Consider the following 72,089-nt stretch of genomic DNA (forward strand, 5'->3'; position numbering starts at 1 on the left):
ATTCTGTTTGTCTTTCTGTTATACACTCTGGGAAAGTCATCGTTCCCTAGAGTAGAGAAGGAAATTGGCAAGTATCTAACATGTACCATGTATGTGACTTCCTTCCATCTGAGTTCAGGAAGTCAGTCTGATAGCCATCACAACTTTTCTCCATTCATCCAACTCTAACTGGAACCATACGGATCTTATAAAGTCTTAACCTTGAGCTGCCTTCTAATACAGCCAGGGGTCCATGTTTATTTAAGCTTTTTAACTTCTGTTTTCCTTATGTATGAGATAGGAGTATTTCTCTATCAATATTTAAAAGCTAGTACCAAAAGACCTTGAGTATAGTTAAATAGTTTTCTGTATCAGCTCATCTTTTTTGGTTTGGCTCCAGTGAAGTTTAAGGAAGAAATTTGATCACAGAAGTGTTTGGGATTCTACTGACTGCACATTTCTAATCTTAGTGAAGGCATTTATTCATTTCATTAAATGTCCACCTGGTGTCTAAACCTCTTGGAAGAGTTTTATCATGTATGCTAGACAGCGTTCAACTAGAAAAGCACAACCATTAGAAGATTTATATATGTGAGTATGTTTTCATTTTAATGTTTTAAATTTTACCATTGTGGGTACTGGGTAAGCAGTAATTGCAGGGTTTGTTTGATGCTGTTATTTAAAGTCCAGAGGACAGAGAGTCAGGAAGAGAAGATAGTTATAAAGTGGAGGAGAGTAAGAACAAGCTGGAGGGCACAAGGCTGGACTGAAACTCATTAGTTCTTATTGCCTCTGATATTGGTGGTGTGGGGATCCAGAAAAAGTCAGGATCCTTCCTCTTGGAGTAAACACATATCTGGCCCAGGAGTCAGAGAAGGTGGAGAATCCAGGAAAAGTAAAGCAGATGCAGACACAGATGCTGCTTCAAGACAACAGAGTGAGTCAGCACCTCAGTGAGCCTAAGGTACAAAATGGCTGCTGCCTCCTTTCTGCTCACTAAATCTCCTGAGAATATCCCTTGTGGCTTGTCAGTTGGAAACTGCAAGAAGGGGAATTCTAGGAAATGTAGTTCAGTCTAGCCAGGTTGACACATTACAAAGCAGCCATGACATACAAGTCAATTAACTAGTTTTAAAACTTTCTTTTAAATGAATGGCCTAGTCTTGAATATTGTAAACTTCAAAATCTATATTTTCTTTCATTTTTTCTTTACGTGAAGTCTGTGCTATTTTCTTATGACAAAAGAGCTGTTAATGGAGAATTTCTTAATACCTGCCTATGTAGAGTGCAATCTTTCTCCTAACTGATTCCCTACAGAAAAGTATTGTCCATTATTTGTGTTGTAAATCAACAAAAACTATAGATTCACAAGGCTGGTAGAAATTGCAGAGGTCATCTATTCCAGACCTAGTTCAGGCATCTCTCTCTCTCTGTGAGGTACCCTCACATAGACTTATTAACCATTCTTTGCATTTTTTAACACTGGATTGGACTCAGTTTATTTATCCATTAATTGAAAAATTAAAATAATGTAGAGAAGTCAGGCCTACATGACATTTTTAAAAAACTAAAACAAATAGTACTTGGGGAATTGGTGAGAAAATAGTTGTAACTCTCCACTCAGCGGTGACAGGGGCTATTTCTACATTTGGCCAATGGTCACTTTGACTACTCTAGACCTTCATGGCTGCTCTGGCTCACCAGGCCAGGTGATCTGTGCTGAGTCCAAAACAAGCCCTAAGACCTAAAAAAGCTCTTTTTGGAGAGTCAAGTGACCATACCTTCATCTTGTGGGTAGACGTTGCCACTTCTAGTGAGACAATTTCCTCTTGCTTCTAACCTAAATCTTTTTAACTTCAACAATTCCATTTTCTTTATTCAGGTAGAATAAGGAACTGATGGTTCAGCACCTTGCTAGAAATAGGCCTTTGCATAAATAAAGACATTTTACTTCCACACAAATTTCCTTAACTTCTAGTTTCTCTAACTCTCCCCTCTTCTCTATTTTCCAGCCCTTTGATCATGGTTTCCCTCCATCTCCTAAAATCTCAGCATATTCTCATTATATTTCCTAGGCTTTAAAACTAAAAGTTGTACAGAGGCCACTGTTTCAAATGAACAGTGTCGGGATTTTCAGAGGACATCTGTGCAGACTACCTTGCTTACGTTATTCAGTGTGGACACTTTCTGAACACGGACAGGAAGTAAGCAGCCCTTTGGCTTGCTTCTCAGTTTTGCTTTCACCTGATCGCTTTGTCTTCGAACTCTCCTTGTGTAAACATAAAAGCTGTACTTTAATAACTTGAGCTACTGTTATGATCTAAACAATCTGTAAAGAGCCCATGAAGGGCAAATTGCCTTGTTCTCCCTCACAGCAAGCAAAAAGGCGACTCATCTTCTTGAAGTAGTTGTTTTGTTTGCCATACATTCTGAAGTAACACTTGTGCTGAAGAGTTACACTGGAACACTACCCATGCATAGACCATCCTACCATTGGCATTATTCAAGTTGAAAAGTAAATGCAGTCTTTATAGGGATCCTGCGATGAGCCGGTGATCACATGCTTTGATCTGCTACCTCCAGACTCGTTAGAGCTTCTCTAAAGAAATGAAATGGATACAGTCTGCCTGAAACAACAAAAATTTATTTCTCACAGGTCTGGAGACCGGGCAAGATCAAGGTACCAGCAGATTTGGTTTCTGGGGGACTCTCTGTCTTGTAGATAGCAGCTTCTTGCTGTGTCCTCACATTGCAGAAAGAAAGAGGGCTCTGGTGTCTCTTCCTCTTCTTATAAAGGCACCACCCTTATGACCTCCTTTAGCTTTTATCACCTGCTCACCTATCTCCAAATATAGTTACATGGAGGATTAGGCTTTCAATATATAAATTTTGTGGGGACACAAACACTCAGTCCATAAAATTCTTCCCCTAGCACCCATAATTCACAGCCTTCACACATAAAAGTACAATCATTCCACCTCAACAGTCCCCAAAGTCTTAACCTATTCTAGCACCAACTTTAAAGTCTAATATCCAAAGTCTTATCTTAATATAATCTAAATCGGGGTATAGGCAAGACTTGAGATATGATTCACCCTGAAGTAAAATTTTTTTCCTGCTGTAATCCTACGAAGCATTGGATAGATATTCCCATTCCAAAAAGGAGGAGTGGAAAGGAAGAAAGGGGTGACAGGTTCCAAGCAAAACCAAAACATAGCAAGGCAAATTCCATTAGACCTTAAGTCTAGAGAATAATCCCTTTTGGTTCAGTGCTCCACCTTTCAGGCCTACTGCGGTGGCGGTGTTACTGCCAAGACTCTGCACGGTGGCCCTAACCTTCAGCTCTCTTTGAGGGCCTCGCCCACTTTGTGCAGAGGCCCTGCCCTCTGAAATGGAGGAAGAAATAGCCTTCCCCCCTGTTCCTGTGGTGGAAGTGGCAACCCCAATGCTCTTTGAATTGCTTTTGGGATCTTTTTTCTTTTCTGGAAGAACAGCACCGGTCTGTAGTCAAATAGTTCTATGGTCCTGTCTTGTAGAATCTGAGAAGTCCAGCGGCCTTCCTTCGTGCTGTCCCATATCCGTCCACTTCAGTTCATACTGGTAGCGTTTCTGCTTGTGTGATCCCAGCAACTCTTCATTGAGTGATAGTGTAGTCACATTCTTGTTTTCTTTAGAATACACTTTCTCTTTTATCTATAATAGGGATAGGCTGAGAATTTTCCAAATATTTAAGATCTGGTTCCTTTTTGCTTAATGATTTCTTCTTCAAGTCACTTTTCTGCTCTTTCATTTTACTATAAGCAGTCAGGAGAAGCCAAGTTACTCCTTCAACAATTTGCTTAAAAATTTCTTCAGCTAAATATCCAATTTCATCACTCACAAGTTCTGCCTCCCACTAAACGCTATAATACAGTTCAGTGTATCCTTGCCATTTCACAATGAGGACCATCTTTTCTCTAGTTTCAAATAACATGTTCCTCATTTCCATCTAAGATTTTGCCAGAATGGCCTTTAATATCCATATTTCTATCAACATTCCATACATGATTATTTATGTATTCTCTAAAAAGATGGAAGTTCTCTCTCCAGCTTTCCCTTTTTCTTCCTAAGCCCTCAGTAGAACCATCTTTAATGTCAATATTTCAATCAGCAGTCCCTTCACATCAGTCTCCACTTCTAGAATGTACCCACAGCACTCTTCCAAACCTCTACCCATTACCTAGTCACAAAACCACTTCTGCATTTGGTAAAGCAGCAGCCCATATCTTGCGACCCAAATCTGTATTAGTCAGGGTTCTCCAGAGAAACAGAACGAATTGGATGTTTATTTATTTACTTAATTATAGTTATTTACTTAATTTACTTATTTTACTTATTTACTTACTTATTTAACTTACTTATTTACTTACTTACTTACTTATTATGAGAAATTGGCTCATACAGTTATAGAGGCTGACAAGCCCAGATCTGCAGTCAGCAAGATGGAGACCTAGAGAGCAAATGGTATAGTTTCAGTCCAAATGCTGGCAGGCTCAAGAGCCAGGAAAAGCCAGTGTTTCAGTTCAAGTCCAAAAGCAGGAAAGGACAGATGTCCCAGCTCAAGTCTGTCAGGCAGGAGGACTTTCCCCTTACTTGTGGGAGGGTTAGCCTTTTTGTTCTATTCAAGTCTTCAACTGACTGGATGAGACCCACCCACATTGAGAAGAGCATTCTGCTTTACTTAATCTACTAAGTCCAGTGTTAACAATATCCAGAAACACCCTACAGACACACAGAGAATAATGAATGACCAGATGTCTGGGAACCCCAAGGCCCAGTCAAGTTGACACATAAAATTAACTATCACAGGTACCTTCCATTTTATTTCCTTAACTTGTCCAGATTTGTTGAGAGGATAGATGCTTTATTATTTGTTTCATTGATTCCTCCAGAGGTGTATGTTTTCCTAGACTCTGCACATAGTTCTGCCCACTCAGAGTGAGCCTTTATTTTTTTTACTTACTGCTTTAGCAGAAGAAGGGACAATTCCTTTATCTTTTCCTTTGAGAGAAATAAGATGTTTGGAAAAATACTGGTTAGTGGACTACCTGTTCTGCTCAGCAGATTTTTCCAACACTCTGGGCTTACAAATTAGCAACTTCTGCTCTCAGATATTGATGCTGGCATTCTTGAGACCCAGACCTAGATGAAAACCTACAGTGCAAAATATCTTTGTTTAAAAGGTCATTTAACAATTGCAACTGCAGACACGTGCTGATGGGAAGGGAATAAGAGCTGAACTTGCTGTTCAACCGAATTGTCTGAGGGTACTGCCTCAGCCCTGACCTTGTCCAGAGGAGGGAAGGTTTCCAAAGGCTTTTAATCTGAGACTCTGACTCTGGGGAGGTGAGCAACACTTGTGTCATTAAAGAGAATGATTTGGTGGTAGCCTTAGTCAAAGAGTCAGCAGATAACTGTGATTCTTGGCCTCTGCCTGCCTCTGCTGGATTGATGCAGAAACCAACAAACAAAAAATGTTGATTAAACTAGCTTCTTCCTAGAAAAGCTGTGCAGGTAGCCCAATCTTCTTCACGCTATTTAGATGTGAACAGAAGAGAACTACAGTAGAGAGCACTGGTCTCTAATGACTGTGAGATTGTCATGGCAACACACTGTTTGGGTCTTCAGGCAACATGCCTCGGTCTAAGCTACTTCATTGATGTATACTTTGGAGCCCATTCTGCAGGACAAGCACTAAGCTATTATTTGCTATTTTAGAGGAGTCTGTAACAAATGACAGGATCATTGAATTTTTCCCAAAACTTTACTGATGGAGGGAAAAGGAACACAGATTCGTAACAAACACATCAGAGAGTTCTGTAAGAATAAATACATCATAGGTAAAGGGAACTCAGTAAATGTACCAAATATCCAAAGCCTTCAAGAGTTGACTCAAAAACCAATCATGCGAATTGAGTCACACAGTCACTATTTCTGTTTTGCCTGGTGACTGGAAACGAGTTTGATTCCTCGAGAGCAGAAAAATGCTTTGGGTAGGGATAAATGGGCACTTAAATGGAAGATGAGTTTTCAGCCATAGAAAAGATCAGTAGTCTTGCTAGTCTATGTAATAAATAGGTGTCATGGAAGAGTTGGAGAGAAATGTCAAAAATTGAAAAGGACATTAAACAAGGTAATGAAAACACCAAATTAATGAGGAATCCAATGAGAGTTAACTGGCCCAATGAATGGGAACAAAACCGTAGATGAGTTCATTGTGGGGAAGGGCAAAGTAGTACAACTGTAGATGTGAACTGATGGGCATAGGGAAAAGGCTTGAGGACGTTGTGAAGGGAGTTCTGAAAACATGATGTTTAAAACTCTTTTAGCAACATGCAGGGGATAAATAAATGAATAAATACCCTAAATAACTTACAAGTTGAGGTGCTGTTTTTTGAGGCCCAAGAAAATATTGAATATCATCAAAGATGTCAAAGCCCACGTACATCCATCAATAGTTATTATGTTCACAAAGGTTCAATATAATAGAATATGAAGTCTATGTTAATATTCTATATAGCAAGCTAAGTAACCACACCAAACTGCCCACTGAAAACATCTAAAAATGTTTGAAAGCTTATTTAAATATATTTCTAAAAGTACTGAGGAGCTAGCAAGATAGTAATCGAGAGCAGAAATCCAAAGAGGTAAAAAGAATACTAAAGCCACTTTTGTCCTGAGGACATTTGCCAATCTCTGAAATCTCTGACTTTTATGATTCCATAGTGAGTGGGGGTCAGAGATCCAAACCCAAGACCAGACAGGATGGGAAGTCTAGGGGGAGTCCCTCCCAACACAAAGGGCTATGGTCTCAGGTCAGGATGAACCAGAACAGATAAGGCCCATTACGGCCACCATCAGTAGTTATATCCATAAGCCTGCTCTTGATTGGCTGCACAAAATCACATGACATGAGTGGTCCGTAAACCTCAAGCCAAGAATCTAAAATTTTAGGGAAGAGACAATATAACAGTTAAAAGTTATCGTCTATCGAGATGCTACAGCCAGATTGTTTGCGTTTAAATGCTGACTCATCACTTGACCTCGGGCAAGTCATTTAAGCCATCTTTGCCATTTTCTCAACAGTGCATTGGGATGATAATAATTCCTCATAGGGCTGACATAAGAATTAAATAAATTCAAGCACTTAGGGCAGTATCTGGCATATAGTAAGCTGTAAAGAAGTGTAAATGAGTTTTAAAATTGAAGAATAAATCAATAAAAGATGGGAGAGAGGGTTTGTGATTGGGAGGCAGGGATTTGACCACAGTGAGGTTATATGGAAGAACTTTGTTTAACAAAATTTGGTAAATTATGTATCTTACGTAAATCATATATTACATTACATTATGGTAAATTATATATCTTATATGTATTATGCATTTTTCTGTATGTGGTTGTATCTTATTTTTTAAACCCTGTAGAAGTAGTTCTTAAACTTTTTGTTCTAAATTTCCCTTTATATTCTTTAAAATTATTCAGCATTGCAAATAGTTTTTGCTTCTGGGTTGTATCTATAAACATTTACAGTTTTAAAAATGAAAACTGAGAATGTTCAAACATTTATTAGTTCATTTAAAAATAACGGTAAGCCTGGGGGGTCTGGGGGGCTCGGTGGGTTAATCGTCAACTCTTGATTTCAGCTCAGGTCATGATCTCAGGGTCATTAGATTGAGCCCCACATCGGGCTCCCTCTGGGCATGGAACATGCTTCAGATTCTCTCTTTCTCCCTCTCCCTCTGCCCTGTGTGCACTTTCTTTCTAGAAAAAAACAAAAACAAAAACAATAAGCTTGTTATATGTTAACATAAATAACAGTCTGATAAAAATTTGTCACATTAAAAGAAAATGGATGCCTGGTTGGCTCAGTCAGTAGAGCAATCAACTATTGATCTCAGGGTCATGAGTTCAAGTTGGAAGTAAAGATTACTTTAAAAATATATATTAAAAAAGAATTTGTCACATATTGCAAAGCAAAAATTATGAGAGAAGTGACACTTTAAAGTATTTTTAGTAAACTGTTTTAATATCTGACTTAATAAAAACCTGCTAGATTCTCGTAACTTTAGCGTTCAATGTGTTTTGGTTGAAGTATAAGGGAAAAAAAATCCAGCCTTATACAAGTATGCCTTTGGAAAGAGGAAGAATATTTCAATGATCTTTTCAGATACTTAGAAATATTTTTTTCTTTGATACAATACCAAAAGTTGACAAGGGGCACTTTCCTAAAAGTTCGTTGTGATGTAAAATCAGAAATGACAACAATGAAATTTCATACTCCATGACATTAATATCTATGAATCTAACTTTCACTTTAATGGATCTTCTATCTGTGGAAGTTCTACTGGTTCACTGAGTTAAGCAGATCTTCCACGTGTTGACAAATTTTTACCATCAATATTAAAAAATCACATTCATAAATCACTACTAATCTCATCAGTAAATTTTTAATATTAGAAAACTTTCACACTGAAAGTGGCAGATACAAGTTTTCCAAAATTCTAATTCTTACTTGAAAGCTTTAATTTCACAATTAGCAACCAAGAGTGATAATTATTTCCTTTGAACTGACAGCCTGATTTCATTAATTTTCAAGAAAATGTCTGCCAAATACCCAAATCTGAATAACTATAGCCTGTCAGTTGTTCTTTCAAGAAAAAAGTGGCATTCCATGAAAAAAGCAGCTAGTTCAGCTTGCAACTGAAACAGTCTGCTTGTCATACTTTGGTATCCAGCAGAAGTACTTCACGTATACTTGCCAGTGTTTCATGTGAAATATTAAAAAGACCTATGCTCAACAATCAGAATTTAATGAGTGGTATTTTTTACTACTTCATCTAAAGCATTCCTAAGTGAAACCAGCTTTCCCTTTTTTCTTTTCTTACTGCAAATGAGTGGTTTGCAGGGTAAGGAAGACAGCTTTGACCTTTCACCCAAGAGTCTATGGTTCCAGTCAGAGATGAGACACAGCCGACAAATGCTCAGGCCAGTTGGGAGAGTCACATCTCCATCTGGCTGTGGGACATGCGAACACCAGGAGATACCAAGTCCGGTCACAGCACTGTGAAACCCCATGAGCCAGTGTTGTGCATCTTTCTGGTTGGACACATATGCCAACATTCATCCTGAAAGATACATTTTGTACTTATTTCAAAAAAAGAAAATATTTGGTCCAATTTACATTTAGAAAGTATACTTCCACTATGATATTGTAAGCATTGATTCTGATAGTCCTTCTTACATATCTGAACTGTTCTTGAATCAAAAGATCTATTAATTTATATGTTCCAGTCTTCCAAATACCTCACAACTGGATCACTAAAAATATGCTAAAAAGACAAAGTTAACACACACACACACACACACACACACACACACACACACACATTTAAGACTTTTTCTATCGGGGTACTTAATTTCACAAAATTTAAAATCATCTACAAACTGAGGTTGAACCCCTTCCTCCACCACACACACGTGCACACATGCACACACTTCTCAGATGTGATTTTGTGAAAATAAAAGTTTCACCCTCAAAAATATTAGAAACATGAAAACATGTGTGAGACTGAACAGGAAACCTGGAGTGCCTACTCAGAGTTGGCACCGATGGGAATATAAGAAACTGCGTGGACTACACCCAGAGGAGGGGTTGGTTTATTTGGTAAAATCATGGTCATTCATAAGATTTGAATAGAGTACATTTTATATGCACTTACTGTGGGAAGAAAAATGTTTAGGGGGGCGCCTGGGTGGCACAGTGGTTAAAGTGTCTGCCTTCGGCTCAGGGCGTGATCCCGGCATTACGGGATCGAGCCCCACGTCAGGCTCCTCCACTATGAGCCTGCTTCTTCCTCTCCCACTCCCCCTGCTTGTGTTCCCTCTCTCGCTGGCTGTCTCTATCTCTGTCAAATAAATAAAAATTAAAAAAACCTTAAAAAAAAAAAAGAAAAATGTTTAGGAAAATTATTTTTAATCAGTCACAATTTTGCACATTGTAAATAATAATAATAAATCAAATCTTAAATAAAAGTACGAACTTTGGGATCTGTATTAATTTTCTACCGCTGTGTAACAAGTTATCACAAAATTAGAGGTTTAAAACAGCACCCATTTATTAGTTCACAGCTCTGTATGTCCCAAGTCCCGGCACAGTGTGACGGTGATCCATGCAAATCTGTATTAGCTGGCTGCGGCCGCCATCACAAAATACCACAGACTGACTTCTATTGTACATCCATGAAGGACCTGGATAAACTCCTTTGGAACATTAAAAAATACATCCAACATGTATGGAAAAACAAGAGAAAGCAAGAATAAAACATGTACTAGAGATAAAAATGAGAATGTTATATGGACAGATGTTCAGATAAGGGCATAAGTGAGACAGACAGGAGGTTTCTCATTTACTCATTAATATAACATGGGATTGTTATTCCAACAAAAATAAATTATAGTTATTGTTTGGTTTCTGAAAAAAACAAAACAAAACAAAACAAAACAAAATACCACAGACTGGGTGTCTCCTTCCATGTGCATTCAGGTTGTTGGCCAAATTCAGTTTCTTTCAGTTGTAGGATTGATGACCCCATTGCCTTCCTCAGTGTCGGCGGGAAGCCACTCTCAGCTTTTAGAGGACACCTACATTCCTTACTCAGTGGCAGCAATGGAGAAATCTCTGGCATCCAATCCCTCCCATGCTTCAAATCTCTTTCACCAGGGAGAGCCCGACCCCTTCAGGTGCTCCTTTGCCCTGGGACCTCTACTGCTGCTGCTGCTTCTTTTTAAAGATTTATTTATCTATTTTGAGAGACAGCAAGTAGGAGGAGGAGCAGAGGAGATGGAGAGAGAGAAAGAGAGAGAATCTCCAGCAGACTTCCCTCTGAGTGCAGAGCCCCCATGTGGGGCTCCGTCTCAGGACCCTGAGATCATGACCCCAGCTGAAACCAAGAATCGGACGCTCAACGAACTGAGCCACCCAGACACCCATTGGGGCATCTGTTTCTTGTGTGGGGCCTTCGTGGCTGACAGGAAGTGGTTCTTAGTCTTTGCTTATTTACTAGAAAGGCAGGAACTGTAGCTCTCAGTTCTTCTCAGGTGAAGAACACATGGTTTAGGTCTCATTCACAGTTTCCCCACGGAACAGGACTCATCTCTCTGTCGAGGCCATGGGTGGACATTTTTAAATTCATGTGGTGCAAAGAATGACTGAATTCTTGCTTAGTGAGAGGGTTTGAATAAAGTCCTGTGTTGTTTTAAAAAAATACATGCAGTGTATCTGTAACAAAGTTAATACTTCCCCTGGCAACTGATGCTTGGAACATTAATGTTTAATCACTTTACACCCAATAGAGTGTGGGCTGCATTTGCTTTTCTTAAAGCTAACTTACAATAGAATTTAACGTAACGTATAGGGGAAGCCAGCATAAGGATGACTAGGGTCTAGCATCTTTTCTTTTAGGTTTTATGGAGTTTTGGAGTCGATGGTTCTCAGTCTCCTTCATCCCACGATTCATCCCTAAGCTTTAAACCTGTTAGCTCCTTTCTCAGGCAAAAACAAATCCCAAGTGTCCATTCTGTATGCCTACGTGTGAAGCAAAGGAATTTGTCTGAATAGTGACACCTTGACATAGACCCAGCCATTCTGAGGAAGGGGAGAGGGAGCTGGAAGCAGGATGGGAATAATGAGCACTGGAGGGCGTCAGCTTTCACACACAGACGCACACACACAGGCAGGCCCACACACAGCATTGTGACAGCATCCTTCTGAGAAGCCTCTTTTTATTTTTTGTTTTGCCAATCTCTCAAACTGCCTGCCTAGAATTTAACAGAATACATGCATTTTTCTCCAATCTAAGATCAGAGCCAATACCTAACGGACAGAAGGAAGCACCCAGAATCCGAGATGCTGGAGTTTGGGACTGGAAGGAGTCAGCATCTGAGCCGTGGTGAGGGGAGGCATATCCCAGAGGTTTGGTAGAACAGAAGTGAAAAGGAGTGTTTCAGCTCCTTAGCTGGACTGCAGGTCTCTTAAATGAAAAGACTATTTTCTTTACATTTTTATCCTCAAAACCTAAAAATGTTACTTCAAGATGAACTCAGCCAGGGCTGTGTGATGATGTAAGTTTTGTGGTAGATGTCTTAGTGATAATGATGTTGACAGACATGGCAATGATTACAGTAAAGAAGCCAAAGTTGGTGAAAGAAAAAAAGAAGATTCTGCCCTATATGAAGGTCTACTGAGATATGATCCTGAGTCAAGAAAGCCTTTTGGGTAAAATATTTTGTTTTGTGTATAAAAGATGAAAGGGACAGGAATTATAAGTATTCCTCTATAAATGGGTCACAGGGCAAGCAACATTCAGTTAAAACAGGGAGTTTAATGAATGCCTGGTACGTGTCAAAAAATTCTCAAGCACCACCACATTTAATGCACCAAATTCCCTAGGACCTAAGTATTTTATGCCAACTTTTCACTTGAAACCAATTCCAGGATGTTGGACTTTCCAGAGGTCGTTCTATACAAGGAGGGGCTAGAGTTGGCAGCATGGCCTTTTATCCTGGGAGACCTCATGCCCCTGTTCCACTGTTGCTGAACCACCCCCTAATGGAACACAACTGTTGGGTCATTCTGATGGAGGGTAAGTCCAAGCAGTATTTATTTAAGACAGAAACCTAAATTCCTTCCAAACGACAATATCACCTTCAGCCAGTTGTTTGCACAAACATCTTTGCTGCCGTCCAGAAATCTGGGCACATACTTTCTCGGTGCTTTCCTGCCCTTAGCTAATGCTGTCCTTCCTTGGCAAGGAAAGGCAGGGCAGCCTGCAGCAAAGACTGGTCAGACACATCTCTTGGTTTCTCTGTTCACAAGCCCCAGAGAAGTCACTCGATCATGAGCTGGAAGGACCTCTAGCCTCTGGGAAATGTTGTTCTTTAACCAAACCAGAAAGATTGTTGTCTCCCTTTTTCTTCACACTCAGATAAGGAGACGCCACTGATCCCCTCAGAGATTCATCCTGGTCAACCAGGAAGTTTTCTCCCAAATAGCACCAGCAGTAAAAATAGAAAGAATATTTATTAACCTTAACATAGGGGTTCCAGATGGCAATCTGGCCTTTCATCTTGACTAAGGGGAAATGGCAGGGACAAAATTCAGGAGATGGAAACTGGAAAAGTACAGCCTGTGGATGCTTCAGCTTAGCATCCTGATGGCTTCAGAGATGAATCTCCATCAGGCAAAACCCAGGTCTCTTCTCGGAAGGCAGACTGCAGTTTCGCTTACAGGATATCCAGTGCTATTCCCTGATCCCTTGAGCACATGTATGGCAAATACGTCTCATTACACAAGAAGAAGGCAAATAAAATTGCTTCCAATATTTTTTGGATAAATACAGTGGGAGGCCATTGAGAAACAGAAGCCAGATTTCACACATATTTAATTTTCAAAAAAAAACATTTAAATAGTATTAAGCTTTTCCACACATCCATATTGGCTTAAAATTCATAATGTTATGATTCAAAGCACTTTTTAAAAACCTAATGATTCTAAATACGTGCTTGTTAAAGGAAGTGTATTATTCATTGACCTTATTCATTTTTCTAACCTTCTTGGATTTTAATAGCTGCAAAACATTTAATGGACAGAGCCTTTGGTCCATAGACAGGAGACCTGAGATTTCACTCTTGGCCATGGAATTAACCAAATCCAATTCATCTCTGTGTTCTCCTTGACTCACCAGTGCTAACACCTAACTAGAACTATTCTGACTCCTTGAGGGCTCTTGAATTCTGGTTGTATTTTTCCCTATTTTGTTAGAACTCTTTTGAAGTAAAGCTGGCCTTTGGAATCAAACAGAGCCAAAGTCAAACTCCTTACTAACTGTAATTTTATGTCCTTGAGTTTCAGTGTCCTCTTCTGTTAAGTAGAAATAATAATAATAAATGCTAAGATTGTCATGAGGAATTTATTAACTAATATATGTAGCATAGTAGGCGTTCAATTAATGGTAATTTATTTTTATTGCTATTGTTTTCCTTTTCCTCTTGTGCCAGAATATATATTGTGTCTCCAGCTTCTTATATTTTCATCCATTGAAATCCCACCTACTAGCCAATTTCTCTTCTTAAGTATGTGTTCTCTACGGTGCCTTCTCCAATCCCCACAGCTAGAAGCGAATTTTCTGTGATCTCTGATCCTGTGCCACTTCTTTTTGTATATCTCCAGTAGCACTTGTCACTTAGTGGCTTTTACTGTAGCTTGGTTACCTTTTCCCATAAATCTGACCATCCTAATTAGAATGACAGCCCCTTGAGGGCAGGAAGCAAAATGTTCCTCCCTTAAAATGCTTCTTGAAAGCATGTTGAATGAATATGTGTATACTCTAGTATAATGTTGTTTGGTTTGTATATTAATTTGTTGAATCTAAGTACAAATAATTTTTTATTTTAGTATTTTTTTTTCAATTTTAGCATTTGGATAGTCAATGCAGTAAATATATTTTTGTCCCGAAGTTACAACATACGTTTGAAGTCGGAATGAAAAAACTACATCTCTGGAAAGTCTTACTCCTTTGCTCTGACAGGGCACTGTAGCTGTCAATCTTTGATTCCCTGTAAGTAGACATAATTCCTTCCAGATCTAGGTGGTCATACTTCCGAAACAATGGGAAACACAGCCATGCAACCCCTCCCCACAAGCTCCTTCACCTTTTTCTGCTTCAGTTTTCTCACCTGCAAAATGGATGGGGAGATATGATCAGATAATCTTTTAAGAGACTTTCCTTCTCTAAAAAGTTCTAATTTGCCATTCTTAAAATGAATGCATTGATCTTGGTGACCTTGAGTGTTTCTTTCTGCATTGTGATACTTTGCCACCTTCTCTTTCCCAGACTACGTAGGGTCCCAATAAGAATAACCAAAACTAATTTCGCAGGCATTGCATCCACTATTCAAAAATTTCCCGGCTACTTCTGAGTGTTCCTCTGTGGTTTCTCACATGTATTAGTAATTAAGTTTGTCTCTACTACTTAAGGATTCCATTACCATTTTCCTTTTTTCTAACCTCATCTTCAATTGCTCCTGCTTCTCACAGAGCTACCTGTGCTGTTGGGGTGTCTATGTTTTGGAACAGGATTTTTGCCTTGGCTATCTTATCTTTTAAATTAACTACATTTCATCATCTTTAAAATGAACTACATTTTAAATGTTCTTATGCAAAGCTAGGGGTGATTGATCTTAGGATAAACCTAAGTTAGAACACCAAGAGAGGGGCGCCTGGGTGGCTCAGTCCTTAAGCGTCTGCCTTCGGCTCAGGGCGTGATCCTGGCGTTATGGGATCAAGCGCCACATCAGGCTCCTCAGCTGGGAGCCTGCTTCTTCCTCTCCCACTCCCCCTGCTTGTGGTCCCTCTCTCTCTGGCTGTCTCTCTCTCTGTCAAATAAATAAATAAAATCTTAAAAAAAAAAAAAAAAAAGAACACCAAGAGAGACTCCCAATCTATAATAACAATAGATAACAGTATATAATAGATATACTGTAAGATGTTTGATCATTAAAATTAACATTAATATAAGAGTTTATCAAAATAATTCTTATAATGAATCCTGGTTGCATTCAGGAATTCAGAGATCCCTGAATGCAACCAGGAATGAAGGGAACTGGTCAGTCATTGCAGTTGGAATGATCCAAATAATTTTGTGAATCACCAGCACTTAGCGTAAGGATGGCATCAAGTGGGCTAGACGACCTTGGGTATTGCATTTACGGGTAGTTTGGAGATGCTCTCCCAGCACCGATATGAACGAACCTGAGATCTGAAGAGAGAAGGTGCAGGGCAGAGTTTCTGCTTTTGTTCATTCATGCAAATCTTGTGTGGGATGCATATTCCAACCTCTGCAAACAAGAAGTCTGAGGTGCCCAAACCCTTTGTCCAACTACTTACTCCAAATTGACAAAAATTTGGAGGAAGGTCAAAGATTAAAAATTTAAGCCAGCATACTAGAGATTGGAGCATTCACAGAAAGGAACAAAGAAGTTATAAAAAATATTTTGCTTCAGTGGAATGTCACTTTGGGGAGTTTTCTTTTGGGTTGTTTCTTTCTCTTATAATAGGAAGGTACTGGTGTCAGCTGCTTGAGAGAAAGTGCGCTCTCAGCAGGTAGGTGATAAGACCTTGGGAATGAAGCTTCGAGAAGAGGTTGGTGGTGGGAAGACTGTCAACAATCCCCCTCTCCAACTTCTAATTCTGGGTAACAGAGTCTTCAGAGATAATTCATAGTACAAATCATTTTCTCAATAGAAAGCTACATAAAAGTATAAAGCAAAACCCTTTGCTAGTAATAGAGTGTTGATTTTCCTAGGGGATCCCATCCACTTGCCTCCCTGAGGACTTGCAAAGATAGTAGGCAGGTGGTGGAGGACTCAGGTTTTAGGATCCTTGCCATCTCCCTCTATCATTCAGACCCTACTAACACCCACCATGTGCCTGGCACTGAGCTCAGCACTAGAAAGATAGGAAGATATCCAGGCAACGTCATTTCTGAGAGTTATCACTTGGCCACAATTATCAAAGGCTGGGCTCCATTCAGGACCCCTACATGCCAGGTCGCCAGGGGCTCAGCTGCAACAGAAGGTGGGTGTTCACCACTTTGTGGAATGTGACTTCTGCCCTATGAGCTGTGGTAGGAACCCTCCTGCTACACAGAAAACCACAGCACCTTATTCTCTGTCTGATGTGCTTGGTGCTTTGTTAGGAAAGAAAAAGAGGTTTCAGTCAACTAAAGAACATAGGTTGCAAATAGGTTGCAAAAAAGAGGACTTTAACCTGTTTTATTTGAAGTGTTTTCCCTTAGAAAAGCTGGATCCCTGTCTTTTCTCCACCCGGCATCCTTTAATGACTTTATAAGATCCTTGGGGGGGGGGGAGGGGGGTGTGACATTTCAGCTATCAGAGCACTGTGTATTTATATTCTTGAGTCAAGGCAGCCTGTGCAAATTGCAAGACAGGTTGTGAAGCTATAAGAGAGACTTACAAGAACACATAGAGAGCTTATTATAAGCAAGATGAAGCATTGAGTGATGGTCAGCATTTCTGAGAAATTCCAGAAAGAAAAACACCTGGCACTGAGGTGGAAAAATAAGAAGGCGGGAGTAGTATTTCTCTCTCTCACCTCACCTCTTACCTCAACCCTCTTCCTAGGAGCAATTCTTGCTGTGTCCATTTTGCCACTAGAGGAGAAAGCATTGACTCAGGTAAAACAGCCGTTCTTGGAGCAATCAAGGTTGTAGAAGTGCTAATAAATGCTGTCCTTGTTACTTGGAATCATTTCCCCAGGGTATTTGTCATTTGTACACTGAGACATTCTGACAGCCATTTGGCACTTGCATTTTTCATGTTGTAATGGAGTACATTTCCACTGCATTCAATATTTTTTCACTCCAATTACATGCATTGAATCAAACTTTCACTATAGTAAAATTTGTCTGAAGCCCTCCCCAGAGCCAAGATCCACCAGAGAACCTTGCTCTGGTAAGTGCCAGTGGGTCTGTAGAGTGGCTTCCTCTTGATTTCAAGAGCAGCTGATTTGATTTGGTCTCTTATTTGAGAGGGAACCAGATCATTTGCATTGTAAATAAAACCATTTCTTGTCTTTATTTCCATCATTTTTGATTGCTTTTGGCTGCTTAACTTGGATAATTTAATCATGGGCCATATGAAAGAGCGCAGAGAAAGATTTTAAATACATTTAGGAGGGAGCTCAAAGCAAATCCATGGCAGTAACAGATGAGGAAAGCATCTCCGGGTTCAGACTTTGTGAGCGTTATATGGCACATGGGTTCTCATCTCTGCTTCAAGAAGTCATAGGAAAGTTAGCATAGAGGCCTCTCAAAATATATCCCCTGTTAAATTCAGGCTCGATACGACATGCCAGGCAGCATTTCAGTGAGACTCTGGTGTTGCATCGGTGGTGGAAGAAAGGAGCACGCTCTGCAGCCAAGCCCTGCTGCAAGGCCTCCCTCTGTTCAACGCAGCCTAGAACCCAAGTGAGAGCAGGGCAGCACTGACAGCAATTGGTTTTCTGCAATGATTGTTACAGGACAGAGAGTGGGGAAAAATGGCTCTTGTAAGTATCTCCCTTTTGCTACAATTAACTATTTTGAAAAGGCAGCCATTCCCCAGGATAGCATAGAGGAAATGAACTTAAAATAGTCTCAAAGACCTTTTTAAAGCCTTAATTACTTCTGTTGTACTGAGTCATTATTGATTTGATATTCCCAAGAACTACAGTTATTTCTCCAGATGATGAGACTTGAAGATGGGGCCTTCTAGACTCCCAGGAAGGGCTCAAAGGTGTTTTCTTGCAAAATTTCCAGCAAAGATTTCATTCTTTCCTTGCTTTATGTTTGGTTTTGGCAGTAGCTGTGAGCAACAGATGGTAGGTCATTCTAAGTCCTGCTCAGAACAGTCTGAAGACTCTTATCCCACTTAAAATAATGTGAAAAATCTTAAGGAGAGCTAGCCTGTCCTTGAAAGATGCAGTCTAACCCAGCCACAGCTGACTTTCCAAAAGTGCAGGATTGCACCCACCCCCTGGAGACTCTCTTTCTGAGAAGGGCAATGTCCCAGGCACAGCTGACTCTTGACAAGGCTGAGGGTCATGCCCTGTGAATCCACTAGGGGCCTCCTGGGTCTAACCTTGGCAACTTGTGGCCAGCTAAACCCATCAGGCTCGCCCCTATGCCCCACGGGTTCTGATCACCTCTCCTCTTTCAACGATTTATCTCCATGTTTCTCTGAACTGCCTCTTTCCTTACCCAGACTTCTACAGTTTTCTTCTCTTCCTAACATTTCTTCAGTACTCCCTAAAACTCTGTATCATGCGCCAATTATTTTCCTTTTTTTTTTTTTTTTTAACAAAGGAGATAGAAGTTTACTAACTACACTGCAAAGGAGCAATGGGCAAGACAGCAAAGCAGAGACTGTCTGCAACAAGACGGTGGTGAGGGGCCACTTATAGGGTGGAGGAGGAATTGTGGGAATGTATGGAATTCTCCCCTTTTTGGTAATCTTAGGAACTATGCCTGGTTGTAATCGATAATTTAGGGCATATAGCCATTTCTAGGTAGTTGCTTAATAAGCCTGTTTTCATTCAGCTCAGTGGTCGCTGTGGGCCCTTTTGCTTTGATCAAGTTTCCATTGCTCAAGCCTATTGCCTGAAGGCAGCCTCTACATTCACCCCTGAACAGTTTTGACCCTTAAATTGTTAAGGTTGCTGAGGATAGAAGTCTTATCTTCTGTAACTTCTTCATGCTGAATAAGGGGCATAAAAATGTCCCTACTGTGGGTCAACATTGCTCAGCTGGGAATCTAATAGGAGTTATGGAAGGCCGAGGCAGTTATGTCTAGAGTTGAAAAAATATGGGAGTCTCCTTGAGCAGAGAGGATCATTTGTCCACTTGAAGTTGTGGCTATGAAGGAGTCTTGGCACCAGGCAGAGCAGCATGGGAGGAAAAAGCAAAACATGATTAGAATAGCAAGAAGAAAAAGAAGCCCAAATAAGAGCCCTTCTATAGTTGACAAAAATCCTCCTGTCCAGGACTTTAGCCAATCGTTAAAGGAAAGAGAGGGATCATTTAGCACCAATTTGAGTATCTGTGTCTTTTAGTAACCCTGTCACATGTTTGCAGTCATCTGTTGTATATACGTAACACTGTCTCAGTAAAGCAGAGATTCCTCCTTAAGCTGCAGTCAGGATATAAGGGCCATTCGGCTCTGGAGGGCTATCTTCTGAATGTGTGGGTTACTGCATATTGGGGTTAGTTAAAGGTGGTGGCTGTATGCTTAGCTAAAGCCTCTATTTGCAATTTTATGTCCACAGTGGCAGGTCCTGGGACAAATATGACTAAGGGATAAAACCATCAAGAAGCCCTCTTTGATGTCTAACCTTACCATTATCCTAATTATGAGGAATGACTGGCAAGTGGGAGATGACAGAGCTAAGTGATATGGGCATCCCCAACCATATCATAAGGAAAGTGGGGCCGTCCATTGTCTCCACAAGTCCACTTAACCCCATTGAGTGGGGTACACGCTGACTTTGAAGGAGTGATTTTGTCATCCCAGCCACACAGAATTGGTCAAGGTGATAGCTGAGTTATGCAATTGTTGGACAATCCATCCCATTTTCCAGATGTTCAAATAATCATATGCCTGTGAGGTGCTGTTATTATCCCCACAGAATAATAAACACAAAGATTATCTGTACATGAGCTTTTGCGGCAATTTCTTCAAAGTTTACCTCAAGTTGTCTAGCTTAGGCAAACGAATGTTCAAAGAACCTGAACTGGAATTTAACATCCACAAAGGTGTGTTATTGAAACATAATTTTTCTACAATCATCCTTATTGGTGGGTCAATTCTTTTAATTCCATGATTATTCCTCTTAACACCTAGTCTTTATCGAAAACTGGTACTTCCCTGAGGATTTCCACCCCCTAGAAAGGGGAACCTTCCCATTCCTGTGTTCTTTGTGCCATATATTTAAGGAGGCTGGAAGAGTAAGTTCCTCATTTCCCACATCTTCCTCAGATTGTTACTTCTCTTTCCTCATGTAAAACCCCCTGCTCATTTGAGGCTCGCACCAAGCATTCATATAGCCTTGAATGCCACCTCCACTTCCAATGTCAGTGCCTACTGGGATCACTGTTACATTATGAATTCCTGATGCTGGGCTCGATCCCAGAACGCTGGGAGCACGCCCTGAGCCGAAGGCAGACGCTTAATGACTGCGCTACCCAGGCATCCCAAGATAAGTGTACTCTTGATTCCCTTTATCTACTTCATCTCTCCCCCCTAATCTTTAACCCTTATCGACAACCACGTTATTTCTCTGAGCCCTCCACACACAGTCGGTACCTCGCTTTTGCCATCTCTGTGTGCTTACCTATCACTTTGCTCAACCCCCCCTTCCCATAAGTCAATTTCTTTCCAATTCATTAAGTCTCTGTTTGGGTCCTATCTTTTTCATGAAATGTCTTCAAGCATACAAGCCCAAAGTGGTTTCTCATCATGCATATCCATAGCATTTATTTTCTCTGCCAGGTGATCAAAAATAAAACATGTGGTAGCTGTGACACCCTCTGATTCTGCGACACTCACCATTGAATTCTCTATCCTTTCAAATATCCTGCTGTTACTGTTTGGTGTCACCCAGGAGGTCTCTGCTCACTTGCCCATCCTCCTCATCACCACCATGGGGAACAAGAGGAAACCCTACAAGGGGCAGGCAAACACCTTGAGCCCAAAAGACAGATGTATAATCATCATCACGCATTTGATGATCGCAAACAAAAAACTGAAAGCAGAACTTATTTCAAATAGCAATTGAATCACTTCATTTGCACACTTGCATTTTTCATAATTACAAAATAGACTGCTAATTAGTTTTTTAAATGCAGTTATAGTGATAAAACCTGCTCAGAATCGTAAAATTCTAGAGATGAAGTACCTTCATTTCCTACATCTCTCATTTTACCCCCCCAAAAAAGCTATTTTATCAGTTAGTATAATTTTAAACAAATAAAAGTTGATTTTTCACTCACATTATGAAGCAGGTGTGGGTCAGAGGAAGAGTTTTGTTCATCATAGTCTTTTGGGAACACAGGATGCCTGAGTCTTTATCTCAACACACATTTGCCCTGGGGCTGGGGCAGAAAAATCAGAGCTCTAGACGGTCTATCTCCAGTGACTGAAAGTTCGAGCCCAGAATGACATCAGTAGCTTTTCCCTACAGAAGCCACACCCATTAGCCAGAATTAATCCATGATCTACCCAACCACAAGAATCCAGAAAGCGCAGTCTGCCATGTGCTAGGACGTGCTGGAACTGCAGAGTAGCACCAATAACTACCATAACAGAGCTAACATTAAGCTGCTTGTGTTGTGTTTATGCCGTGTCATTATAATATGACGAGAGTAATGGGAAGGCAGTCTAATGAGCATGAATTTTGAGGCCAGAATAGGCTAAGTTCAAAACTCTGTTTTGCCACTTGTTAGTTGACCCTGTGTGGCCTGGAACAGCACACTTGACCTCTCTGAACCTCAATCTTATTAACTGCTAAATAAATATTTAACAATATTCTATGAGGATTCAAGGAGATAGAATTTAAAAAAAAATCCAGAACAATTTCTGGCAAATAATAGATAATATATATATCAGTTTTCTTTTTCTTTTCCCCTCTGTATTAACGGTTTGCTCTTTTTGTCTTTCGTGACTTCTCTATGGCTCTGGATTTGTTCTTGCCTTGGGTTTGAAAGAGTCAGTCCCATTTCCCTTACTGGAGGAGCACGTTCACTTCAATGCTCTACCGATATGTGCTTTCATCAGTATTTCCGCCATATTTATCACTTCCAGGGCGGTTTTGTGTTAGGCAATTTTCTCTTCTTGATCTGATCCAGCTGTTAGACATATCCCTTTAAATAATTTGTGAGTCACGTCTCACCCTATCCTCACCTGAATTCTGTTAATTTTTCAAGACCACATTATATCTCATCATATAGATCATAAATCTCTCAGGGAGGAGAACCACAGTTTAAACTTTTAGATCACTGATAGAGTCAAGCATTTTACTTTCTGTTACCCGCACAATAGCAGGTGTAAAGTCATTCATTAGTAACATCCATGGTGTCTTAGTTTTCCAGGGTTGCCTGAACAACATACCACCAACTGGGTGGCTGAAACAACTGAAGTTCATCTTCTCACAGTTCTGGAAGCCAGATGTCCAAGACGAAGGTGCCAGCTGAGTTGGCTCCTTCTTAGAGCTGGGAGGGAGAATCTCTGCCAGGCCTCTCACCTGGCTTCTAGTGGTTTGCTGGCAGTCTGTGCATTCCTGGGCTTGTATTAGCATTCCTCTCGTCCTCCCTTTGTCTTCACATGGCAGTTTCCTTGTGTGTGGGCATCTGTATCCAAAGTTTTCCTTTTTATAAGGACACTAGTCATATTGGATTAGGGCCCATCCTAATGACCTCATTTTAACTAATTACATCTGCATTGGCTTTATCTTTAAATACGTTCACATCTGAGGAACTTTAAAGTCTTGAAGTTAAGACTGCAGCATATGAATTTGGAGGGGACACGATACAACCCATCACAGAACCCAAGCCCAGAATCCAAGTCTCACCAACATAGGACTGGAGCCCTCACCTGACAACCCATCACCAAGAGGAATATTTAATGATTTTACAGAGAGAATAGTATGGTATCAGTGTTTCTGCCATATAAATTAAAAATTTCAGAATGTCAAGAACTTGATACTGATATAGAGTAAACATGTGTCAGAGATTAGTTTACCTAATTCACAAGAGAACTAGCAGAATGGCAAAACTTATTCCAAGAGCATTTGAGGGACAGAAATTCATATATTTCTGAGGAAAGATAAGCTGAAATAAGTTTGCCAAGTTAGAGACAAACTGGAAAATGGCCTACACAATAAACTCACAAGCTTTGGGATCATCTTTTCTACCAGACATAAATTATTTACATGTATTTTGGACAAAAGTCAAAAATTAACATGTGATGTCACAGAGTCTGTGCTTTAATCAGTAGTAATAGGAGATCAAACAAAGTTGCATATTTCTATATAATTAAATGATTCTTGGGTGGGACAGTATGATATTAAAAGGACTCGGCCATTCTTTCCCTCTATTTCCATGTTTAAGATGTTTTCTTAATAGTCCTTCCTGAATAATCTCTAAAGATTATTCCTAATCACAAAAAGGCTGGTTTCATAAAGTGTCGGTCCAGTTACTTTATACTGATGAAACAAAGGGTGTTATCTAACCGTATAAACTTCCTCATGATCATCATATCTAGAGCTAGTTTCTAAGGTCATAAAATTAATTTTTGGCTCAAAATTTCATAGAGACTCCTGGACTCTGAATGGACTTTGAAAAGCCTCCATTACTTGTTCTCTTTACAAGCCCAGAATCCAAGCCCAAGACGTTCTCTCCACCAGGTTTTACTTGTGTTATCAATAAACAGGAGTGAATTCTTCTCTCTTCAAGGTCTCCAATATCTGCTAATATAACTGACCCACAAAGAAATTATCTTTCTTTCTACTTCTAATTCCTCTAAGGACTCTGTTATACACAACAGGTATCAGACCAGTTTCGTTGGAGGGCTTTATAGGCATGGGTTCCACATGTGAATTAGAACCCTTGTTCTTTAGTCATTGTCTTATCATAAAGGTATTAAAGAAGATGGACTCTCAAACTTGACATTCTAGGCATGTATTTGGTTACCCAATCAACTTGTCCAATTATGCTCTGGTTAAAAAAAAAATCTTGGGGCGCCTGGGTAGCTCAGTCGTTAAGCGTCTGCCCTTGGCTCAGGGCGTGATCCCGGCGTTCTGGAATCGAGTCCCACATCGGGCTCCTCCACTGGGGGCCTGCTTCTTCCTCTCCCACTCCCCTGCTGTGTTCCCTCTCTCACTGGCTGTCTCTCTGTCACATAAATAAATAAAATCTTTACAAAAAAAATCTTAGATTCTCATTGAACTTACGCAAATAACTATATTGCCATGAAAAGCAGGGACATGGTAAAAATATGTTTCTATATCCTGAGAGGTCATGAAAAAAATATTACATTTAAAGACTGTTTCATGTTAAACTGCAGAAGTATTTTTTATTAAGTTGAGGCATAGAGATAGAGCAAGAAAAAGAAGAAAGGGCTTTCTGGAATATCCAGTAAAATATAGAACATTAAAAACAGTATCAATAATATTTTAAGACAAATAACCATGGTTCTGCTTTTCTCCTTATCAATCCTAGTTAATCAATTTTTTTCCACTGGATCTTGGATCAGCAGTTGCCATGATGAAATCACCTCATTCTGAATTGAAGAAGAGTTCTAGAAATCCTCACTTACTCCCCAAATACAGCCAGAGTTGTCCAAGTCAAATCAATTTGAAAGCCTATACTGTAATAGTTAAATGTATTCGTTTCCTAAGAGTGATATAACAAGATACCATAGAGTGGGTGGCTTAACAACAGAAATTTATTTCCTCACAGTTCTGGAGACTAGAAGTTCAGTATCAATGTATTGACAGGATTGGTTTCATCATGAGACCATGCTCCTTTGCTTGTAGATGGCCGTCTTCTTCCTTTTTCTTTAAATCTCCATGTGTCTATTCTAATCTCTTCTTATAAGGACATCTGTCATATTGGGTTAGGGCCCATCTATATGACCTCAAATTACCTTAATTACTTCTTTAAACACCCTATCTCCAAATAAAGTTATATTCTGATGTACTGAAGGTTAGGATTTCAACATATGAATGTTGGGGTATATAATTTAGTCCATAATATTAAGTATATCGGGTTTAGTCTTTTCCAAGAAATTCTGTTGTCTTTTGTTGATAACCAAATTCGTGACTTTAGGCAAGCATGAGAGAAAAGTAGAAACAACTTGCTGATGTTAAGACTGAACGGTTGTTAATTCATATGATAATCAACAACATCATAATGAAGAAGAGTAAAATTCTTTATACAAGTAAGGTAGGCAACTCTTTTTAAAGGTTTAAATCAATGTTTCTACTGAGGGTAAAAGCATATTACAGACTGACAAAGTTCCAGGGCCTTCCAATGCATTTTATAAAGTGATCAACCAATAAAACATATTTATTTAATAACTTCTCCCATACAAAATTAAACTAGTTGAAAGCCGAACTTCTTTAATTTAAGGTCTATTCTCATGAAACATATACAACAATATTGAGCGAATTTAGAAAAATAGAACATACCAATAAGCCTGATTATTTTTATCATCTCTCTTTTTTTAGTAGGTGAAAGACAAATCTTTATGACTTTATGACTTCGTTTCTTCAGAAAATCTCAAAGACAGTTTTGGGTATAAAAGACATCTTAATATTTTTTTTTAAAAAATGGTGACTTACTCTTGTGAAGAGAAAATAAAAGGAGATATTTGGAGAGAGATCATTATTTGATTAAGATTAAAGTATAGAAAAAAAAGATTGAAGCATAGATATATAAGAATAATAAATGCTTGAACAAATACTGGTTGCGATTAACTACACGTATACTGAAGAGACATTATAACATTTTAAAATAAACATGAAATAAGGAATACGACTGGAATAAACCAGTTCAGAAGGGAGAAAGTTTTGTTGTTTTTTTATTTTTTTTTTTATTTTTTTTTTAAAGATTTTATTTATTTATTCGACAGAGATAGAGACAGCCAGCGAGAGAGGGAACACAAGCAGGGGGAGTGGGAGAGGAAGAAGCAGGCTCATAGCGGAAGAGCCTGATGTGGGGCTCGATCCCGGATCGCCAGGATCACGCCCTGAGCCGAAGGCAGACGTTTAACCGCTGTGCCACCCAGGCGCCCCCTTGTTGTTTTTTTAAAAAACAAATCAAGGGTATAACAAAGTCATTACAAAGCATGCAAAGTTATTTTGCTGACATATAAAATCCTAGTATCTGGTAAGATTATCTAATGCATATAAAGTATCATTTTATTAATTCTTGTTAAGACCCCACTGCCTATTCCATGACAAATGTATCATTTTAAAATTGAAAAAAATAGAAGCTTTACTCTTTAACAAAACATCTTTTGTGAATAAACACAGGAAAAGGAGCCGAAAGCATCTTCTTCTAACAATGATGTAGTAACAGAGACAGGATTTATCACTCTGCCCTAAACAACTAGAACACTGAACAACAGTATATGAAGCAATGATTTTTCAGACATGGAACAATAGCAAGCATGGAACCATGATTCCTGAGAGAAGACAAACAAATGAGGTGAACTCCATGGTTGCCCCAGCTTACCGCTTAGAGGCAGTTGAATTTGTAGTTAAAGTTTTCCAACAGAAAAATTCCCAGACCCAGATGGTTTCACTGAATTCCTCCAAAAATTTTTAAAAGAAATAACATCAATTCTACACAAATTATTCTAGAAAACCAAAGAGGAGAATATTTTTCCAACTCATTTTATGAAGCCAGTATTACCCTAAGAAGAAATCCATACAAAGACATTACGAAAACAGAATACTAAAATTAATATACTTTGTGAACACAGAAACAAAAATCCTTCACAAAATATTAGCAAATTGAATCAAGCAGTTTATGAAAATGATAATATCATGACCAAGCGGTGTTTGTCCCGAGCATGCAAGTTCAGACTAGCATTAGGAAGTCAACCAGTGCATTTCATTGTATTAGCAAACTGAAAAAGAAAAAAAAAAACCCCACATGATCTTCTCAACATATATGAAAAAGTATTTGACAAAATTGAATACTCATTCATGATAAAAACTAAATAAAGAACAAAGAGAACTTTCTCAACCTGATTAAGGACATCTATCACAAACTTGCCACTAACATCGCATCACAATTAATTGTCGATATAATGAATGCATTACCCCTAAGAAAGGACAATTTGAGACAAGATACCTGCTTTTACCACCTCTATTCAATATTGTTTTAGAGGTCTAGACGGTGCATAAAGGCACGAAAAATAAGACAGGCAGATGGAAAAAATGAAGTGCACAGATGCTTTGTTCATGGATGACATGCTTGTCATTGTATAACATCTTACATAATCCATAAAAAGATTATTCAAACTAACAAGGGAGTTTAGCAAGGATACAAGATACATGAACACTATACAAAAATTGTGTGTGTCTGTATATTGAAAACAAACAACTGGAAATTGAAATTAATAAAAAAGCCATTTACAACAATATCAACATATATGAAATATTTAAGGTAAACTTGACAAAAATTGTGCAAGACCAGTATACTGAAAACTATAAAACATTGCAGAGAGAAATTTAAAAGAACTAAATGAATGGAAATACATAAATCAATCAAAACACAGCCCTTCTAATTTTTGAGGCTTTATAGTTTAATTTATTAATACCTTCAGGAAGTAGGAAAGTATTTCAAACTTATGCAATGAGAGATAAAGACTTTTCTCAATAAAGCCAAACACAAAAAGAGATTGCAACGTCAGTTCTGCGACTTTAGCCATAGGTAAAAAATAAGCACAGAACAGAAAATCTTACCAGCCCAGATCTCAAAGGGCCATTCTCCTTTCCAAGGGTTATAAAACATTGTCATAGTTGATTTGAGTTAATTAAAAGACAAAAAACTAACCATTTCCATTTCTCTGTGGCATGCCACCCAATAGAAAATAGCTCTCTACTATCCACCTGAGAGAGATCACTAAATGATCAGATCATAAAACAAGATTTTCAGTTATCACTATCCTCAACAGGGAATAAATGATCAATTGTGCATAAACTACATTCCTATATACAGGGTACTCTTCCGACTACTCCGATGAGTCCAGCTTAATGGTCTGATAACCTCTAGACTCTGGACTCAGTTGTAGAAAGGCAGAATTCCCATAAAATAAACTCTATATACAGATCCTCTCTTGTTTATGCAGTCACAACCAGTTCATCAGATAACTATTAGTCCTTGGTCTCAACTGTAGAAAAGAATATAGCCCTAACCCTAATATAGACAGACATCATAGGCCAACACACCCAGCCAAGAAAAAGAAACAAAGCCACAGAAATAGAAAACAAAACAAAACAAAAAAAGAAAAGGAAAGGAAAGTGAAGAAAAGCAGAGAAACTGAGATTCAACAAAGGAAAAAGTTTTAGGGTCACTTGGAATTCACTCTGGGAGGCAACTACGTGTCCAGGCTTAAACACCCAAAGGGGAGCACTTCTCCAGCAACACAATTTAATCCGCTCTGGTAGGTGAGTCCACTATGACATCATGGTGGGAAGACCTAAAAAATTGTTACATAATAATTAATTGTGTAGTTTTCAAAAAGTTAAAAACATGATTCATACACATATATAATGAACATATGTCAAAAATTTAATTTATTAATGAGGATATCGGCCAGATATTAAGACAGGTTCCAACAGGATTTCAGGAACATAGTCTCTCAGAAAGAGCATGTTGAATAAGTGCTCTAAGTTAGAAGAAAATTTAAAAACATTTAATGCCCAAATATCCAATGGGGCAATAAAACTGTATCCTTTATGGTTCTCTTGCTTTGAATCTCTTCTAGACAAAATCAACAAGGTAACCCTTCAAGTATGTAAATGTCTTCACAGAGCATAGGTCCTAATCAAGGTGCATATAGCAGGTCAAACAAAGATGTATGCCTGTAGAGGACTGGGTAATTTTCAGATCGACCATTTAGACAATTCTCTGAATGACAGCCTTTTCTCTAATTTCCATCTATTTGACTTTTTCTTAACAGTTCCATGAGATATGTTTGTTTTTTAACATGGATCCCAACCAGGAAGTGATTCTTCCCACCAAAACAGTAGAATTTCCTCTACCTTCCATTGCCATATTATAAGTTGAAATATAACACAAAGGTGTAAATGAAAAGAATGCTTCAAGATGCATATGAGAAAAGAATCGATTTTTTAGATCATAGTAAGTCCAGGACAGAGGTTTGGCATGTACTGCAGTGCACAGGTGAGCACAAATCTAGGGCTTCATTAATGAGAAAACCGCCTAGGATAAAATTTGAGAAAACCATAGAAGCACAGGGTAAGGATATTTAATGTTATTTATCAAAACTGTTCAATCTTTGGATAAATTCTCTAGGAACTAAAAGAGAATGGCCAAGAAACACAAAGGTTGTGGATTTCAGAAAATACACTCATTTTAACAGGAAAGTACCAAAATAGAAGGGACACATATGCACAGAAAGACCCATAATCACCAAGTGACTAGATATGTTCCCTGTCTCTTCCCCCTTTAATCTACAAAGTCAAAAAATTATTTTAAAAGTATATATTGTACACCTACAACATGCAAGTGCTGTGCTGGGTGACATGAGACATTCACAGGCAAATAAAACGAAGGAGGGTTGAATTCTAATTTAGTTCCACTAACCAGCTATGTGACATCAGTTATTCCAAACTTTTCCAGGATGAAGTTTTCTCATGGGTAAAAATCTCACTTTCTTGAAATTGTAAATGAAACACAACCTGTGATTTTATAATGCCTGTCCTCAAAGAACTTGGGGAAGTTGTTTGAAGAGTTTTAAAACTGTATAGAGTGGGATGGCAAGATGGGTTCCCAACACAGAGATTATTTCATTCAGAGTTTTTCAATTTTTATTTTTACTACAGACTTATTTGTTCCAAAAGCACTATTAACTGGGAACATAAAGAAGTAAAACAAATCTCCAGGGCTTTCTGAAGTGTGTCTGAAAATCATTTATGAAGTCCAGCCTATTTGGTTTAAGAATAATAAAGTATTACTAAGGATAATAAATTAGGCAAAGAGAAGTTAAGTTTCATTAACTAGGAAATGTTCTTCCCCAAGTTCACAGACATCAGAGATAGAAGTTGGGCCAGACCACCCACTTGCCTCTTCTAGGGACTTTCTGGTACTCTATGTTATCTCTCTAAAATATTGAGCGTGGTGTGTACACTACCAGCTCATCGACCCTCTTTTCATAATAACTCCTCAAAATGCAAAAGAGACTCATATTTGTTTTCAAACTTACTAAAGGTTGTTATTTTTATAATCTTGCAAAGGGACCATTCAACACCAAGATCAATATATTTGAACATTTCAAATGAGTTATCTGGTAAATGAAAAAACAAACAAACGAACAAACAAACCCAATAAGGGTGGCTTGGAACTAATATAGTATGCTTGGATAATACTTAATTCCTGAACCATTTTGTAGAATTTTCATTTTGTTCATGAACATATTGACGGAGGATCTGTAAAATGTTTCCCAGAGCTTCAAAGATCATTTTCAAATCTTCCCATTTTCCCTGCCACTTTATATGACTTCCTGCTCCTAGATCAGGTTATATATTTACTACTGAATCTCTCTGTTTTTAGGGAGGCAGAGTTTCATTGTTTTTTTTAAGTGTGTCAACTTAAGGGACTAGTTTATTGTTTAGACCCAAATAATGGTTCTTTGGTGGAGAAGGGCAGGATGGAGGGGACAGGAAGGAGAGAAGGAAAGAGGGGGTGTGAGGTAAAGAGATAAGCTCTAGCATATTGGGATTGCCTTTTAAAATCCTACACAGATTTTCCCCCATTCAGATAACTTGCTGACCTTATCCTGTGTTACATCTGATTGCAATTACTTCAGTTTGTTAGACTGACCAATTTTAGAAACTTGGACAATGAACTTCGTTGCAATCAAATCTGCATTAAAACCCAGCAATGAAGGATAAATCAGTTATTGCCATTGAAGTTGTTATGTTATATTTTTTCCGAAAGAAATGCACTCATGTCAGCAGGCCTGAACTTTAATTTCCCCAAACTTCTAACATGTCTTCTGCAAATAAGCCTGGTATCTTCTACGTGATTAATCTACAATCTCATGAAATTCAGTTACAAGCCCAATTCATCACTGCTCTTGTCCTTTGTAAATTTTATAATTATTGATAACACATTTTAAGGTACAACACGCACAGACAGGAGAAAAATTAGAGGAAAGTCATACTACAGATTTTTCAGCATTAGAATATAAATGTTCCTTGTTCACCAATAAATTTCAATTTATCTTTCCATCAGGCTGCCATGCCCATGGGTGGAGTGATTTGGCAACTTCTTAACACAATGCGATTTGAGGGACACAAAAGAAGGTATCCCTGATTTTTAAATTCTCTCCACAAATTGTCTTAGCTTTCAAAATGCCCACCCTTTCCCTCTAGAGGAGGGACCAGGATGCAGAAAGCTCAGTTAAAATGCAGATATGTCACCTAGGAAAGTAGACTCTAGGATCTGTGCTCAATGCTTTGTAACTTCCCAAGCAGAGAGCAAAGTCCTGAGATGAGATGAGACTTCAGGAGGGTAGAGTGAGTTTAAAAAAAAAAAAAAAGAAGAAAGAAAGAAAAAAAAAAAAAGGTGCAGAGCCTTTAGGGCAGCTAGTCACACACTCTTGGAATCATAAAACTATACATGTTTTTGTTGGCAGGGAAGAACAAGCCTGGGGAAATACTCTGGCAGGGCCACCAACAGGTGTGGAATGATGAGAGAGTCAACTACTCGCCAACACTATGTGCTCTCAAGTACATGATCTTGTCTCACTTAATCCTCAAGGCAAACTTGAGTGTTAGGGGTTACTACACTCATGGAGAGAAGAGAAAATGAGCCCCAAAGGACCCAAGTTCACAGAGCATCTGACTTTGAACTCATGGTCAAACACCTTCAACTTCACTACCTCACAGAAAAGCAGGAAGGCAGAACATGTGGGGCATGACCCAGCCAGGGAGACAGAGGAAGCTGAAAGCCACTGGCGCCTACTTCTTGTGATGTCTGGTACGGGAAGGTGAAATGAACTCTATGTCTGATTAATGCTGGACAGTACAGAAAAACTGGTTTCCAAGTGGGTCAGTATTCAGCTTCAAATGCATTTCATGAGGCTTCTCTCCCATCTCTTCCCTGTGCTCACCCTGTCCTCCAATAATCTACTCTGCCCCCTTTCTGCATTTCTTCATTGCTTCTACCTGGAAAGTTCTTTCCGCCATCTGTGTTTGTCAAACTCTTCTAAAGTAGAGTCACTTCTGGTACTTCTGGTTAGACTATAAAGTCCACACATAGGCATAATTCAACGTAGTTGAAGTGAATCTGTAAAACTCCTGAAGTCACCTTTACAATTCCATATTCTTGGATTTGTCATTACCAATGTCTACAGCATAAGAAAGCTGAAACTCCCGAGGGAAGGCAGATTCTCAGCGGTCAGCTCCTGCTCCTCCGAGATGCTTGCTCATTAGATAGAAGAGGGGGCAGAAATGGCCTCATTCTGATTTAGTTGCTTTGTTTCTTTCTCCCTTCCTTCCAATTAGATCATTCAATTCAAGCCAATCATTCATACGATACAACTTTGCTGCATTTCATTCGAAGTGGATTGATGTGACACTTCTTCAAAACATAGGTCACTATAGCCTGTGACCTCTTTGATACTTATTTTCCCTTACCATGTAATTTTTATTGGACTCATTGTCTATGTGGATTATAAGATTTCTGTGGTCACAGGTTGTGTTTCATTCATATTTCTAGGCCTCACCATCCATAACCAATGTGCTGAATTTAAGGTAAACAGGTGTTTATATATAGATAATTCAGCTCTGGTTGGCCAGAGTCATTTGCTGAAGTATGTCCAGATATGTTATGACCTCTACGGGCATAACAGTGGCACAGGGAGGTCAGGTGGGGTCAGAAACACCTAGGGGAAGAAAGGTGCCACGTCTGGCCTGGCAGCAATTTATAGCCTGGCAGCTCCAGCCAGGCAAAGTTGGTAGTTCCAGGTTCAGGCAGGGAAAGGACCCAGCTCTTCACCATCCCTGAGAAAGTGCCAGAGGCATCACCACGTAGAGGTGGCTCTGCCTTGGGGTCGATGAACTATTCGCTGAAGCCAGGAGGCCCTGAGTGGTGACAGAAACCTGCTGCAGAAGGGAAGTGAACAGAAGAAATCATTGGAAAAATCTTAGGCACAAGTGTCATGATATATAGAGGCAGACTTTCAAAAACATGTCCTTGAGAAATGAGAGGAATGTACATTTCATCTCAAGAGATTATCTAAAATCAGCACAGTGGGGAAACATTTTCTTTCCACCCTCCTATGGACTCAGTGCTGGCCTCAGTGTTTAAATATCTATTCATCCTGAGTTTGTCTCTCAACAGTGAGCTTTTAGGTATATGACCTTGAATGAGATTTTAAACTGTCCTGTGCCTTAGTTTTTTCATCTCTCGATGGACGTAATTATTATACCTACCTCAGAGGGTTGTTTGATGGGTTAAATGAGCTAGTCCACACAAATCACATAGGATGGATTTATCCCTTAGTCAGCGCTCAGTGTTAACCAGCACCTCAGCCAACATCATCAATTCATTTATTAACTGCAGTTCGACTTTCTCCCCTTTTCCCACTGCTCCATGTCACACACCCCAGTCTCCGTTCTCAGCCTGGACCATCCCAGTTTCAAGACTCAACTCACATTCCTCCTGCAGGTTGAGTTGGCGAACTATTAGTGGCTCCTATTATCTTTTCTTTACTTCTTTCCCCTGGTCTTAGCTGGGCCCCGGGACACCCAGCCAGAGTCCATGTCGCTGCCTTCCTTGCCGTTAACTGTGGCCATGTGACTACTCGTTGGCCAGTCAGAGCTGAGCTGAATTGATGTGTACAATTTCGAGAACATGCCATTAAAAGAGAAGGAGTATGTCCTCCACTCCACTGGTTGAAGTGTGGACACACCACAAGATGGACGGCAAGTGGTGAGGAAAACAGAGCAAGAAGACAGAGGCATAGGCCTAAGTTGACTTCCCAGAGCAGAGCCACCCACATTTAAATAAGACAGCAGGTTAGCTTACTTTCTCTTGTGACTTATTTTTTTCTGCTTAGTGTCTTTACTCTTTATGGCCTATTATTATCTATATTAGAAACAAATATATTAACACAGAGAATCAAATTAGGCTTTGAAGAACATACGATCTTGAGAGATCTTAAAGTGAGAAAAATGGCAAGTTGTTTTTTCCAGATTCAACTGAAAAGACATTTACTGAGGCCGGCTCCTTCCCCCTTCCTTGCTTCTTTTTTGGTTTGGGTCTTTCTCGCTAATCAGCACAATTTTTTAAAAGTTGAGACACATTGGCTAAATCATAACTTTTTATTAAAACATGTTCTTTGCAAAAATTTGCCATAACTCATGTATGATTGTTCCAAAGATTGATATGACCAATTCATGTCAGTTTTTCCACAGCATGAGCTTCCATTTTCTCTGAATATCTATCAGCACACATCTGTGCTGTGTGTACGAAATTTCACCTCCTGAGAGCCCCACATTTGATAGAATCAAGTTTGCCTCATTTTTCAAACAGTGTTAATTCAGTTTAAAAATACTTTTCTCATTATGTTATTGCAAGGGTCTTCTTTTATTCTATCTCATGCTTTAATCTATCTTGGATCTAACACTTATTTAATTAGAATTTTAGTGTTGGGAAGGGGAGCTCTGTAAAATTTGGCAACCACTTCCTACCCCTTGTCAGACTTCTTGTGGTGCATCAAAGAGACGATGGAAGGTATTACTTTCTGCAGATAACATAAGACAAACACTAGAGATTCAGTCCATTTGGAAAATGTCTCCCTCACATCTTCTTTTATCTGCAGGGTAATTTCCTCTGTAGTGGGTTTCATAATGCAAATTAGGCACAGTTTATTTATACCCAAGGGCACGAAAATGAATTTATATGTACCCCGGAGGAAATGTTTCGTGGAAACATCCGCTTTTCCTCACTTTAGGACTATAGGAACCTCCGCAATATATCCTCTTCCACGAAGATCTTAAGAGTATAGAGCCAGTTGTCATGGGGCAAGGCAGCTCCATGCCTGCTCTCCAGGAAAGACCCACTAGAATCATTGTTCCCACTTTAAATCTCTTCAATTGGTTAGGATATTGTTAGCAGTATAACTCAATCAACCAACATGTATTTATTTGATTTCCAGTAAGAAGAAAGTCTCTGCCCTTTATAAGAAGTATAGGAAAAGATATTATTTCTGCCCTTAAGGAGCTGCCAATCTGGTGTAGAAACCTGTGAGTCCCAGGCTTTTTAAGTCTTCTTTAAAAAAACAAAGTCAGGGCTCTCAGATGCCTCATTAAAGACCATCCCTAAGAACAGCTACACTCTCCCTTAGCTGTTCAAATCCATTATGTTTGTCATCATATCACCTGAATTTGGATACAATTTTCAATCTTCAGTGAATTAAATTCTCAGCAGGGGCCACATCTTACAAATCCCCCATCGTCCTCAATACCTAACCTAGTACCGTATACACAAAATAACGTAAATGAATAAATGAATGAGTGAAAGAGCAAACTTTTGATAGAGTGTTAATGTAACTAAATCATCTTCAAGTCTAGATGCAAGACATTAAGGTACGATCATTTCTATTCGTGCCTGCGACCTAAAGACTGGTTGCTTCCATTTATATTCAAATCTTTAACAAGTATTTATCCAAGGCTCATTGTATGTCAGATAGTGTTTTAGATGCTGGGAATACAGTGATAAATAAGCCAAGAATTTGCCCTAGCAAAGCTTACATTCTAGGGAGAAAGTAATGCTGAGGAAAGAATTTCTCTCTTGTAAATGAAGCAGCCGGTAAAGGGAGGAAGGAAGATTATAACCATGTCATCCTGGGCTTACAGGTAAATAGAGCTTGTTTACTTAATCTTTATAAAATTCAAAAACAAAATAGCTTCTGTCTCACAAGTGAATAAACCAAAATGAATTAGTCCTTGAAAAGTAGAAAAGAAAAATTATTCTCCTTTACTTAATTGGTATATCCATAAGGGAAACATTTTAAAAATAAACTAAAATAAAAATTTTAAATGTACCTCCGAATGAAATAGCTGAACTATACTTTGCATGAAATTTTATTCTGTGCTTTAAGCCAATGCTTCTCTAATTTATGTGCTATCCTCTCTGAATTCCTTCTGTCTCCTTTAACAGTCTTTTACCAATGCATTAATTTCTTCACTAAAATTTTCATGAGGAGAAAAACACTGATAAGATGCCCAACCTAAAAAAAATTACCTATATCTTATGTAATCTACTGAATAAAATATGTTTAATGAAAAACACAAAGTGATGCATTTAACCCCTATGGAAGTTAACTGTTCTTAGATTCCTCCCTGTCACCCCTCCCCCATGAGTGACTGGATTAGGGATTAATGATGAATATAGTGAATGCTTCTTTCTTTCTAAAATTTGCATTTCTAAATTGCTGTATTTAAATTATAATAAAGCAGGTGCTTTTGATCATCAATGGTAGGTAAAGATGAGGAGTAGAAATATACCCTTCACTAATTTGAAAATTGATTTTTAAAGTAGGAAATCTGAACTTAAAATGTTACTACTGTTCATTGTACATTATAAATATTGCTAAATATTGAATTAGGTTAAATATAACTTCCTCCATATATTTGCGACTGCTGAAAATATTTGGCTTAATTTATTCTGGAAATAGTTTACTTTTATGACATAATCTACACAAAAACTATGTCAGGAATTTTGCATCTTTTCTGTTGAAAATAATGTATTGATGATATGTATGTGTCAGCCATACTTCATTCTTATTTTTATCCTTTCATCTCTTAATGATTAAACATTTTTAAAAGTAGTGTTTCTGAATTTCCTTCCAGATCATCTGTCCATCACTGAATTAGGAAGTTCTGGTACCCAAACGACTAAGGTACCTTCGGGGAGGGGCAGAAAAGAGAAATCTTTCACTAGAGCACCTAAACTCAGCAGACTCTGGGAAGGAAGGAAAGAAGGAAGGAAGGAAGGAGGAAGGAAGGAAGGAAGGAAGGAAGGAAGGAAGGAAGGAAGGAAGGAAGGAAGGAAGGAAGGAAGGAAGGAAGGAAGGAAAGTGTAGAGAAGGAAGGGGATAGAAAGGGGACTCTGGCAACTGAGGTAGAGCCAGCAAGATATTCACAAACTAATTTCTTGTGCTGTGCTTAGAATTAAGCCACATTTGCCACCTCCTTGCAATTGGGAACGACCATTAGACTGCGTTCTGGGGGCTGGAATGGGGGAGGAAGTGAGTCTGCCACCTCCAAGCTTGACCCACAAAACTCCCTGCACAAACCTGCACACATTCCTTCTTTTCTGGGTCAGCCAGCTGCAGAGGATTCAGGGAAGCCCTCTCAGGAGGACCTAGGGGGTGTTGGAGCCACTCGATGGAGCAAGGGCAGCAGAGCGCCCACACTGGACTGGTGACGTGAAGAAGAAATAAACTTTCACTGTTATGCCCATAGCTTTTGAGTGTTTCTTAGAGCAGTAGCTTCCCTAACTGATATGACACCTAAAGAAATACATTGGTGATGACAAACTCCACATCTTCTAGTCCTGCGAAGTAGTTGGTCCTCGTCTATAAGACTTATTTAGGACATCCCTAATGAGAAAAAAAGCAGCACTAGAAGCTTTTCCACATCCACTGAGCAAGAGAGTCATCCTGTTCATTTATACACTGTAAAACATCAAGGGGAGGGCTTCATTGCTCTGCATGGAAATTTAATATTCCTTGATGCTGCATTGATGGCCAATGATCTCTTTATTCCTTGGGGGGCGGGGAGCGGGGAGCAAGAATCCTGGGACAGTAATGTTAGATTTCACTGACATATGAAGCAATTTTGGCAAACCTAGTGAGCCTTTTGGTTGTGATTTATATCTAGTCAGGGAGAAATGACATCTGGGATGTCTGATTTATTCACTAGCAAAATTCTGGCTGAACCTAAAATAAGAAAATAGAGATTTATGTAACAGATTGCAGCGCCTTAATTTAAGAATGGTTGGGAAACCAGCAGACACTCCATGGCTCTGCTCTGCCTGGAACCACATGCTGCAAGTTAATATTACCTTTCTCAAAGTATTAAGTCATATGTTGAGAATTAGGGCATTAGTTTTTCACCTGAACATTTTCAAGATGACTCTTTAATATCCAAATAAGCCCTGGCATTCAATTACATATAGACGGCCCTAAAAAAGCAAACAGTTTTGTAGAATTTAGCAGACAGCTATAGTCTATTGTAAGTCTGTTTGGAAGCCCACAGGCTACTTCATACTAATCTCCTTGCCAGAAGAACCAGGGAAATACTGGGACTTGATAATAAGGAACTCTGTCCCTTCTATTAAGAGACCACTTGAAGTCTGTGTCATATTGTTTCCTTTTCAAAACCTTGCAAAGTTTTCCTGGATCATATTCGATATTGTAAACACCAAAACACAATTCTCTCTGGTCTCAGTGCCCTCATTAGATGTGCTCCTCCTAAGCCACCAATGTCTTCTTGTGTTGGGAACACTGAGTCATGTAACAAAGTACTGTTCCTGCTTCCCGCTTTGCATTGGCTATGAGGAAGCTCAAACCCAACACACAGTCCCCTCCAGAGAAGGCAAAGGACTCATGCATGACCGTGGTGTGCTAACCTTATTCAGACTCCTCTCTGCATTTTGTTATCTATTCTGAGATTGCTACCTATGTTCTCATCCATTCATTAGTTGATCAAGCAATACATTTACTATGTTAGCTGCCTGAAATTTTTTCTGAATGACGTTGGGGATCCACCGAGAAAGCAAGAAATGATAAAAAGGAGAATAATAATGAAAGAAGAAAGGAAGAAAAAAGTGAGAGAAGAGAAAGAGGATGAGGAAGGAAGAACAGAACAGAGGGATGAAGGAGGGAGGGATACAGTCCATATTTCTATCAGTGTTCAGCAGGTGAGAAAGTTGAGTGCCTTATCTAAGGTTCAGTAAACAGGTGTATTTTCTTTGTTCCTTTAGAGAAAACCAAAGCTCTTGCCATTGTTCTTCTTGTAAAGTCCCCATAGAGTAAAGAGGTTACACTGCAGAACCCCTCCTACAATATGAAATTTTGTTACCTCATCATACCTTCTCTAATGTTAAGGTTTGGGAAGAGTCACCATTGTAATGATAGGGAATGGGATTTTCATCCCAACAAGACTAACCTGGGTAAGCCAGTGAAGGCTGTTTGGCAGCTCCCATTCAGTTCTACCTCCTACTGGAGACAGATTGTCAAGGGCCTAGGGGAACACAGTCCCAACTTCTTCAGACTCTTCACTCCGGGCAGCACAGTTCCCAGGGAGAATGGTGAACTAAATCATTCCTTTCTCCCTCTTTTCTTCAGGAATTTAGCCTTTTGCTCAGGCACAAGTGCCAACTTGCTGACCCTGGACACTTCCCGGGCTTAGCCAGGGACCTCTGTCTCTGCATGTAGCTCAACAAAGTCCCAGAGTGAGGACTCGATTCTTTCTCCCACCAAGATTAAATGCTTCCTTCTTCTTTTTCCTTGGTAAGAATATAATAAATGATTTCACCATTAAGTGCTAGGAGGTTACAGACCCAGTTCTCAAGGCAGGAATGGGAGAAAGAAAAAACTACAGAATCTGCCAATATGGACTTTTATAAACATATAGAAAGCGTGACTTGAGAAACCAGGCAGGTTGCATTGAAGGTAAGCTGTGTACTCTCCTTGTTCATCTCCTGGGGCATTTGATCATGAACACTGGGTTATGCAACTTCTCCCAGGAATATTTGCCTATCGAAAAAAAATGGGTTTTTTTAGCTAAAGGAATGGATCTGTAGTAGATAGGAAGTTTTGTCCATAAAATTAGAATGCAAGAGATATCACTTCAATTTCTTTTTTTAATCTGTCCCGAGTGCATTTTTCTCCCCAAGTGGTTAAGAAATCCAATCAATATCGGGGTTTTTAATCCCACCTTCCAGACATGCCAACTTCTCTGTGATCTTATGCACTTGACAATGGTAAGGGAGGGGCTTTCATCTGTTCATATCTGGTCATCTCTGAAATGCTTGCTTCCCAAGCCCAAGATATCCCCCAAAGGCAGGGAATTCCTCAACATCCATGGCAAGCCCAGGCTCCCAGAGGTTCAGCTTTTATGTCAGCCCACCCTTGACCCCCTCCCCAAGTAACCCTTCTCTGGGGAATAATTGTGTGGTGGGGATAATATCTGGCACTTTCTTGGGCCTCCAGTTTTCTTTCTTCTTTTCCAGCCCAGTCAATCCTATCTTTTGAACTCCTAGAACTATAGTCCATCTGCTCTCTCCTCTTCCAGGACCATCCAGCATGGCAGGCCTGTTTTCACAAAAGAACATGAAACATCTAAGAAGGAGAATCACCTTTTTTGCCTCGTAACACTTGCTTTCCTCCCTGGACCTTGTATTTTCCCCAAGATAAGGGAACACGGAGACCTAGCCATGAGAACAAAATAACTATCAGAAACTCAACAAATAATCCCTGCACAAATAACCAGAGATGGAAAAAAGACACCACTAAGTAGCTGAAGTGGAAGAAAATGTGGGGCACTTGCCGTGTTCCACGTCCATCCCCCAAAGAAGGAGCACCGGCCACGTGTATCCAGACAAGAGGACAACAGATCTTCATGGGGAAGGACCTCAGTTTAGTCTTGGAAAGAACACAGCTTTGACTGTGGAAAATTGGGGCTCAAATATGAATTCTACCATTTGGAACCTCTGGGACATTGTGCAAAGTAATGTCTACTCTGCGTCTTCGAGTTTGATCTATAAAATGTGATAACAATGCCTTCTGGGAAAATATTCATGAGGAGTAAGTGAGTCCCCTCTCTCTTTGACTCCTCTCCCAAATATACTATCTTACTTTCTAGGAGGATACCAAAAGGGCAGAAAGTGGCAGAAAAGCCAGATGAAACATCCTAAAAATCCAAAAAGATTATCCTCTCCAGCCCATGCCTTATTTTTTAAAATTTTTTTAAAGATTTTAGTTTTAAGTAATCTGTACACCCAGCATGGGGCTCAAACTCACAACCCTGAGATCAAGTGTCACATGCTCCACTGACTGAGCCAGCCCGGCACCCCTGGCCCAGCCCATGTCTTATTAAGTTCCACATATCAGATCAAGCGGGAGCAAATGAAAGGACACTACTCCTACCTCCTCACCTCTTCCCATGACCTAGAAGGTGATCCATTCAAATGCAGTGTCATGGTTAAACCCCGAAACCTTGGAGTCAGTCATACCTGGGTTTGGATCTCAAATTCATCTCAGACATATTCAGTGAGCCTATTGATATGTGAAATAGGGATAACTCTAATTATGACAAGACTTATCATAAGAAAAAAAATGAGATGACACACAGAAGGTTTAGTCGAGTGTCAGACAACAATAGAGGCCCTCCTATTATTTGTATTATTCTTGTCATTAACATCCTCCGTTGACTTGCTAAGAAACCTTTCAATAAGTGTATCAGTTACTAAGACTTTTCCTTTACCTTCTTGTTCAGTTGATTTGATTCTCGAACAATCTTTCTAGCCTCTTTCTGATTATGTTCAATTGTGTCTGAATTCCATTAATCCACTCATTTTAAATCCTAATAATCATCAGTCATTCCCAAGCAGCTCCAAGGTACAGGAGTTCACAAACAACAAAGAGCTGCTTCCATGGAGTTCCAGCGTGCATCCTGCCCCACGTTGCAAGGCCAAGTGCGCACAGGACATATGCTTGTAAACAGCCTCACCTTCACCCGGGATACCATCTTTTATTATTGTTATTGCTCTCTTTTTTCCTCGTCAAGGCTGACAAGTTGCACCAGGTATTTCCTTCTCACTTAGATACCAAAATAATGTCTCTTCCAAACTTCTGGCTTTTGAGTTCTTACGCCAGGGTGTCCGAGCCAGCCCCTGAGTCATGCAGCTGAGCGCCAAGCTGAGGGGAGGTGGTTTTCATTTCAGGAACTCGGGTCAGCTTCCTGGAGACTAAACACAGCAGCATCAATAAATAAGGGAGAAGGGAGGCAGTAATAAAAGGAGAATTTCAACGTCTGTGTCAATGTTAACTAACAAGTATACAATAGTTAAACGTGGCCATACAAGAAAAGGCATTTCTATACAGTGGGAGGAAATGATCAAAATCGGAGGCAGAATGAGGCCTGATTCTGCCATCACACAGCCAACACGGACGGAAATAACGTTTTCCTAAATGCACAGCCTTTTTTTGAAATAAACCAGACTGTTCCTAATGGGTATTTTTAAGTTCCATTTTTCCTTCTTTCATTCATTCTGTAAATTTTTATGAATACCTCGTAGGTACCGGATGCTGGATGTACAACAGGGAACAAGACTCACTTCATGGAGTTTATATTCTCCTGGGAAAGGCAGATCATAAACAAGGATTTGTCCTTAAACCAAGGGACAATGAACTAACCGTGTGCCCCTGGGCAAGTGCTCTAACCTTCTTATGCACCATTTCCTTGTCTGCATAAAGAGGATATTAATAGCCTGACATTGGAGGCTTGGTGCGGGGGTAAATGAATCGCCGTGTGTTTCAAGCTGCGAGCAGCGCCTGGCACAGGGTAAGTCTTTCCTCAGTGTTGGCTGTTAGCAACCCCACTGGAATGCCGGCGCAGAGGGCAGGGCCTCTGTTGTTTTGTTTATCGCCATATTCCCAGTGCTTAGAACAGTGCCTGAAATAGAATAGGTGCTCAATAAATATTTGTTGAATGACCAAAATCAAATCAAATCAAATCAAAGACTGTGGTAAGAGGTGTGAACAGGGTCCTCTGAACAAAAAATGGGAGAGCAGCGAGCAAGGATGATATGGCCAAAGGGTGTCTTTATAAAAAACTGGAAAGGATTCCAGTAAGAAGGAACAAAAGCAAGGGCCATGTGGTGGGAAGAGCTTGCTAGGCTGAAGAACTTCCTAACCCCGAGGGGAAGCACATCCAGCTGCCTGGCCGCAGGCTTCCAGGCTGCCTCCTGCGCGCTCCGAGGACCATCTCCTGCCCTTTCCCTTCCCCCGGCCTGTTCTCCCCACACTGCAGGCAGGTGGAGGACTTCTCTCAAATTGAATATGTCTTAATTTGAATATTTCCTTAAAGAACAGTATGGGAATGTCAAGGGATCAGGAAGTGGGAGAATATGTTTTTCTCAAATATTTCAGCTCTCTGCAGACTCGGTGGAACCTGGTTGGAGGCAGTGTGGCTGGTCGCCCATGAGTTTCCAGACATCTATCCTTATTTTTCTCTCCCGTGTTTCATACCCCTTCTTCCTGAGAACGTGTGACAACTTGGAATTCCCAAGACTTGTCTTTAAGCTCCTTAGCGGAGAGCTTGTGCTGCATCTCATAAACTCATTCCCCAGTGAGGGATTTCCGTCCTCCCAGTTTCCATCCCTTATAAGCCCCAGATTCTTCTACAAGGAATTGCTGGTGTGTCTTTCGAAATGTTCAGATTTGCTCAAAAGAGAAAGTGGTATTTATTGTCTTATAATAAAAGTAAAGTAAACTTCCTCCTGCTTTATGATGAGACCTCGTATAGTCTAGTCAGATTTGTTTCCAACTGGAATGGGAGGAGGGGTGGAGGACCCTCGACTCCTCCTGAGAGCTAGCTGAATTGGTCCAGCCACTGAAGTGCCCATCTAGACAAACAGATACATCAGCCGCCATCACACAGTTCCCAGAACAGTGCCCTTCCCCCAACAGGCTCACTGTCAACCTTCACAAATGCATTGTTTTCTAGACATGCTGAGGCAAGAAAAGAGGAGTAGCCAAAGAGATATCCGTTCTCTCTGGTGGCCAGAGTCAAAGGAATGAGCAAGAGAACTTCTAATTAAGTTCCTTGCTAGTTTCTCTATCATGATTGTTTAATGTCCAGGAAATGTTCATCAAATCAAGAAATGCATTTCCTTTGGGACTGGAGAAAAATGTTTCCATTACACAATATCTTCCCACTGGAAGCCAACACTGATTCCCCTTCCTTTTTTCCAAGACCGTTTGGTGTAGTTGTCAGAGTACCCAACTGGGAGCTGAGGCCAAGGGTTCGAGTCCTCAGGGTGAAATTGCTTCTCAGGAAGTTCCCTTGGCCTGCAGCATCCTTGCCTATAAAATGAAGGGCGTTGGACATGGTGTTTGTTCTAGCTCTCAAACATTCCATGGATCTCTTTAACAAGCGTAAACTTGTGGATGCTCATTTGGCACGCCCAGAGAAGAATTTGCCACATTCAGGCACCATTTAGTGAGGTCTGCTGCTTAGCGCCTTTGTCAGTATCAGTTGGACTTAACGTGGTTCAGAGATCTTTCTGTAGTGAGTTCAGACGGGATTATTTCTCGTTTAGATTTTTTTTAAGAAAAAAATATGTATCTTGAACTGATGCTATGGAACATAAGACATATAGTTGATCGGTGTTACGCATGACGATCCAGAGCTGTAACAACTAACATGTAGATATAACTGTAGGGTGGTTTGTTGCATGTCCTTCACTCTTTCCTCACTAAGGTATTGATCAAACACTTGGCCAGAGACCTATAAGGCAAACATTTCTAACACAGTCCTGTTCTTATTTTCCCTTTGTAAGCCTCATGCAGAACAGGGCAAGACCCCTCCTGTACACTATACTAGTCTGTATGTGACCCTCCTTCTAGACTGATTTGGAGAAGTCTTAGTGTCTTCTATGATTTCACAACATTCACACATTAAAGTTCAGAGTCTTCATCAGTTGTCTTTATATAACTCTAGCTATTTCTATTCCTACTTGTGAATGCACAGACTCATGCAAATGCAAGAATTATGGAAAGCATGGCTCGTCTCCAGGGCCACTCTACAACTTAGGAGGGGTTGTTGCCACTTGCCTGCTACAGAATGCCTTCTCTTCTCTGTCCCACGGCATAGAAGGGATTTTAGAGACCACCCTGAGTCTTGGAGAGAAAAGAACATCTGAACTGAGTGCTACCTAAAGAATTCTTCCCCACGAGGTGGAAGTCATTACCCCAAGGTACTTCCTGAGTCTCACCAGCCCATGGCCCCAGAAAGATAGCAGCTGTGAGTAAAGCCATGATCTTTCTGGCTATGGGGATTTTCTTGCTTAACTGCTTTACCCCCACTTATTCCACATCATATTGTCCTGGTTGTCAGGGATTTGTCTTCTTTAGCTTACGTCTTTGGAACTCACGGTTATCTGTATGCATCCAGTGATTCACCATTTGTTGGGAATTACAGAAGAGGAAGCTCAGCAAAGCCTCCTTTCAAAAATTGGCCCAGAATTATGCAAGTGGGTTGAAATGAGTAGTAGAAACAGATTATTTTAATTCATCTCATCTGTTCATTACCTGCAGTGCAGATGCGTGTTTGTGAGTATTGCAGCATATGTTCCATTTTTCTTTTACCACATCCCTTGACCCCATCAGTGCACTAGAGATCCTTAAATTCCCCTTCCCAGAAAGTTATATATAACCTCAGCATTCCTAAATTTCCATTCTGTGCCTTTCATGTGATCAACAAAAATATATAAATGATTGTAAAACTGTGAAAGTTACTTCTTGTTTCTACTGAGAGACTGGGATTCATTCTCAGCATTTCCTTGCACTGTTTCCCCCTGCCCACTCCCTCCAAAACGTGCGATTGTAACTCATTATTCTTACCATTTCTTTGACTTTCACTATACGTTTGCTCAATTCCAACTTTAGGAGTCATCAGTTTGTGGTGCATATAGATTCCTCCTAACTTTACCTGGGTGTTTATCACTTAAGAAGAAATTGTCTTTTATTATATACTCAGTAAATCTCCAGCAAACGTATACAGTGGTATCCATTCCCTATGATAGGTCAATACTCTTCTCCTGAATTATTCTACTTGAGATGTACAAATGAAAACACTATTAAAATGCTGTCTTTCATGCTCAACACAAGTCCCTACCTGAAGGCTTCCATGATGACTCCCACCTTCATGGACAACCAGCTCCTCTGCAGTCCCATAGGACTGAGGCTCTGTGTCCCCATCGAGAGCTGAATCAGATCCTGTATCAGACTGATGCCTGTTGTCCTGGGGTCGGGGAGGGGTCAGTACTCTTGTCTTAGCATTTCCTTGAAGGCTGTATACAGCAGCTAGCTCTTGGAGTCCTCCCTGGTCCTCTGCCTCCTCCCCATATAAAGAATAAAATAAACCCTCTCTGTGATCCCCTACCACCATATTTCTCTCCCTAGAATGATGGTTTTCACACTGACTGCAAATTTTTCTTCTGACATTCCTCAACAGACCACTCAATTGTGAACTCATTGAAGGCAAATGTATTGTTCATCTTCATATCTTCAATGTCCAGCGCAGAACAACTGTTCCACAATGAATGGATAAATGGATGAATAAATAATTTTTTCAAGAATTTTTTAAATTGCTTATAGTGCTTTAATATGTTTTAACAAAGCACTTCTTAAATATTAGAGAATCAGTAAATACTACACTTTAACAGTTCAATGAGCCTTATGTTTTTGACCAGCCAAAATTATTTTTCCAAAGTTGTATTTCCCCAATGAGTAAAACATGCAATCGTGTGCAAGAGGAACTCAGTTATTGCTAAGATGCAAATAAAATGTAGCACTTTGTGCTGAAAATGTGACCGGAAAATAGTTGCTAGTTTATACATAACACACTTAGAGAAGTGCAGAAATGTTCAAACAGTGATCCCTGTGTGTTTGATAGCTCCAAGAACGACATCAAAGTACCATAAAAAAATCTCCTGCTAAATGTGAAAGCCTGACGGTCTGCCCTGTCTCCTGCTGAGGGTCTGCCTCATGTCTGGTCTCCAGGAGAAACATTTTCTTTGTATCATCAAAGCTGGCAGTGAATATCCGAGTGGACTTTCACCTTGCCTGAGACCTCTAACAACATAGCCCTCTACCTCTGCTCTCCAAGCTCTCTGCAAATGAGCTAAGCTAAAAATCACATCACCCAGTTCAACCCACTGTTATTTCAAAGTGCAACCCACATGTGAGAAAGAAGCCTGTGGCAAGCCATTCAAGGTATTAAAACCGTGACTCACTGCCAGACAGAAAAAAAGTATTCTCTGCCCAGAAATTCAGTAACATGTTACTGCTAAAATTAAAAATGAAAAACTCTCAAAACAGACCTGTGATGAATTTGTATTAATGATGGCATTACAACATAAATCTGAAAAGAAAAAAGTCTAAATTTCCAGTAAGTTCATAGAACATTAGATAATATCAAATAGCAACAGCAAAACACAGGAGATTGTCCCTGAAAAAAATGCTTTCTTTAACTGAATGAAGTCATAGAGTTATAAGAGGGGAAGGACAGTCTGGCTTTCTTGGCAAGACTGTATTTAAACCAAGTTTGGAAGTAATTTCAAAAAGAATTATCATTCCAAAATATATATATTCAGCCATATCATTTTCATATCATTTTCAACAACAGTTACTTCTCATCCAGGACAGAAATTCCTCCTTGTGTCTCTGGCTCATCACTAGAATTGATATGGTCACTAACAATAACCCCAGGCCCTGGGGTTGTACTTGGTACACTGACACTCATTACATTTTACAATAAGCCGCCCAGTCTTTCATGTATTAAAAGCACACCAACGTGATAAAATAAGGCAAACATTTCAGGAGCAGAAATCAATATCACTATTAGAATATATTGCTTTACCTTTTTTCCATCCAGGTAGGTGCTCAAGATTGGTGAGAAAAAGGGAAGATCAATATGTGTCTCCACAGTGTCAAAATCGGTTGAAAAAAATGAAAGATTCATCTAGTCTCTCCGTTGTCTGCATTTGTGGTGTAAACAGATACTTGACTGTTTGGGAACTGAATTGGTCCCTTTGGATACTGCAGAGCCAGAGTGAGACTTGGAGGAATGATGAGCACACAATTATTTAAAAGGGCAAAAATGAGCATGAGAAGCATGGACAAGAATAATGGAGAAAGTCCGGGAGCGAAGGCTGCAATATGTGGTGAGAAGCACAGTTTCCTCTGCTCATCAGCCAGCTGAGAGCAATTTCTGAGAACACCACCCAAAGAGCCAAGACGCTTTAATGGCAGACATTTGCCTCATAAGGCAGAGCTCATGATCAACAGCCCACTTACAGAGCATCAGGGGGCCTTATGAAATATTGTGCCCACACTCACCCAGGACAAGTCTTCAGAGGCTTTAGGCATGTAAGTGACTCAAGCAAGGACTCTTAAAATCATTTATTCTGTACCCTTCACACCATAATGTGGATGCCATTTCTATCATTCACAAAGAAAAATGAAAAACATAATTGAATGGAGGTCTGGAATTTTCTCAATAGGCTGGGACAGTAGGCTGAATCTCACAGAAATGACCTCACTCCTTCAGGTCTTCACCTAAATCATATTTCTTTGGCAAGGTCTTGCCCAAACCTTGGATGATGTAAGACGTCCATGTGCTTCTGTAGCATCTTGCCCTGCCCCTTTCTCTGTTGCAGATTGTAAATTTGTTGAGGGAGGAGAACATATCTATCTCGTTCACCATTGTATCCCGAGTGCCCACAGAAGTTCCTAGTGTACAAGACCTCGATGAATATTTGTTGGATTAATGAAAGCATATACAGACCGTTACGCATTCAGGCTCAGAGCACTGATTGCATCAGTAGGAAGGGTAGCAGGCTGTGGTGGACACTGTGAAGGCCAAGCAGCAAGCAGGTGTGACAGCAAGACCGGGACATGGGTCAGCAATGAGTCAAGATTTCCAAAAGTGAACACCACACTGGCTACATCAATAAATTCAAAATCCCACCAAAAAAGGAGGGGATGGTTCTCATCTTCCCTGAAATTTTGTATCCAATTCTGGGGAAAATGGCAAACTGAAATTAATCCAGAGGAGAACTATCATGATAGTGGGGCCCGCGAACCACGAAAGATGTCTGCGCACCTGCGGCTGATTAAAACCAAAAACTGAGACTCAGGGAGACCTGTAAGCAGTCATCACATATTTGAAGTGTTGGCCTGGAAAGGAAGGATTATACTTTTTATTGCATGTAGTTCTGGAGGGCAGAGAAAGCACCAATGCGTATAAATTATAAAGAGGTATGTTTTGGCTTGGTAGAAGGAAAAATATCCCAATAATTACAGCCATTTCAAAAAATGAAATGTGCTTATTCAGCCTTTGAAATGGATGTTATGGAAAGATACTTAATGACAAAGGATGATAAAATCTGGTTCCAAAACATGGATAGTATGATCTTTCAAAATAAAAGTATACACATGCACACACAGACACACAGACACAGACACACACACACACACACACACACACACACACACACACACACACCTGGGCACATACATCAAAACGTTAACAGTGGTTATCATGTGATAGTACTATAGATATTTTTTCATTTTTATTTTATGCTTTTCTTTCTTGTTTTCTAAAATTATTACCATGATGAAAGATTATTTTTCTAATGACAAAAACATACTGTACAGCGAAAATGGTTGTGTTGGGACATGGGGAGTTCCTTTTTGCTGGGGGTGTCTGAGCAAAGCCTGTTTTTGTGTTTGTAACTCTCAGGGATGCCAAAGGATAGCCCTTATTTAGAAAAGAAGACCTCCCTTAGCTCAATCAGCCTCTAAGGTGCCCTTAGATTCTGAAAGTCTTTTGCACAAAGTATTAATTATGGACAAGTATTATAATTATTAATAATATATAGTATGTGTAGTCATTAATAATAATTATTAATTATTAATAAAATTCGTAGACTCAGATTTGTCAGGGAGCTCAGAAGTCATCTTTTCTAGGCAATACAGACAGAATTACAAAACCTCTAGGCAACAAGTGCTGATTGTCTATGACCACATCTTTTCTTGTTGCCCATTCCAGCATGATCTACTCTGGCAGGTAAGAGGCATGTGGGTCTGAAAAACACCCAGCCCAATGGTGGATGAAGGAATCTAATCTATTCTCAAGTGAGAGAGGATGGTCCACTGAACCCTACGGCGTTGAGTTCCCTCTCTGATCTTTCACAACGAAAATAAAGAGGACTGCTTTATCATATTTATACAATATTGTTTCCTTGATTTGAAAATCTCACCTTTTATTTCTTCAAAGCACAAAATGACTTTCTCCTTTTTGCACGTCTTGTGTACTGTTATCAAATCTACTTTTTGTTGTTCACTCTACTCAGGATGTCCAAACGTGGTTACATAGAGTGATTGTAAGTACAAACCCAAGTAGAATGCAAAATAAGACACCTGACTCTAAGGAAGGCCTTAGGTAAAGTTTGAAAGTGCAGGGTATATTTTTCCTGAAAACTAGAAGATATCCAAATTCTCCCTAGGCATCCTCTCTCTGCTTCCCTGGGGAACCCGGCGCCTTTCCAACTCTTCTTCACTGGGCCGCCTCCGAATCGAAATCCACTCTCAGGCAAGAGATCTGAAATGTTTTCAAATCAAACCCTACAGGAGAAAACCAATCAACTAATTCTGTCATTGTGTCTTCTGGGCCCTGCACTGTGCAAGACCCCACGGAAGAAACAAAGGGATATAAGACAGTTCCTATTCTTATGAGCAGACAACTTTGTCGGGAAAACAAAACAAACTCACGAATCATGAAATCACAAGGTAATATGTAGTAATTAACATTACAAACAGTAAATGCTATTGGTAAATACTACTTAAGTTTGGAAAATAAAATATAATTATCTTGGAGCTGACGAATTTACAATGCTAGCAAATGAAAGAGGGAGCCGTTCCATGGCGAGCTAACAAGGCTGGTAGGAGGTGGTTAACTCCAGAAAACAACAAAACAAATGGGCCTGGTGGCGGGGAGCCGGCAGTGCCCTGTGCTACTTAAGAGCTATGGAAGTGAGGTCTGTGGACCGGCATCCTCTATGCCACTTAGGAGCTCGGTAGAGAGGCAGACCCCACCCCCTCCCCCAGAACTGCTGAATCAAGCATCTATACTTTAACAAGCTCCTTGGACGATTCACGTGCACATGAGAGTTTGAGAAGCTCTGGTCTGAACAGCGGAGAGTCTGACCACTTCCTTCACACTTGAGTCCTGAGTCTATCAAAGCTGCTTCCGTTTTAAACCCATTATTAATTTGTCACCTGCAATTGTTGCAATTGCAAACTTAACTCATTGCTTGACTTTGTTTCTCATTTCTTTCCTCTCAATATATCCTATCCGTGCAAGGGGGTGATTCAGAATGGCTGCTGTGTTTTTCAGCTTCCGCCCCGTATGCAAGGAACTACCCCGTGTTCTACACTAGGGGGTGTGTGAGGACTGAGATTTGGAATCTTTTAGGCCACCTTCTCTGCAATGATTTTTATCAGCTACTGCCCCCTTGCTCCAGAATTGGTTTTCCAATATGATTACTTGGAAGAATGAAAAGAGTTACTACAAGCCTCTTCTACACTCACAAACCAGGCATTTCCTCAACCAGGGTGCTTTGTCCATCCCCCACTATAGGCCCATTTGCCTGAGGGACACACACACACATGCCATGATCAATCCAGAGGGAGGGCCACCTCTGGGGTTTCCTGCCTGAACCAGGGACGCAGAGAAGGAGAACCATTGCTTTAAACACAAGAACACATCAGAGGCCTTCAGGTCAGTATCGCTGCTTTCTTTTCTAATGAACTTCTCGTCTTTTCAGGTCATGCAGCATTGGGTCTTTGACAGATCTCCTCTTCAGAGGCTAGGTCAGAAGTCCACAGTCTTTCATCATCCAATTTCTAAAAAATTACTATTCTGTTCTTTCATTTAAAGATATTAAGAGACCTCTGGACAGAGAGCATTAAGTGATGTGCGGATGAGGAATCCAGAGAGGACTCTGGGTTCTTCGCTAAGTTATTCATTCAACCTTTGGCCTGGAGCATAACTAGAAAATTCAACATTTCATTCCTTTAAGAAGACTTTTCTTTTCTGCAGTGGAAACAAATACTCTCTCTGTGGTTGTGTTAGAGAGGGTCTAGTAAAACCAATGTACTCTGAGTCCACAAAGTTTATCATTGCTTGTGCACCGTGCGCTCGGCATCTCGGCAGTAAGCAACTCACAGATGCATTTTGGAAATTGCTATAAATTTTCAGTGTAATAAGGGTCTTCCACCTCCTAAAAGCTATTGTCCTGGTAGGAGCCTTTAAGCAGTTACCTAACTGTATTTACTCCCCATAGGGCTGTATTTTAAACTTTGAAAATTGTGACTATTTGCATCAGTGTGCCACCCCACATTTTAACAAATTGGAGCCCACTCCAAAGTAAAATTAAAATGGTTTCAAAGAATGACAGAAAAACATTTTTTTGGCAGGGAACAACAGGAAGCCAGAAGGAATAGAGGAGAAATCCAGTGGAGAGTGTAAAGCAGTGAGAGACCTTTTCCATATGTGTGGCCATTAAAGAAATTATTACGATTCCTTATGTTGCATATGCAGAACACAGCTCTATCTCATCATAAAAATAGTTGCTTCCCCCCCATTCCTACAGATATTACCAAAGCGTTTTCCTTATAAAAGAGAAAGAATACGAAGAAGCAACCACAGGAACCTAAAAAGTAGGGCCCAGGGCTACACAGGACACCCAGCTGACACTCAGTAAATTCAAGTGGATCACAACACTTGACTTAAACATGCCTGTGACACCCAGCAGGTTTCTTTTGCATAAATTTAGAAATTCGGAACTAGCTTCCTCAGGCTCCTTGCCATAAATATGTAAAATATTTCATGGCACAGCCCTATGGGTCCTAAACTCTCGGTCCTCAGTCCTGTTTTATGTGAAAGCGTTTCCCCTTCCGTACCAGCCCCCTCAGCGAAAGGACATGGCATCTCCAGCATCTGCTGGTTATGGCTAAACAGCCATTCATGGACCTTTCATCCCATCACTTGGGCTTTCATTTCATGATGCAGTGTACTGACCTCAAACAGAGAAAGAAGTTAATATGAAGCATTATATACTGTGTATTCATCCCAAAACCTATTCTGCCCTTTACCCCTAGAAGAACACTGTCTTTTCCCAGTTAACTTCCCTTGGGCTGGATACCCCTCCGGTCTCTCTGTAGGGAGGAAAATCTGGCTTTCTGGATAAACCAAGGAATGAAGCAACCACTTCTTTAGCTCACTCATTTCCTTAGGAGTTTAGATCTATTTTTTTACTGGGGAAAGTCTCTCATTACCATAAATACAAACATTAGTGGGGTGTAGATACTGTGTCAGGCACACAAGAGCCACGTGCCTAGAGGTTCTGGGTCCCACCAGTAACCATTCTTTTCATCGTGATGATTTCTGTTTCTTTAACATAAGCCAGCAAGTAGAAACCACTTCATTTGCATTTTTAAAAAAACATCTAGTGCCCAATCTTGTACGACCAAGAGGAGAGGGTAAACCATTCTAAGCCCAGGAATAATCCTGGCAGAAACAGGGAAAGGAAACCAGAGGACTAGGTTCAGAGGAGTATGAAGGAAAGGATCAGACCCAAGCAAAGACGCACGTCACAGTGGCAGGGGGAAATCATTCTGGATGGGTGGGCAGGACAGTGCAGGGAGTGCACTGAGGGCGAGATAAAGGGTCGTGGTCATGGTGACATAGGAAGTTGGGAACTGTGCCATGACTTTGAGTAGAGTTTCAGCATGCTGAGCAAGGCTAAGTTTCGGCACACAGACCGGATTGGAGCCACAGATGTCTACAGTAAAACTTGGTGTCTTTTCAAAGTTCTTTTGGTTACAAATATAGGAAAGCCAATAAAGTTAGCCCAATCAATAAACAGGAATTTTTTTTGTAAGATGCAAAGTCATCTTCAGAACCCTAATAGAAGGAAGTGTATCCAGGCCTCTTTTGACTCTGCTCTACTCTGCACATTTGCATTTTCTTTTTCCCCCCAGACCAGCTGGTTCTGCTTCTCTCTGCAGATGACCACCATGGCTCCAAAATGCATGTCTGAGCCAAGCTCAGATGCCAACTAGCTTTCTTTAAATCCAATCCCAAATTCCTAAAAGAAAGAATATGATCGTCCAGCTTGGGTCGGTGGGAGCTCTGATGCAATCCACGATCAAAGTGGTGGGTACTTGGTGAATGAATGGTTACCTCAGTTTGTCTGGTGGAGGCGGGGATGATTCCTATAGAAATGTAGTGTCCTGGCCTAGGCAGGGACTCTGAAAGGCGTTTACGGTGACTGGCCAGAAGTCTGCTGGTGTATTTTAACCCCACTTGATGTCCGTAAGAATGAAAACAAATATATATAAACACAAAGAATTTTTGTCTTATTCCTAGTAACAGGGTCAGTTTAGGACGCACAGTGTCAGCTGTGGGTGCCACACCAGCACAGATGGTCTGGGCAAAGCTGAATGGGAAGGGACATGTACACAAGACTGCCCAAGGAAGCATGCCCTGTGCTGGGGTTGGAAGAATTCAGAGACCTACAAAGGTTTGCTATTTATTTACTTGTTTTTAAAAGATTATTTATTTATTTATTTTCAGAGAGGGGGTAGGGGCAGAGGGAGAGGGAATGAGAGAGAATCTGCAAGCAGACTCCCCACTTAACCAGCATTCCTGAAGTGGGGCTCGATCCCAGAGCCCGGAGATCACAACCTGAGCCAAAATCGGGAGTCGGCCGCTTAACCGACTGAGCCACACAGGCACTGCAAGGTTTGCTACTTAGAATAACTCAGAACACCACATATGTGCCGGCTTTCTCCTTTAATATGGAGATGGGTGTGGGGTTCTTAAAGAGCTAAGCAAGACCTGACTGTACCCAAAACATGAGAGGAAGAGTTTGCCCTCAGCACATTCACAGTATTATTAATCACTTCCCCCAAATAGTTACAAAGGCCCTACTCTGTGCCCTACTGTAGTATTGACTTCAGGCTGTCCATCCCTAGGCTGTACTGGGGAAATTGGGTCCAGTTTTGTGGGAAATCCCTTCTGGGGTTCTTTTTTTTTTTTTTTTTTTTTTTTTTTAATGTTATGTTAGTCACCATGCAGTACTTCATTGGTTTTTGATGTAGTGTTCCATGATTGTTTGCGTATAACACCCAGCGCTCCTTGCAATACGTGCCATATGGACCACTTCTTCTTTACACATTCAACTGTTGAAGGGGTTCTCGGCTCCTTCCACAGTTTGGCTATTGTGGACATTGCTGCTATGAACATTGGGGTACATGTGCCCCTTCTTTTCACTACTTCTGTATCTTTTGGGTAAATACCCAGTAGTGTGATTGCTGGGTCATAGGGTAGTTCTATTTTTAACTTTTTGAGGAACCCCCATACTGTTTTCCAAAGTGGCTGTACCAACTTGCAATCCCACTAACAGTGTAAGAAGGTTCCCCTTTCCCCACATCCTCTCCAATATTTGTTGTTTCCTGCCTTGTTAATTTTTGCCATTTGAACTGGTGTAAGGTGGTATCTCAATGTGGTTTTGATTTGAAATTCCCTGATGGCTAATGATATTGAACATTTTTTCATGTGTCTGGTACCCATTCGTATGTCTTCTTTGGAGAAGTGTCTGTTCATGTCTTCTGCCCATTTTTTGACTTGATTATTTGTTTTGGGGTGTTGAGTTTGAGAAGTTCTTTATAGATCTTGGATATCAGCCCTTTATCTGTAGTGTCATTTCCAAATATCTTCTGCCATTCCATGGATTGCCTCTTTGTTTGGTTGACAGTTTCCTTTGCTGTACAGAAGCTTTTTATCTTGATGAAGTCCCACAAGTTCATTTTTGCTTTTGTTTCCCTCACCTTTGGAGATGTGTCTTGAAAGACTTTCAATGCTATTCTGTTCAAAATACCAATGGCATTTTTCAAAGAGTTGGAACAAACAATCCTAAAATTTGTATGGAACCAGAGAATCACCAAGGAAATGTTGAAAAAGAAAAACAAAGCTGGTGGCATCACGTTGCCTGATTTCAAGCTATATTACAAAGCTGTGATCACCAAGACAGCATGGTACTGGCACAAAAACAGACACATAGATTAATGGAACAGAATAGAGAGCCCAGATATGGAACCTCAACTCTATGGTTGACTAATCTTCAAAAAATCAGGAAAAAGTATTCAATGGAAAAAAGACAGTCTCTTTAATAAACGGTGCTTGGAAAATTGGACAGGTATATACAGAAGAATGAAACTCGACCATTCTCTTACACCATACACAAAGATAAACTCTAAATGGATGGAAGACCTCAATGTGAGACAGGAATCCATCAAAATCCTAGAGGAGAACATAGGCAGTAACCTCTTTGACACTGGCCCTTCTGGGGTTTGGAAGGGAGCTTGACACCAGGAAGTTTCTAGTCTCCTCTGAGCTCCACAACTCGAAGGAGCACATGCTCCTTCCACCCTCCTCTTCTGTCTGCCAGAATTTCCAGATTTGTTCTGTTTTGCAGTTGCATTAAGCCACACTCAATTCCAACCCTAGAAGAAGGCATAAATTAACATTTTATTATGAGTACTTATTAGGGTCCCTTAAAGTAGACATGCAAATGTGAGGCTCCCACAGTAAATTACGGCATACCCAGATTAGCTGAAAATGAGCCAGGTTGTCCTGGACAAGCCCTTGGAAAGCAGCACCTCACTGAGCTATCCTGGGATAGACACTCACCTCAGCTTCTGCCCCTGGTTGTTTACCCTGGCTGTTGGCCATTTCCGGCTCCGTTTGGCACCCCAGACCTCTCTGTCCAGCTGCCATTGGCTCATATGACTCCTGGTTGACTTTCATTTACAAGGAACCAATTTCACAAGCAGCTGTAGGTGAGCTTTTTACAGGTCTCTGGCGAGTGAGTGAGAGGCCTTGGGGACTCCTCCTTCAAGCAGCTGGACAAATACATCTGCCTTGGCCTTCCACAGGGACCAGGCTATTTTGAGGCTGCCCTTGATTGGCTCTTCTTATTACTGTGCCTTGAATTCCAGCTTATAGCTCTTAAAACCTATGTAACAGGAACTTCGAGCTAGATGGAGTTTGATTTGATTTGGCTTGGCTCTAGTGGAGGAATTAGTAAAACCAGAAGTGAGAACTACTTGATATGCCGCTCATTGCTTCTACCAGGTTAAATTTTACATTGTTCTAAGGTATTTCTTTCCTAAATGCTGATCTGGTCATAGACTTTTGTGCAGTGACTGGGGAAAGCTAGACCGGGGAAAGAGGGAAAGAAAGTTTTCCCATTGTCGCTTGACTTTTCAAGGCTGTCCTTTGTATCCCACATATTTTATTTCGTTATAAGCATCTGCGTTCTTGGGAACATTCGTGGACAGTCCCACCCAATAATGAGAGAAGGTGGTAGCAGAACAGCACTCTACAGAGCCTTCCAGAGCCCCTCCACAGTTATCAGCCATTGATGGGAATTCCTGGCTCTAACCTCAAAGGTGGGAGAACTGGCTTCCAGTGGCCTTGTACCAGCCTAGGTATGCACAGTGAGTGTTTGCAGGGTGGAATTTTGAGCCTCCCTACCTTGGAGCTTATGCTGGAAACCACCTTTCAGTGGGTCTGTGTAGTGAGGGTGTCTGGATTTGCCTCCCTGATTCCTGCCCCTGCTTCCAGGTGAAGACTGCCTGATACTCCCCACCGCCCTGCAACCCTTGTGGTTCTCGTGAAGTCAACGTGCTCCTTCCAAGTGTTCATGGAGGCTGCTGTCCATAGAACTGCCACTCCGTGGGTCCCAGTTCTTGCCTGCCATGTTGCTCTGTTTTATTTTTCCTTCCAAGCAGATGCCTCTTAACCTCCCTCCTCCCTTCTCCCACCTCTATTCCAGCTTTTCCGCTTCCTTTCTCTTCTTATTTCACTCAGTTTTTCTTAACATCTCATTCATTTCACCTTTCTGCTCTGTAGAGAGCTATGCGTGGTTCTTACCTTCCCCCAGTGGCATTTAAAGTGTTTCTTAGTGCAAAACATCCTATTCATTGCCATAGAAACAGGAAGCTCAGTGTGGAAGAAAAAGAAAAAAAGAAGTCTGGGAGTCTGAGCTTTGCAATTCTGTTATTTTGCCCAAATCCATAAATGGCAACACGCTGGGAGACATGCGAAAGCCTGCTCGCTGCTTGGATGAGAGAAGTCAGGGCCTCCCATTCCCAGGAAACTGGGCACAGTTTTAAGTGCTGGTTTAAACCTGGAGAAAGCCAGCTTATGTAGCAAAGATCTCTGCTTTTCCCTCCTATGGAAGCTCCCAGCTGAGTCGGGGAAGCCAGACAAACCTGCATTCTATGATCAAGACTGCCTTTCCAAAGCTGCAGCACTGGGGGCACTTGCTGGACCCTGTCAGCCTCCCCAACAGTAGAAGAAACATAGTAACATTCCCCCAGACTGAGTTTGGGGCATCTACACATCAGGCCATCTCCCTGACATAAAACTGAAGAATTCACATGCACTTTGTTCCTAAAATCAAGCTGACGAGCAGCAGTTTTCCTTGATATGCAGCAAAATGTGCTCCGTGTTTACATCTTCATGCAGAACTTGGGGAGGAATCTTCTTCTTTGATTTCAAAGATGTATCTTCAAGATACCCTCAGCGCTGCCCTTTTCGTCTGGGTCCTCAAGCACTTCGGGGGCATGATCCCTAGCTGAGGAGGGACCGGCCAACTGTATGGACTGAGGCTTCAAGCTAAGGACATGGTTTGCTGGTTCAGTCTCCATGGAGGCAGTGAGTGTCTCAGAGGTGATCTATATTTCATTTCCAGAAATGCTCCCTAACTTCAGGCAACTGCCTGTGTTTTCTCAGATTCTGTGTTTGTCTGTTCAGCGCCCATTAATCACTAGCTGAACTAGGGGCCAAAGTTGCTTACATCTCCCCTGTGATCCAGCTTTTGCAGGGGCACAAAAATCATATTACAAACTCTCCAACCAATTTCAAGTCCATAACCCCAACCTCCTCTTTTAATTAACTTTCAATCTAGCTCTAAATCACCCAGAACCAGGTACAGAACAACTAAAGACCACCCCTATAGCCCAGAGCCTCCTGACACCATTCAAACTAGCCCACCCTAAGCCGTTTGCCATGCCCTGCCTGGCCCTTCCCATGGAAAGCACAATAAAGGTTTTGGGTTCTGCTTTACCCTGGATCCTGCATCTGCCTCCTGAGCAAACCTGGAACTTTCCCATGTGGCTGGTGTGACATTGCATGCCCCCCACTCCTCTAGGAAACTAAAAAATGAAAAATCTTTCAACAGCGGTCACCCCTCTGTGTCGTCAACCAGCCACCTTTTAAAATTAAGACTCAGACAGAAATCAACTTTGTGCACATCTGTTTTATCAGTACAAGGGTATCCTGGTAAGGAGATGTAACTGGCACTTTCCTAACACACCACAACTGTGGAAGGACAATCCCAGGAAATGCTTTGTGGTGCCAATTCAGCAGCATCTTCATCTATAAATAGAGTGACCATATGTCCCATCGTGCCCCGCAGAGTTCAAGTTTATCCACCGACCTGTGCAATTAATAGTGCCCTCGTTCATTCTCAGAGCAGCCCTAGTTTAGAAAATAAATCGTATAATCACCTAACATAATGCATCAAAAATTAGTCACCCATTAAATAGGTAAATGTCTTCGTTATGGAGGACTAATTGCAACTCAAACATTTAGTCCCACATTTCCGCTTGAGGAAAGGGTCTAAATGAATGTTACGGGCTTTCTAAAAATACAAGTGTTTGTCTTCACATAATATGCAAGAAGTTAAAGAGGAAAAACCAGCTGCATGAAGCGTATACACAAAGCCAAGCAATGAATCATGATTACTCTGAGGTTTCATTCGAGAGAACTGAGGGAGATGGTAGTACTGTCCACCATCACTGAAAAGCGGGACAGGGGGAGGAGTCACTGTGGGCCAGCCAATGGCCCCACCTTCTCCATGTGTTTTAATGTTCAGTACCTGAGATGAGATATAGGCACTCAATCATTTCACAATATATTTTGTTTCTAATAAGCGCTGGAATGTGTACTAAGCGCTAGGGATACAATTAGTATCGGCCGCAGTTCCTATCCTCAAGAAACTTATTCTATAAAGGAAGAAGTTAACATACAGGAGAAGTATTTCAATTAGCCTGTGGGCACAGGCCATTACGGGTCCATTTAAGAGAAGGGCTTACCCTAGTCCTGGGGGTTATAAATAACCTTTCAGTTTAAATTTGGCATAGGTTGTGGGGAGATAGGAGAGAGAATTACAAGACTCTGGTAGCAGTTGAACCAGTGAATGCAGAGCCCATTGGAAGGTTCCAGAAGCGAAAGGACAATGTCTGAGGGTATTGGGGCACCAGGTTAGGGGACAGTCTAATATCAAGCATCCAAATAAACATAATATAATGATTCTTGAATGCTATGAAGGTCTGGCCCCAAGTCTTAGCATTTCTTGACATTCAGAAATGAGGAATGTTAAGGACTGATTTTCGATCGGCCCCTAAACAACTTATACTGTTCCTTCAGCTCCAAGATGGATGCTGATATTTGCCCTTAAAATCACTAGCCTCAGTTCTGTGGAGGAGGAGGACCAGCTGTGTCACAGGGACAGCTTCCTTGCCATTCTCCCAGGGATGTCTGTCGAAGGTTGTTTATAATCAAGCCCTAAAAGTCTATGACATGCAGCTGCACTGTCCGTGATGGCATGTACGTCAATGCAAAAATTCATGATTTAGGAATGCGTCTGAACTATGCTTTGCTTCTCCACACCCTGGTCAGATGTAGGGTTGTTTTGGTTCTCTACAGAGTTATAAATAAAGAGCCAGCTCTAAAGATTTGCTGAAGCAAACCCGGGGCTGAAGGAGCAATCCTTCTTCATTGACCTGACTTGCACAATGTTTTTGGCATATGGTCTTGCTCTCCCCAGGCAAAGAGAACTCCTATAAAAAGAAATACATAATATTGGCCCTAGCATTATTTTAGAGTCCTGGAATGTTGGACACAGAAGGAACATTAGAGATTGTTTTGCCCTACACTTTTATCTTAAAGCTGAAGAGTACCAGACATTGTAGAACTATTTGGTGGAGGTCCTCAACTGGGATTCTTTTTTATTTCAGAAGCAAGCACGATTAGATTCCACATCTTGGGAGGCAGAATTTTGTTATATTTTGTTGAGTTATAGATAGCAATCTCTACTGTATGATTAGTACACTTAGACTATTCTGTACCATAAAGTATTCAGTGCCTCATAGTACAGCCCTCAGGATCCCCAAGCCCCATCATGGGGCATATCTTTAGTGTTCCCTACTTGGGATCAGTCTCTCCCTTCTCTTACCCATTATCAAATTTCCCTCTCATGCTCCCTGTTATTAGAGCTCTGGCAGGTTAAGACCTAGTCTGATAAACTCATTCACCCCAAGATATTCACATATCTGAGAGTAAATCTAGCTAATATTTACCTACCAAATAATACTTAAAAAAAAAAAAAAAAAACAATGATCAGCATTTTTGAACGTGAAGAGCCAGACATTGCACTAACCATTTTAAAGATAACAGCTGATTTAGTCATGACAACTCTACAAAATATATTATTCCTTTTTTTGGGGTGAGGAAAGTGAGGCTCAGAGTCACACTCTTAGTAAGTGGCAGTATTGGGATTGGAACCCAAGCTATTTGAATTCTAAGTCTATGTTCTTTACCAGAGTGCCTGAAAGGACGCAGCTACTCCATAAATTGTGACTGCTGCAAACAACAACAGAACAAAGATCATCGCAAGTCTGCTAGAGTGTGTTTCCCCAAAGGCACAAATCATGACCTTTTGGATTCAATCCCCTTTCAATAGCCTTCGTGTTGAGAGTTTAACTAAACTACTCTCTAATATTGCTGCCTTGGCATCCATTCTGTGCGGCCAAGTGGCCTGAGGGGCCTTGGACACTAGCCCTGAGCTGGGCCCTAGACAATAGCTCGCAGGGCCACAAGTCAATGCAAGTTCCTCATGTGACTCCCGCAACCACGCTGGTGATAAATAGTCTCCCCCACCTCCCAGGGCCTTCCCCAGCGCATCCCTTAGACGAACCCCCACGAAGCTTACCAAAACCTTTACCAGGCTGGTGTTAGCTGGGAACACCAAAGCACTCCATCCCGGGCCCTCATAAAGGCGTGAACCCCAGGTCCTGCCTTGCTCTCTGCCTGTACCCTGCCTCACCTCCCCCTGTGGCCCCTGGAGACATGCCATGTAGCTCCTCCAGGATCTGTGGGTAATAAACTTCCCTATTTCAATTCCCTTGTGGTCTTTTGCTGAACCTGTGGCTCACCATAGCAAACCCCAGAGCTCTGCTTGACGAATGTTCGTTTAACAGAGTCGCAGCACCTCAGCTTACGCCTTCTCAGCAATTTCCTTGTCTCTCTGTTCACTGGTTTAACACGAATAATTTCGGCAGGTCACGCAGTGGTTGCTAAGGGCCAGTAAAGACCCTCTCTGACACAAAGCTGCCTCTACTTTTCTACGATGAGGGGGTACAAGGTCTGCTTCCCTCCGCCCTGCCCTGTTTGTAGTCAGTCCTCTTCAGCATCGTCATTACTGATCTGCTTCCTCCCTCAGGATTCTGCTCAAACTCCACTGGCCCCTGGAGATGGTGTCTGTCACGGCTAAGTGGCTGGGGAGAGAAGGGCTGTGAACTCGCCCTAAACCACTCACGCAAGCCCATCACCCCTTCAGCTTCCCCTTGCCCCACTCCTGGCTCTACTCTGCTCATTAACTGCCGCATTTGCAGCATGAGAAGGTGTGCTGGAGAAATGCGCGCAGGACAAATCCTGGAACGCTCTCCACATTTTACTTTCATGAAAAGAACAGTCTCCTCTGCGTCCAGATGCTCTCAGGCTCTAAGAAGGGTCCATTGCGTCAGCCGCCCTGAGACAGACTCAGCCACTCTGGCACCACCACACAGGGCCACACTGCCTGTCGGAGGCCAGCCGGGGGGGGGGGGGGGGGGGGGGCTGGTGTTCCCTGTTTCTACCCGGCTCTGGAGCTTCAGCAGCTGCTACAGTTCTTTAATCCAATCAGAGCTACACTGTCCTGTTTCTGTTATCATCATGATGAGATTGCCAGAAGCAAGATATTCATCCTTTCTGGCAAACCCATCCCTCTTAAGAAGGGCTATCTCTGAAGCCACCTAGACGTCCTTACCTGTCCAGACTGTCCAGGGACTTTCTGAGGTAAGACCCCACCCTTTAGACCTTTTCCAAATCATACACATTCTCTCTTTCCAAGATCCTTGGGGGCAATTCAGTGTCCTTGATAATGTCTTGGGTGTGAAGGGGAGCCCCACTTCCCATGACACACAAAGGTGGAGCTCTGTCCACAGCACTCAAAGACCTACTGTCTTGTTTTCTCTAATAAGCCACCTCCAGACTCTCTCTAGTGAAGACAACACTTACAAGTTCCCTATGCAATTTTTGCCAAAATTATAATTCCATTTATTCTTTTAGAGTAGGTAGAATTACCACCACCACCACCACCACCACCACACACATGATATATTCACATTCTAATTCCTGAAGCCTGTGAATATGTTATCTTACCTGACAAAGAGGACCTTGCAGGTGTGATTCAGTTAGGTCTTATGAGGTGAGGCGACTAGCCTAGACTACCCATGTGTGTCCAGTCTAATCACATGGGTCCTTAAAAAACCTTTCCCAGCTGTGACCAAAGAGCAATGGGGTAATAGGGATGAGACACTGCTAGCTTTGAAAATGGAGAGAGAAGGTGTAAGCCAAGGAATGCAGCCTCTACAAGCTGTAAGAGGCAAGAAAACTGATCCTCCCCTAGACCCTCCAGAAGGAGCACAGACCTTCAGACACTTTGATTTCACCCCAACAAGACCTGTGTTGGACTTCTGACCTCCAGAACCATAAGATAATAGTGTTATAGTGTTTCAAGCTACTAAGTTTGTGATAATCTGTTATAACAGCAACAGAAACCTAATACAGGGGCACCTGGGTGGCTCAGTCGGTTAAGCATCTGCCTTCAGCTCAGGTCATGGTCCCCTCATCGGGCTCCCTGCTCAGCAGGGAGTCTGCTTCTCCCTCTGCCCCTCACCCAACTCTCTCTTTCTCTCTCTCACTCTCTCTCTCTCAAATAAAAGAAATAAAATCTTTAAAAAAGAAAAGAAAAGAAACCTAATACAGGCTAAAAAAGAGCAAGAGGCAATTCAAAGCCCTTGTCTTCTCAGAGTCCCTTTAGACTAGACATTAGCAAATGACTCCCTTTCAACTGACACTTACCTCTCAATAAACAACTAGTGAGTCTAGAATTAGGTCATGAGTCCATTTACCCAACCCAATTTAGGGGTTCCCCAGAGTAGCACACAGAGAGGGCCACTGGCTTCCTTCTCTGGGATGGGCAGAGAACTAATAAAACTCTTCTTTGTTTTTTAGCGTGGCTTCTGTCACTCTGTGATTACCTTTCTCTTGTGAGGGGAACCGTGAGAGCCCTAAAAGGGTAGAAATACCTACATGGCCTAAAGGTTCCTATCACAATTGAGGGTCACAATTAACCATTTCTATAGTGTAAGAAAATAATGTTGTTTGGTTACTAAGACAGCACCCCTCATTCTTTACTTTTTGCTTTGGTTTTATTGCAGTTCCCCAGGAAACTTTTCTTCAAAGAAATAGAATCCTGATGCCAGGTAATTTGAACTACTTGCTCTATCAAGGGAGTTAGCCCTCAAATATTCCCTCTCCAGCCATTCACAACTCACCCTCTACTCCACATCAAAATAGTCGTTGCATAGATATTTTCTACAGCAATGAATGCTGAAAAATATTCCTAAACTCATTCTTCTTCCTGAGCTTTCCTATAGCTGTCTTACTTCTGTTCCTTCTGTGATTTCAGAGGCCAGTTTTAATTTCCTCAATTTTCTGTAGAGTTGCCATGATGTTATGATATCTTTGTGAATCACATTACAATGTCTGGAGCCCATTTCAGATGGGTAGACCTCAAGCAAAGAATTAGTAATAATAGTATGATTGCTGCTATAGAAATGACCAAGCATAAAGTAAAGGGAATTGGTTTCTTTCTGTTTCCATTCACTAAGATGCCAACCTTGTCTCATTTATATAGAGATAAATACCTATAACAGTTTACCACTTATACAGGTATAGAATTAATATAATACAATTGTTCTTTAATCTATCTGTGAAAGTAGATAAAAGAAACAGGAGAGGTGATGAGAAGAAATGGGCTTTTTTTTCAGGATCATATATACAGGCTCAGAAGAATCACAAAGACCGTGGGCAATGTACCCATAGATGGATCAAAATATAAGAGCAATGGCTTGTGAGAAAGTAGGTTACTTCTTGTGGAAGTTATCCTAATACTGGGAATAAAAGAGAAAGCAATCCATCTGGGATCTGGCCTTTGTTTTTCTGATTTAGGGTTCAGGCCTAGAAGTAAGAAAACCTGCCTTCTACTCCTGTACTTGGTACTCACTCTCACATGGTCTCTTAGGGATAAAAGTATTGAAACAGGCAGGGGATTGTAAGCAAGAAGAAACAAACTTCCTTCTAAAATATTGGACAAGATTAGGATGTTATACAGACTAACAGAGAGTGAAGTTTGGGAAAAATGATATTGGCAAACAAAATAAAACAAAAATCTTTATGACAACTCAACATCAAAAAAAAATCTAACTGCCTATAATTTGCCTCAGTAATGCCTGGAGTGAAATGTAGGAACTATAAACAAGACTGATGAAAAATAAATTGTAGAATTTGCAGGTGCTGGTCTAGGTGCAATCAGACCTCAAACACATCCAGATTTAATATCAAAAGTCTTGATGCAAAGTATTCCCCAAGGGAAGCTGAGAAAACCTTAGTATATTAAAATAAGAGTAGAACAAATATTGTCTGTGTTACAAGGACGAATGATACCTGCACATACAGAATCTCATTGAGGGGTTATTATTATTCTGAAATCTCAGTGTTTCTAATGCATATCTCAAGATAATGACTTTTCTCTCATTTCTAAAGTTTACCAAACACATTACAAACTGTCTTGAATGGTCTGTAGCAGAGGAAGATTAAGGCAAGATGCTAATATTTTTTTCAGATTCTGACCAAGAAATAGGCAAAGACATGTTGAGTGATATTTTCAAAATCATATGTTAGACTTTTACTTCTAGCTAAGATATAGTAGTTTGCACTAGACCAATTATTCTGGTAAGAACAAATAGAAAACTCAGATAAAATATAAAGAAAAGCAGCAATAACAACAGCTGTCTGACTGAAGGCTTCGGAAAATGACTGAGGCAACCAGGAATTGAAGGGCCAAGATGCGACGGAGACAAGAAAAGAGAACCACAGAGAGCAGAGCTGATATTTGGCAAACAGCTTTTCCCCTCAGGGCAATTGCTAGTTTTTGGCTTGGAATTAGAGGCTAAGGATCCACCCAGAGAGCTGTGGCTGATAAGCAGAGAAACAGAGTTTCTGGAAATCTCACAAAGGTGCAGACAAAAAGGAAAAAAGACTGGAAGAAGGGGAGGTTGGGAGATTGTTTGGCCCAAGCATCCAAGACTGGCCTCCCCTCAGCAAGAAGGAATTCTGCCAGTGGATGCTTTTCAGACTTGAACTACAGCATCAGTGCTCTTCTTTGGGTCTCCAGAATGCTGGCTTATCCTACAGATTTTGGACTTGCCAGGTTCCATAATTGCATGAGCCAATTTCTTAAAACAAATCTGCTTGTATATCTATATGGTATTGGTTGTGTTTCTCTGTAGAGCATGAGAAACTTGTAGGTACAGAAGAAAGGTTTAATATGTGCAACTGAAATGCCAGAGGCAAGAAGAGAGTGATAATAGGGAAGAAAAAAAATATCTGTAAGTATAACGGACTACTATTTTCCAAAACTAATGAAAAGAATCAAGCCATAGATTCAAGGAGCATTATAAACACCAAGGAGGATACGTACAAAAAAACAAAAGGAAAAAAAAAACCCAGGCACGTCACAGTAACATTGATTAAAAACAGAAGTGAAAGGAAATAACTTGAGTGTGGTGTCTGCAAAACAGAAGGGTAGGCAGCTCCAAGCTTCCATGCCCCCAAGAAATATCAGAAAATAAGCAGAAACTGTCAGAACCAACTTTTGTCAAAACTCTGTAGCATGGTCAAAGGTTTACAACAACAAAGCAAATGTTTAATAAAGAAGAAGTTAATTCCCAAAAGCTCCTGGCATACCCATATATATTTTATAACAAATCAGTTATTACATTAAATATAAAAGGATTAAATATTCCTGTTAAAGGGCAAAGATTGTCCAATTGAAATTTTTAAAATTTATGTACAAGGACTGATCTACAAAAAGACTTGGCTCTGTTCGCAGTCAACTCTATTTTCTATGATAATATTTCCTCAGCCTTCCTTAGCTTGCGTAAGAATCCTCTGAGAATCTTGTTAAAACACAGGTTTCTGGGCAACATCCTTCAGAGTTGAGGATTAGAAGGGTGGTCATTTGCATTTCTATGAGCTCCCAGCTCCCAGGCCATGCTGATGCTACTACTCTTTAAACTCCATTTTGTGCAGCTATTATCTACATGACAATAACTGTAGCCTCACAGAGGCTGTAGCCAAGGTATGACAATTGTCTTTCTTACGAGTTCATATGAGAGGTAAGGTCAGGAGAGCAGAAGGGGCCATGTTTTGAGTTTGGATAAGACATCACTCTGCATTATTGTTTTACAAAGAAATAGCACATGGATACAAACTTCTTCATCTCCTCCATGAAGAAATGAAGACTCTCCCAGCTATCTACACCAATCTCTATATTAACAGGGAGTTCTCGCAGTGCAAGATAAAATTATGATTCCATTTCTCTAAATATTGTGCTGATACCACAGTTCAACCAAAATGGGACATTAGGCAAGAGATGTACCACTGTAGGCTGCATGGTTAAAAATGCACCAATGATTCACCAATCATTTCATGTGTGTTCCATCTTCTAATCTAAATTATATACCATATGAGGGAAGGAGTCATCTCTGCCATTTTTTTTTATCTTCCCAAACATCAAGTACAACAATCTCCCTCAGTGAATTATGAATACTAAGAGCCAAGGCAATTGCTAGGAGTTATCATGGAGTTAATCCAAGTTTGCCTTCTGCCCTATCCAGCACTCCCATGTATCATTCATCACTCCTCACCAGCAACACCCACCTGACTCATACCAACCCACTCAGTACTTCCACAGGGTGGATGGGAGCCCAATGTTACCCATAGCCCAGCAGAAAATTATTAATTAAACTCCTACCTTTACATCTATTCAGAGAGCATACCAAAATGAGGGTACACTCCCTGCCAACCCTATGTGGCAGCAACACTCAACAGTGAGAGTCCAGACACTCCAGCTCCTGGGTACAGCAGACAAACCGGACAGTGTCACTGTTGGAAGGTCAAAGCCCTTCAAATTACATTTGTAAGTGACCATCTAGCTGGTTCCTGCAGGCCAGCCTTTTCCTGACTTTAACTTAGTCAGTCCAGCCCTAACTAAAACAAGCCTCCGAGACTGTTTTTATTGGCTTCAAGCCTGTTGGTTTGTTTAATTGTTGTTTTTATGGGTGCCAGGCACTGTGTTGGACACTTATGACTAATACCTCATTTATTTGAATGATACCAGTTATCAATGGTTTCATCAGGTGAATGGCACAGATCACATGCAAACTATAAAATATGATTAATGTGAAAGTTCTGGAAGTCCTAGGTCCTAAGGTGGTGGATTTCAATTTATTTCAGGAGCATAGCATGAAAGTCAACTCCTCTCCTTTCTTTAGCAAGAGAAGGGAGACTATGAGCTTCTTCATTTAGGGTTAGAAGGACCCCAGAAATATTAGACTAATTTGTAAAATTCATCGAGCTTTCCTCCTTAAAGTTAAGTATGTCTGCTTTAAGGATATGATGTCTAATCCCAGGTGATGTTTTAATTTTTGGAACCCCTTCTGAGTTGGGGGTAGGCATTCTTTCAGGGCAAAGAAAGTTCTGTGAAATCTTTCTTGAGACAAATGTGTTGGTTTGTAGCTAAGCAGCTGTCCCTCAGGTAAGCACAGTTATGGAGATATCCAGGAGAACCAGGAGAAATGAAGAGACATGCTACTTTTCATTTCTAGTCATAAAGAATATACAACTTATTTGTATAACTTGTTTTTTACCAGCCTTTCTGGGACATAGGAGGACTAGGGGATAGTACTTCCAATGGGCAGTGAATACTCATAAGTATGGACTTTCTAAGTAACTCCAGCTATTTCCAGCCTGTATCCTCATGGGTCTCTCTTCTGGACCCTGTTCTCAGACGCCCAGTCATGAAGTCTCCACCAATGGGATGTCACCTGCTACAAGGTGTTAAAACTCCAAGCCACTGAATACCTGTCACCAAACCCAATAGGCCATTTGCTGCCTGGCTGTCCCTAAGAGAAGGTACAATGCACACCCAATGGACTCTTTCCATATCACTGGTAGGTATGAATGTGTATCATTTCCAAGTTTTGATCACTGCTAATCTGACTGTATCAGTGTATCTACTGCTTCGTAAGGCTGATTCATCAAACTCTGTGTGAATATGTATATGTGTGCATGTGTGCATGCATTTGTACTCAGAGGATGATACAGCAGAAAAGACCTTAGCATGTTGGTTGCATGTATTAATGATTAGGATATGTCTTGATGGTAATCTAGGGTTGAAGTGGCAAACAAAAATGTGGGAGTAGAATGTCCCATTCTATAACGTGTCCCAAGAAATCTCAGGAAAATCAGAGACTAAAGGGTTGAAATCTTGGGCTAAGGGAAATTCTTTCCAGATATGTTTGGTAACTCACACCTACATTTCATAGCATAAAGAGGCTGTATGAATCCTAAATGGCCTTTATAAGAAGTTTTCCACCAGGAACATAATGAAGATGTACCTTATAACCTACCAGAATTTGTAGTTTTCTACATATCTGTTATTTGTTAGAAGTGCTCATAGGAAGGTGGCAGGGCTTATGAGTGGAATTTCAACTGCATCTTATCAAGATCAGTCTGGTGAAGAAAGCTGTTAAAGTCTACTGGAAGGGTCTTACTGATCAGAATCTTATGTATATGTATATATACACACAGGCCTGCAGAATCAAACTGTGAAGGGTTCCCCTGCGTTTTAGATCTTTATTTTGTTGACAATCATGGATGTGTATTAGAATCACCTGAGGAGCCTTAAGCATAATGACACCCAGGCTCAACCTCAGAAGAATTAAGAATTTATCCAGATAAGACTAACGGTATCATTTTTTAATGTCCCAGATGATTTTAATATACCACCAAGGTCAAGAGCCACTAAGTCAGAGAGTTCAAAAGAACCCAAAAGATGAAGGAAGAAGGTATGAGAGGTAATGAGAAGTTACTATGTCCCAAAGAACAAAAGTGACTCACTGCCCAAGCAAACCTCCTCAGTGCTGAGTGACCTGTGTCACTTACAGAACCCCACTTACAGAGCATGTGGCCACCATGTCACCACCCTAGATGTCTCCTTATCCCACTGCATCTCTCTCTTGGGGTAAACCTGCCTCTAGAACTCTGCCTGATGTGCAACTACCCAATTCTCACTCAGTACTCCTGCCTCCACTTCCAGGAGATGCTACCTTTACCTCCCATCTACTATAAACAACCAGACATCTCATTGAGTATTTACATATTTTTCTCCACCAAGGGAAAACGAGAGAGCTTTACCACATATTACTGGTTTTTATGAGGCCCTAATAGAATCCTTCTCACAGCCTCTGTCCACCTGTAAAGGGAAAGGATGCCCTCCTGGTAATAGATTTTTCCCTTTTCACTGAATTCATTTTTAACCCTTGCATTTTCCAAAGATATGGCTGCTCACAGTAGTTGCAAAAGCCCAAAGAAATTCCCAACACCTCTGCTAGCTCTGGTGAATATTCAAGTGCTGCTGTCCCATCTCTGCTTAGAGGTCTCTGCTCATCATCGGCTCACAGCCTCCAAATCACCCACCCTTTCAGCAAGCAAGGCAACACTACCCATGCCTGGTTAGCTTCCAAGCAGAGCCCAGAACTGTACAAACAATACTGCAACAAAGTTTTTGTCCTGGTAGTCTGACTCCATTCAGGCTGGAACTGCTCAGCCTTCTGGTAGACCTCTCATGCCCCACTCCCCCAAGAGATGCTTTGATAGCCCACAACTCTCCCCCAGTTCTGAGGGAGAAGAACTGGAAATGCATCCAACCTCCTATAAATATTATTAAATCCTTGATATCCATGTTTTCACTTAGTTAGCAGGAGCTTACAGAGGACCTGTTCTTTACCACGTGTGTGTGAGGGGCTTGGAGGATTAGAGCTTGTCAAAGGGAGTGGGGCCATGGGATGATACTAATTCCAGGAGTCGGGAATCATGAAGTCTGGTCCCAGCTCATCAATAATGTACATGGGACTAAGGGCAAGGGTCCATTTCCACAGTCCTAAAATAAAATGATCTCTAAGGAAAGCACAATGGGAATGGGAGGGTTTGGCATTTCTGCAGCTAGAAATCAGAATAGCAAAACAACTGGAGAACAACGGAAATTACAGATTTCCCTCGCTATCCAAAAGTGGAGCATTCTTACAAAACTTTTCAGAAGTTGGAATGGTGTAAAGCCAAGCAGTAATTACCATTAATTTATACAGAAACATATTTGAGCACTCCCAGACCCAAAACATAAACTTTCTTAGGTTTTTCAGATAGCTTAGGTCACATCTTGCTAATGGATACGCAAAATTAATTGAGGTAAAGCACAAATGGTCACAGACCCAGTTCAAAGCTGTGACGGCTTGCCGCTGAAATACCGAGT

Source organism: Ursus americanus, chromosome 11, assembly GCF_024610735.1.
Source record: "Ursus americanus isolate L20-20 chromosome 11, mUrsAme1.1.p, whole genome shotgun sequence".
Classification (NCBI taxonomy): Eukaryota; Metazoa; Chordata; class Mammalia; order Carnivora; family Ursidae; genus Ursus; species Ursus americanus.